This window comes from Pholis gunnellus (assembly GCF_910591455.1).
Source record: "Pholis gunnellus genome assembly, chromosome: 7".
NCBI classification, from domain to species: domain Eukaryota; kingdom Metazoa; phylum Chordata; class Actinopteri; order Perciformes; family Pholidae; genus Pholis; species Pholis gunnellus.
The window spans coordinates 24,419,284-24,481,555 of record NC_136533.1 but is presented as its reverse complement, the minus strand read 5'-3'; the positions used below and the strand labels follow the sequence as shown (position 1 = coordinate 24,481,555).

Genomic DNA, 62,272 nt, shown 5'->3' with positions numbered 1-62,272 from the left:
TACTAAAATACCCTGGAGACACACACACCAGAAATACTGAGAAGATAAATTAGCCAGTGAAAAATAATTTTAAAAGAAAACGATAAGAATGCAGTCTGTTGATACAAAGACAAAATAAATCCATAACGCAGCATTAACGATCCACAGAACACAGAATAACCGATGTGAACAACTGGTGTGACTCAGCATACGTCCATCCATCACACCATTCTTTTTCTCATGTGTATAACACATTCATATTTCATACGGAATCTCAACATTTTTGATTACTATTGTGATGCCTCATTGCATGGATGGAGTTATTATGTGTGCCTCTACTCCACTGTCCTCATTAGAAACGTCACACCATGTTCTATGATATGATCAGATTGTATCCGGTCCTTTGATGTACATGAGAATGCAATTTCAATTGTTGACCCATCATTTCTATACACAAATGTATTTATTTGATTTAACATGTTTGTTATGGATTTCCAGCACTGATTTAATAGCGTCAGATATCTAACCATCATTTACAATATTACATCAGTCTGGCTCTATGACACATTGCATTCTTCCTGCACTTATTTCGTTCCCCTTTGGCCTTCTCTGGCTGTTGACACAACAGCAGATCGTCTGCCGGCGGGCTGCCCGGCGTGTCCTAACTTGTCTCCAGAACAATACTTGGCTTGAGAGACCTGGGTGACTGGCTGGTGTTGCGGCTGATGGGGGATTCTGGGTAGAACGGAATATAACGAAGCTTTAGGAGGACTGCGGGACGTCCCGGGTGGGGAGATGTGGGAAGCTCAGAGCCCAGTGAGGTGGTGGTTGTTGTTGGGAGTGGGGACCCTTGGGATGGGAAGCTGTGAAGCCTCACTTCAGACTGCTGCATCTCTGCCCGAACACTCACCTGTGTTTCTAAAGCCTCGCTCCCTCTGGCTCATTCCTCCGGGAGTTTCAATAGAGTGATGTCATCGAGCAGGACTTCTTGTACCCGCTTTTGGCAGATGATGTCGTGTATTAAACATAAGCCGCGTTTGGCCTGGAGTGCATTTGTCAGTTTGTATTTGAGGTTTGCAAATTTGGTTTCCCACACGTCCAGGTTTTTATATTCCCATTTGAGTTTACTGCCACCTCAATACAAGGAAGGTGAATGGAATTTAGTTTTAGGTGCACAGTTCTTCTCTTTGGACACCTTTTCATTAAATACTTAAAAATAATAGTCCATATGAAACTGGGACATTGTTCCTGGAAAAACAAGTTGCTGTTGATTTATTTTGGGGTAGAGGCACAAAACTAGGAGGCAGATATCTAAAATCTTTACATGAAACCAAGAGTTCAGTAAACTGTAAAGTCACTCATGTTTGTATAAATATATAGACTGCTGTATACACATTTTAGGAATGAGATCGGAGTCGAGCTATCATTATTCATTATAATATTTAGTAGTAGAGGAAGCTGGAATCGGCCTTTTTAACAGAAGACACTTGACCTGTCACAGGAGGAAAAACACAGTGAACGATAAAAGGAATGATGGCTGAATTCCATTTAGCTGCTTCAGTTTCAGGTTTCCTGCTATTGCTCATGCTTTCTTGCTTCTTCATGGACACTTAAATAGAAGAGAGCCATCGTAAAAATGTCTGCTGTGAAAAATCACAATCAAATGAAACATGTGTAACAACTTTAAGGGTTATTACCGTGTGGTTATTACCGTGTGGTTATTACCGTGTGGTTCCTTGGTCATAGACGGTAAATAGACTGCATTTATAAAGCCCTTCATACATGTTTCCTCCCTGCACTGCCTTTTTTAGCTTGATCAGCGTTTTTTACCGTTTGCAATGACCTTTTTTTTAATTGTTGCTCGGCAACCACTGAATGAGTGCTAACGTTAGCTTAGCACAAACCTTGAACTGTGCGCTACCTAATAGTTAGTAGTAGTCTAGTCTCGTAGCTTAAATGAATGAAAACACTCATTTGCCTCCTGATGTTTCTGGTTGGTGAAGTCAAACGGCCGCTCCACGTGTCACAACGAGAACATGTTGATGTCGTCGGTGCTTTTCTGCTCTCAGATGAATGTTCAAGGTGCTAAAATGCGCTCTGTCTAATCAGAGCCTAATGCATTCACTATGAGAAAAATGTATCTCCGAATTATGAGATTCTGCTCGTTTTTCCTCTGAATTAACGAGATTCTCACCTCTATTACCTGCATAACACACTATTTTGATGGAAAAAGTATATGCTGGTTTTGTAAACACCAGTAAAACCTGCTTACAAATTAAAAAAAACAGGCGATGAACTCCTTTTCCATTGCACGGCACAACATGCCAGAAAACAGATTTACTGAACAGTGAACGTGTTTTTTTTAGTTGGTTAGCTATTCAGCCTCTCCTTCAAACTGACCAGAGAAGGTGACTGTTGGATCAGTGTAAAGACTACAACGATGGTTTGATGAGTTTTGTTTTGTTTCTGTCGAGTTTGAATGACTTTAATTTTCCATTAAATTACATTTTATTTGTAAAGCCCAATATCACAAATCACAGATTTGAGAGCTTTACAATGTGTACATCTTACGACGTCCTCTGTGCTTGGACCGTCCCATCGGAACAGGAAAAACTCCCCCAAACCTTGAACGGGGGACAAAAGCCTCAGGGAGAGCATCGCAGTTCTCTTCCGTTTGGTTGGAGAATGAAGTGTGTTTTACGACGCTCAGCAATAACAGTGTTTTTGTCAATGGAGTCTGCAGCTTTAACGAGCTTCCTCTAACTCTGTGAATGAAGGGCTTGTTTTGTGTGTTGAGTTTGAATGAAGTGTGTCTTGTGAGGTAAAATGACTGTTGTCTACTGGAGAGCAGAGCAATTATATGTTTAGTACATCAATACATAATACGAATGAATCCCTGTTCATTTCATGTATCATATTCCTTTTAATGCAACACATTATGTTGCACTGGAATGAGTGTCTAGTTTCCATCAGCGCCGATAGGAGCTGCTGAGTCCCACTAAAGACAACCGCCAGATGTTAGTGGGTGTTGGTGGGTTTTGTCCACTGGGGAGGGGGCTTGAGTGAGGGTTGGAGATGGTCACCTGTAAGGGACGTAACGTTTTGTCAGAAGATTTCTTCACATTGAGCAGAACCTTTTAGTTCCTGATCTGTTAAATAGCTTCTGGTAATTATTTGACACCAACACTATAAACACAGCACACGTTTCCTTCAGGTTACTATAAAATGCTCTTGGATATTTCATCAATAAGCTACGCTTCTGAACTGCCACCTGCTTCAGCTTGAAGCATCTGGACACAACACTGATGACCTGCTGGGTCACACTGTTCTTTTCTACTTCCTCCTAGTTTTAAATGCATCACGTTGCCCTGTTGTTCCCATAGCTTTACATCTGCATGTAAAACTTGGTTAAAAAAATGGGTTCTGTATATTTCATGTCCTCAATCAAATGACATTGTTGTTTGCCTGAACACAGCTTTTTCTTTTTGTCTTTCTTGTGGGCACGGCCATGATAGTAAAGCAAGAGGACTGAACTCTGTCTGGCCTGCTTATGTTTCTGAGTGGATGGAACGGTGAGCATTGACTGACTTAGAAGTGACGGAGCGTTGGGATGGTTCTTTGAGCGGAAGGCATGGCTTCAGGGCCTTTTATTGTTCCTCATCCGCCCTGCTGAATGACGAAGACAATAAATCTCTGCAGAGGTGTGGCGAGGTGTGCTTATCACTCTGTACCGGAACTACCTGAGTCCAAACTTGATCTGGTGGAATTTAGTTTCTCATGGAGACTATAGTGAGCCGGCTAACGGCGTCTATGCGGTGCTATTCATTACACACATATTATTATATATATATATGTATATATCATTATTCACAATGTGAGCATGAGGAGCACACAAATAGAGGAAAGGTCAAGAGTTCAGACTAAGGTTCACATCGTTTTGATTTCACGTTAGTTTTCTTTAATTCGAGTGTTTAGGTTTAGTCTCAGTTAGTTTTTGTCAATGTGTGATCTCATCTCAGCACCACTTTAATGTCCGATGTGAAGATCTGAGGGTCAGGACCGTTCAGTGTCCGTGGAACCGTGGGTGGTGATACATTACAGTGAAAGGAAAATGAATTTACAAGTATTCATTTGTATTAGTTTATCAACCAGACAATATTTTCCTTAAAGGACATCGCTTTAATTGAGTTGACTTTGCTATAATAACCCGGGTTCAGAAGCAAAAGCATTATAATATTTCTATAATTGCAGTATTACGAACATGTGACGACATTCTCGGGAAAATAAAGTTGTTCCTCCGTTACATACAGACAAGCAGCGGAACTATGCACACAGTGGAGAGAAATAGCATGTTAGTATGTTTTAAATCACTTCCTCTGCGATGCTTCCCCGTAAAACGACGTGACCTCGACAGGCTGCATCATTTCCAGAGAAACTCAATAGAGGCGGATTTACTTGAAGTCCGTCTTTTGTAAACGCGGGGGGGGGGGCAGGGGCGGGGTTTGAGCGTGCGCCCTCGGCAGACAGTCAAGCGCAAAAAAGACACACGGCTCATCCGCTCGCCTCCCCATTGACGTCAGTCCGGTATCACATGAACGAGCGGGGACCAATCGGCGCGGCGCTGCCGGAGAGTGCTGGCTCCTTGTTACACCGAGAGAGAGGGGGGAGAGGACTGAATAAAAAAAGGAAGTCTGTAATGAACACAAGTCCCCGCGGAGGAGCCTAGCGCTGCCGCCATCGGATACTCCGTCCGCGTTCTGCTTCTTCCCGTCGCGTTCCTCGCTGTGGATTATTCGGTTTGGCACTGGGGACGGACGGAACGGATAAGGCCATGGTCCCAGCATACTGAATAGCTCGCTGCTGCTGCTGGGGGGGGAGGTGGAGAGACGCGCACCGCGGAGACAGTTTATGGGGCATTGTACGCGGAGGAAAATGGTGGATTACTAGCTGTGTACCATAACAAGCTTGGATACGCGTTGGTGAAACACTGATCGTGGTGTTTCTACGCCAGGCTCGGCCCCGTCCTCAGTGAGTCAGGTCGTGTTGTAGCGGCTGGTAGGCAGGGAGCCCCCCCCCCCCCAGCTCGATCCCAACGACCTCATCCGCTTCTGTTTCCTTCTATACATGTAGGGTCCTCGTGTCGGTTCGAACGCGTCCCCGAGAGTTTCATTTGGAAAACAATAAAACTGCTGGATTACCGAGCGATGGATTTCAACAGCGGCGGCGGCGGCGGAGGCGGCGGGGCCAACGACCTGCACAACAACCAGTTCTATCAGTGCGAGGAGAACAAGCCTCTGCTGGGGGAGATGTCGGAGGGGAACAACAACACCAAGCTGAGCGCGGGGCCGTGCAAGAGGACCCTGCACCACTGCAGCAGCGGCGGCATGCGCTACAAGCTGCTGCACGAGGGGGACATCCAGGTGTGCGTGGTCAAGCACCCCCGCACCTTCCTCAGCAAGATCCTCACCTCCAAGTTCCTGCGGAGGTGGGAGCCGCACCACCTCACGCTCACGGACAGCAGCCTGACCTCGGCCACCGTGAGTCGCCTTCCAGCCTCCTGTGTGTGTGTGTGTCTGTGTCTGTGTGTCTGTGTCTGTGTCTGTGTCTGTGTGTGTGTGTCAGACACACCATGTAATATGCAGCGTTTCACATTCCACAGGCAGCTTCGCTGTTTGTCTTTTCTTGTCTGGACGCAGCAGACCGAGATGACGCGCAGGCTGTTGACGCAGTTTACAAGAAGGCACTTTGTCACTGTTTGTGGCCCGTTGTGGTCTGCTGATAATCACGTCTCCATCCCCCCCTCCATCACGTCCATGTGCACCGGCTCCCGGAGGTGCAGGTGGACGCACTTGGTCCTTTGGATGTGTGTGTGTCTGTGTCACGTGTCTCTTATGGTCGTCGTTTGGAACTCTTCATCTGAGTTATTGAACGAAAAAAGATCGTCTCTTATCAGTCCCTGGAAACAGAATCCCACAGCAGGGGGTCTGAGGGCCGCTAGGTGTGTGTGTGTGTGTGTGTGTGTGTGTGTGTGTGTGTGTGTGTGTGTGTGTCCTCAGAGTGAGGTGGTGGGAACCCGGGAGGAGCTTCCTCTGTGAGTCTGTATTCCATCCTAAAGATGATAGTGCATGGATGTTTTAAAGCAGTGGTCGATGCACAGACATCCAAACAGCCTCACAACCAGAAATAGATGAGCTGCACATTGCTGTGCTGTTGCTAGGGCAACAGTTTGGGTCCATGTGTGAATCTTGCGTCCACATACACATCACATCAGGAAGTGCACAATGTTTGTGTTTATATTTTCAGGATGTATTCTACATAACCATGTTATTTTCTCTACATATACGGAGCGTCCAGGACCCATAGTCTGTGCTGATTAAATCACTTGTAATTGTTAGTAACTCTTTATTTCCTCCTCTGTTTTTATCAACACCGCTGACATTTCCACAAAGCCAGGCCCAGTGTTTCATCAACACACCGTGTCCGAGCTATTTCTGGGAGGAGTGTGCAGAACGGCTCACTGCAGCGTGCAATGTGTTGGAGACTGTTGTTATAGCAGGGAAGACTTGTGGATGCAGTGGAGGGTAAACCTGGTGTACCTGGTGTACCTGGTGTACCTGCTGGTCCGCTGGAGATCTCAATGATTCAGCTGAATTCATTGTTTAGAATCATATGGGCCTCTTGTGGGGAAATGCATTCGATAATGCTTTTCTTAACATCCAAATGGATTTTTAATTTCCCACTGATTACTTGTCGATTACATGTGCTTGTTGGTGTGTAACATGATATAAATCCATGATTCTTGATTATGAATCACTGGACCTCAAAGAATATTGTCATTAAATCTCGTCCTTCATTTCTCTGACTAGTGTGTGTTCACGAGGATTGTAAATTAGCATGAATAACACCCTGATAATACCATATAAGGCTACATGTCCTTTATTCATGTCCTGCTTTCAGAGATCCAGAAAGTCATGTTTAGCAGCGTCAGCAGCAGAATTAAGGGGCGAAGGAGACGAATAACGAATGCTGTTAATGCTGAGTCACCTGAGGGTCTAATGTCACTGAAATGAAGAAGAAATGGTTCCACATAAAAAAAACATAGATGACTGCGACAGGAGGGGGTCAAATAATGTGTTCTTTGTTTCTATACGTGTTAAATGACTGGTGATATCTTCAGGCTTTATGAACAAAGTAAGAACTATATTAGCCGATAAATCAAACAGGATAATGTCAACATAACAAACCGTTGCTTATTAACAAGTTGATGGAGCATTTGGAGTGTGTCAAGAGTCCAATAGCACTCTCTTTTAGCTCTGGGTTGGGTCTCCACCCACTCCTGGGAGAAATGTGTGTCTCTTCAGCTGCTAAATGCTCCACTACGGTCACCAGCTGCTCTCTGACGGAGTCTGTCTGCTGCGGAGCAGTTTGGTGTGCTCTGGGTTTCTACAGCAGCGACATGGTGAGCAGCTAAACAATGAACTGCCATAAAGCTCCTTTAGGCCTCGAGGAGCTGCAGATTCAGGTGATCGTTCTCAGTAAGTTCAACCTTTTCAGAAACCCATTTCACTTTGTCACATAGTTTCACATTTGATTAGGGCAGCTATTGAATATTATAGTAAAGTATTTTAATCGAGAAATCTGACAAGATATACGGGGCCTTTTGGGAAATATATATATATATATATATATAAATAAATGACATTCTGTGACTGTTCTTCCTTTTTGTGGGGTTCACCAGAGCTTTGTGTACATTATAGCCCAAACCTGAATGCTCTGCTATACCAAATTGTGAGAAAACAGAAAATCCAGAAAAAATGATTTCCTATATTTTAAATACAAAATACATGTATTGTATTTTGTTACATTTTCTGGCACCAGTATTTAGTATTTAATATTTTGTTGTAATACATTTATTTGGGGGTATTTTGTATTTTGTATCAAAATACATTTTGATGTATTTTTGCCCATCTCTGGTGAACCCCACAAAAAGGAAGAACAGTCACAGAATGTCAGTGTAACTAAGCAAAGCTATTAAAAGACAACAACTTGATTATGTATATATATATTTTTATTAATGGGACTTAACAGCCCATATACTTTGTTTTGTATCAACAAGAAAATATTCATCACATATGACATACAAGCTCCCAATCTCCCTCTTCCTACAGCTAGCTACTCGACTGATAAGCTAACTTGCTAAACACTGGCTATGCACTAGCCTAGACAGCATGCTAGCGTCATTAGCATGTTAGCATCGATCGCTAGCTTGATATTATAACCATCACCATGTATAAACAATAGGCTATGTAGCCAGACCCAGCATAAGTTATACATCAAGCTAGTTGACATCTGTCACACTCAGATACAATATTTAACTTGACAGACAATCCGTTGAACTTGAAGATCTGAAGACTGAACTCGTGAACTGTTTTTTGATTCTTGGAGAAAGTATTTTGAGTATTTTAAATACAAAATTACTCCACTCTAAAGTATTTTGTTACAAATTACATTTGATTTTTAATCGGTCCTATCAAATACAAATTACAAAATACTCAAAAGTAATTGAAATACGTATTTCAAATACAAGTAATAGAAATACTGCCCATCTTTGGCTGTTAGCCCCTTTCTTTAGCCAAGTAGGACTGTGCTGCCCACCGGCTGCAAACGGCTAACATGAATTAGCTCTCCTCCGGCCTTATCAGGGATGAAATAAGGTGCACAAGAGCATTGATCCACAGGTGTGTAGTACTAGTTTGCACGTGTGCAGTAGCGGTCGTGCAGGATGTACGGATCGTTGTTGTCGTGTGCGGTGGGGGAGCTGCTTGAGGTCGGCCTCTAATGTTTCTCATCCTCTGTCTCATGTACTACTGTCAGGATATAGTGACAGTTTGAGCAAATGTAAAAAAGTTGTTTTCATTATAATCACCAACTGCAGCTCAAAGTGGTGTGTCGTGAGCTCCACCACATATCAGTGAGTCTGTAGTGAACTTTGGCCAGTCAACAGCAGGAGATCATGTCTGTGGGAGCAGGACACAGGCACTCGGGCCCTTCCTACATTCATGGAAGGTGTCTTGTGCTTTTGGCCTATGATGTTTCTCGTTGCTGGTGTTGTTGCATTGCCACATTCCTGGTCTCTTGTCGATGGACGGGGTATTTTCCTCAGGACTTTCTGTTGTTGACACTAAATATCCACTTCATCTATTTACTCCAAAACAGACCTGCAATGGCTGCGAGAGAGAACTAGTAGCTCAATATATTCAGTGAGCACTTAGTTTGGTACACCTTTAGGTTCTAATGCAGTCCAACACAACAGCTGTGCCATCCGGTCTGTGTTCAGTACTGTTCAGTACTCTAGTAGAGTATTCATTATTCAAGTTGTAGTTATTAGTGGTGTTGTTGTTCTGTATTATATTATATTGAGAGGTCTTTCTCAGTATTCATCTCCCACCATTTACATACAAGATGGAGTAGTAGACACACCTCAAGTTCAGTATAGTACTGTAGCACTATAGTACTGTAGTACTGTAGTACTGTAGTACTGTAGTACTATAGTACTAATACTGTGATGTCTATGGGAGAAAGATAGTTAGGTTAGAACTAATGTATTCTATCATGAAACTTTTTTCATTTTCATTTTTTGTTGAAAAGGTTTTCTGAACATTGATCATTGAATATGCAAATTAGGAATGATCATTTTAAGTATGTGCTAACTGTCATACATTTGAAGAACATAAATCTAAAATTCGATAAGGTTCAAAATTCTTGTTTCATTTTGTTGAAACATTAGTCAAAGTTTTTACAGAGGGAATTTTGATATATCTTTGTGTCACTGCATAAATCCCCAAATACTGTTAAATTAAACACATTTAGAAGACTACAGGTGAAGAGGGTCAAAACCTCATAGTTATCACCATGAAACTTCACCACTTCATTACTCACATTAAGAGGAGTATTTTCTATTACAAGTTTTCTGAAATGTTAAGTTTAGATATGCAAATGAGACATTAGTTTGTTCAAATCTGAACTGTGGTTAAGGAGAAGCTAGCTGTTTGTCTACTATTGTCTATTCTACTGTTTGGTCCTTTGCTGTCAGTCACTGACGGCTGTGACTGGCTCTCATAAACGGAAATGTTGCTGCTCTGTAAGCTAACAATGCACCCTGTTGCTTTTATGTCACCATTTGAATGCCTTAAGCTCTACATATGTGGTTTACATAGTAGGGAGTATGAACTCAAAATGGTGTCATCTATCATAAGCTGTCCTCTAGTGAACCACGGTCTCCGCTCTGTGAAGGCTGAAATATGAGGAAGAAGGTTTTTGTTCACAAGGCGAAGCATGAATGTGCATTTCCTGAGTGCCGACGTTGTGCTCTGTTTTTTCCAGCAGAGCGGTTATGTGGGCCGATGGACAATGCTGACCAATTTTGCTTCCAAGAAGGAGGCAAAGAGCGTTGACTCTGCGTCTCCAACAACATCCCCACGCACGGAGAACAATTCAGACCATTGTGAAAGAGGAGCTCTGTGAAAGTGAGCGTGGTCCACCGAGAGGGTTTCATTTGTTTCAGTAACAAAAAGCTCACAAATCCCGTTTCTCTTCAAGCAACGGCCATTTTTCCAACACGAGTAGAAAATGACACTGTGTCAGTATTAAATGTGGTTTAAGAAGGACTCAACATCTCTCCTCTCTCCTCTGACAGACCCGACTGTAGTCAAACCTAACTTGCATCACATTTGCGTAAGAAGGGCGCGAGTGCAAGCAAGCACTTCCTGTGCTGCGACTCGCTCACAAAAGGCCCGAGATGAAAGGAATCTGGTGGTGCTGCGAGCGTGAGGGACTCGTTCTAGGTAGCGAGGCGAGAGACGGGAGCCCGTTTAGAAATCAATGAGGGAGGATCGAGTGTCTTCTGGTCACGTCTGCACTGTCTAATGATTATGTAAGAAGTCTATTTTAACAGTGGCACTCTTTCTAGAGCGGGTCGGTGTGATCCTCTGCGTCACTTTTGCTTTCACCAAAGATCTTTGTGGTGTTTAATTTGCAAAGTATAGTCAAATACCGTACATTTCATTTGGCAGTAGAATGATCTGAAAATGAGAAATTTCTTAGTTATGTATTTGATAAGCGTACTGGTCTTGCCTTTGAAGTTGTATGTGTGGCATGAAGTGTGGGAGGTGAGAAAGTTTTAACCTTGCAAATAGTGGTGCAACTGATCATAAAACTCACAGTTCAGATAGGTTCAGAGTCACGGTTCAGAGTCACGGTTCAGAGTCACGGTTCAGAGTCACGGTTCAGAGTCATGACCGATCAGAGTCACGGTTCAGAGTCACCGATCAGATCAGCACAAAGAAAAAAGGGATCAAATAGAACTCTCAGAGATCCCTGATCCTGTTTGTTTTGCTGCTGATCATTGATGATCATTGATGATCCATATTGTTGTTTGATTACAGCAGCTGCTCTACAAGGATCCAATAAATAATTTAAACCACTCTGAAGTCAGTAAACCATCAAATATTCTACATGTTATCCTTTTTTACTGTTTTTCATAAAAACACACAATTGAAATGATTAGGAAATAAAAACAAATCTTGTCATTAGTAGTTTTATTGATGTATTTTAATCTTTATAGAGGTAGTGTAAACCTCTCATAATTCATCTTTAATATCTTTTTATGTCGCTGACATCTCCTTCAATCAACAAGATTACATGTGAACGCGTCACGATAACGTTATAATTGGTGTTATAATGGTTAAGTTAAACTGTTACTAATCCACGGTTCACATGTGTGCTGAACCATGAGGAGGGATCAACGTATGAGAACGACCAAACGCACCTTTTTTAAATTCCCACGGGAAAGTCATCGTCCACGCCACTTTGTGAATGAGGTTTAAACTGATTGTAGATCAGAGAACGTGATGATCATACTTAGCCCACTGATCATGCTGCAAAGCTAGAAACTGTTGTGTATGTTGCACCACTTTCATACTCACAGCCACTAACATCTGTCCTCAGTGGCAAAGACTACAATCAGCATCCATTCTGAGGACAGTTTTTTATCATCAGTGATGGAAATATGACATCGAGGTGGACACGCTCATTTTCACTCCTTTTTCAGTGGGATGCTCAGTGAAAATGTATTTTTTTTTTATTTGTGAAAAAATGAGAGTACAAAACAAGTGCAGAACACATATCCAACCCAAGAAATGACTTAAAGTAAGACGAGGACAAGCGAGTAACTTTTCAATCTTCACGTAAATACACAAATTTCCCCATAAAAATATACACAAAAAAACAACAAACAAAGGGGTTATATAAAAAAAATGAAATCAACTGAGACTTGGACAATTATTTTAATTTAATAACGTACAAAACATACAATTGATATGCTCTCCTTAGAGCCCCAGACTCCGGTAACACACCTCTGTGATCATCGACACAAACTAAATAGAACTAATCAGAGCCTTTGGTCTTTGGTTTTGTTTCTGCTGCCCTCAGTCTATTGAATTGACCAACAGTGCGTTTATTGCTCATGAGTTTAACTTTTCATTTTTAGGAGTCAGAATGTGTTTATTTTTCAGTTGACATCGTCTCACTCGGTGCTAACGAATGCTAGAATCTGTGTAGCGCCACAGCCCAGCTGTCATAGCTCTCACTTCTATAAAATCAAGTGTGGTAGAATAACACCTCACACAACCAGGAACCAACCATCCTAATGTCAGCTGTCAGCAAAAGTGTTGTTTTAATGCAGAATAAAGGAAGAGAAATGACGTGCAGTGACTACAGCCTATGAGGTCACACAAACACACACACACACACACACACACGCCGCTTCAGTACATGTTCATATTCAAATACTGGATCCTCCCAGTTTTGTTTGAACAATGCAGCCATTTGGCAAAGATTTGAGTCATAGTCGGGAACGATGGCGCTCTCCCCGCCATATTGATTTATGATATTTACAATAGATTGGAATTGGAATGGCTCCCCTCGTTGTGTGTGTGTGTGTGTGTGTGTGTGTGTGTGTGTGTGTGTGTGTGTGTGTGTGTGTGTGTGTGTGTGTGTGTGTGTGTGTGTGTGTGTGTGTGTGTGTGTGTGTGTGTGTGTGTGTGTGTGTGTGTGTGTGTGTGTGTGTGTGCGCGCGCGCGCGATGTGATGGATAACATGAAGGAAAACAGAGAAACCAAACAAGAGACTGGAGGGAGAAGACCCCTGAAGAGGAATGAAGACTGCAGCGGTTATTCTCTATTTGTGACTGTTTTAGTCTGGTTGTTTTTAACCTTGTTTAAAAAAAGCCATATTCAGCCAGGGCAGTCTCACACACACACACACACACACACCACCCTTCTACAGCTGAGTGCTATGATACGTGGTTGCACTATGCCCACTAGTTTGCATGATTTGGTCATTTATGCACAGCTGTTTCACCTTATGGCAGCAAGATAGCACACACTGACACAAATGAAATGTTCATTTGCTACTGGCATCTTTGCATATTATATCTATATGCCATCAGATAATTTATGTTTACTTCTTTGTTAACTCGGGTCCATTTAGTTTGAACCTATAACCAATAAACTGGGAAACAGCTCGTCAGATTCAGTCCCAATAAAGAAAAAGATCACCTACAAAAACGTTTAGATCTATCTAATGATAACATTTTATCTTATTTGTTTAATCTGTAAAAAGACAAGTTGTGGTTTTGTGGAGTTATGTGCTGAAGCTGAAAGAGGATGTCACTGCAAGCAGCCAAGACAGTCCGGCACATAACTCCCTGTGAAGCCACAACTTGTTTTGTGATCCAGATCCTGTCAGAGATCTTTAGGGGTAAGAGGTGGATTATTATTTATTCTAGCTATTTCCCCCTGCCCCCAGTATTTATGCTAAGCTATGCTAACATGCCCCGTTGGTTAGCTCTGCACTGCTCTCATACGGCGGTTACAGCTGCTAACGCCATTCACACCCACAGCATTGTGGTTCCCCTTCAGGTAAACCGTTAGCTCTGTCAGCACTTAGCGCTGTTAGCTGCGAGCTGCCAGCTCAGTCGTCGCCATGTTGAGAGCTGTGTGGAGCCAGTAGATATGCTCTGCATTTCAAATTCCACACCTTTAAATAACCCTTTGAGTTTAGATTTACACCCCATGAATTAGGTCTGCCATTAAGGTAAATCTGTATATTTCTGTATCCTTGCTCATGTTATATTCTACAAGTGACATACTTCTCGCATGAGATGTAACATCCGACAAAGTGGATGACCAGAAGACATATAAAGCCAAGGGACATTTCAAGCCATTCTGTTTCTTACTGTTGTTCTGGACCAAAGCCAACAGAATGGTAAGAAAATCTTCAAAGATGTATTAAAACATGGAACATCAGCAAAAAACTTACCGCTTAACGGTCTCTAATATAAAGGCCTGCTATGTACTTTATTAAAGGTATAATGTCTGCATGGCTTCAAATGTGTTCAGAGTGCCGTTAGTTTGTATCGTCCATTTTCTGTTTGGAACTTGTCCGGTATGTTTGATCAGTTGGTCTGCTGGTGAAAAAGATGCATTGTTCTTCTTGAAATGACGTCTCAAGCTCATTCATCAGTGAGATGTGAAACCTTTAAATGTCACACTGACTGAATAAAACCGTATCGTTTCTCTTTCTCTTTGTAAGCCACGCTCTAAAGCTCACATCCAAGTATTCATCTGTTTCCCTTTCGTTCTGTATTTTAAAATGTGAAGGAGTGCAAAGGTGAGCGAGTCCCTGAACTCCACTCTACCTACGGCTGAGATGTCATGCTATCAGTCTGCATGAATGAAATGACGTGCACAAGTGGACCAATGCAAAACACTTTTGGAGTTACTCGGTATCTCTGCGCTGTAATATCTCGGTGTGACGACTTCTCTCCGTCTGGTAGCGAGAGCTCTCCTTGTGTTTATGCGACTGTTGTTGTTGCATATCTACGGTGTGTCTGTGATTGTACATATAGTTGTATACTCGGTGGTAAACGATGAGCTCAGTACAGATATTTAGGCGTGTTGTGTTTGTGCTCGTCTGCCATGCGTCACACTGCTGAACGTTGACCCGCTACAGGGAATAAACAGCTGTTCCCACTGTAACCTCCCTTGATAATCATCTCACAAGGTTCTCCACAATCTGATTGATAGTTTGGTTTGGGTTAGCGTTATATTTGGATCTTAGTGTGGAGCTGCTTCTGTTTTCCAGCTGTTGCGTTGCTGTGTAAGTGGTGGAGCTGAGGCTGCACTCGTTGGTTTGGTCGCTGCTCTCAGTTTTTTGTTGCTGACGTGTTTTTTGTTCGATTGCTGTTTTGATAGTTATTATTCTGTTTTTCTTTTCATTTGTGGTTCTTCTTGCTGTTTGATGTTGTGGCCTGCAATCCTTAATTTATCCAGCTTTAGAAAGTAGTACGAATATTCATCGATGAGGAAACCTTTGTGTCCAAAATCCTAAAGCAACCAGCAGCCCTCCACACGTATTCCACGGTGTGGACTGATATATAGCTGTATGCATAGCATTTCACTTGCATTCAAATTTCCCCCTCTTTACTTCTAAAAGTCTACATTTTATAAAAGTAAAAACCAGAACAATTCTTTAACCAACTACTTTCTCACTCTGCTGTGTTGCGACATAGTTTTTCTTGTCATGTGACCTGCAGTCTTATGTCTTGATAACAGTTGTGGTCGTCGTTTTTTTGGAGCTGTTATTCATTTTGGCCTTGAAAACTTTCTTGGAACTGTGTCTTCACAGAAAGTAGCAAAGCCAAACCACAGAGCAGTGTCTCCAAACAGCCACCTCAACAGAGTGTCCTCTGTCCTGTCCTCTGAGACGCACCGATCAACAGATCAACACTGTGCTGTTGTCCACCGAGTTTACGAGCAGCAATTTGGTTGTTCCTTAGCAAATGGAGAAGTGGAGCGGCTTATCGTTCGAGGAAGTGAGTCTTTTAACGGCCGGCGACGTCACACACGAGTCCAGCAGCTTGACTTGTCCCCAAACGGAGTGTGTGACGTGTTTATGCTGGTGTGGGATCGACCCGAGGGTCTCTGAACAAACAGAGCTACCATATCACCTCGGGCACCCTTCAAATCTGGGCCACTGCTGAATGGGAACTACTGTTGTGTGATTATTGGTGAATCTGAAACCGAGGGGACACAGGAAGTGACTTGATATTGCTTGCTTGATGACGGGAACGGGAGGAAATGTGCACTCAAATGCCCTGTTGTCCACTCGCTGTGTGCCTTCAACAGGAGGCTTGTAGTTGTGTGTCTGTGGGACGCAGAAGAGGTTTCATGTGGACCAGAGCCGTCTTTGTTACACAGGTGCTCATGTTGTTGTGACTCTGCTGTTTTAGTTTTTTAGAATATGATTAATCATTTTTATTATTTCAATAAACCAAAAAGAAAGTTTGATCGATTTTGGGGTATTGAAGATAGCAGACATAAAAACCTGATTCTTTTATTTAGTCGGACCCGGAGGTTAGCACATGAAGCTAGGTTTATACTCGCAGTAGTGAAGCAGACGCAAGATGCACACGGCGGAAATTACGTAATCGCAGCAAGTGGTCGCGCTGCTTGGTCACACGGTGCTCACTGAATGTCGTGTTTTTAAATGCTTAAGCAACAGGAGAGCTTAAAAATCTTCACTTGAGTAAATGTTTTATAGGATATTCAACCTTTGTTTCTTTATAATACATTTAATACTTGACTTTGTTCTTTACAGGGCTTGTATAAAGGTAGTAAAGTAGTCCATGAATATGAGATATGAGTTTACAGTAATTACAATCCGCCCTCATCATTGTGGAGGTTAGTTTACGGCGCTTTGCCGGTTACTCTCGTTGTCTTTTTGATTCTTCACAGTTCATTTAGTTTGGACGCCCTCTGGTGTTTCAGAGAATAAAGCAGCAAACGCATCGAGTACAACCGCCTCCGTACATCAGAGCTCATGCTGCGATGCCACGCACTATTATTGAGTAAAATAAGAGGATGAGAGGAAAATAGAAAATGCATTTCCTGCTGAAAATGCGTTGGAATGCTGAAAGCTGAAATGCTTAACAGCATTCCAACAAATAGTAGTAGGCTAAAAGCACTACGAGTGGCAAAGGAAGGGAAGAAGAACACATTATACATTTTGGATCTTCAGAAGTAGTGAAGGATGGGAAGAAGGACACATTTGGTCTTGGGGTTCAGATAAGGAAAAGATGGACTACAGGGCTGTGCTGGTCTATGCTGCCGGCGATCTGCTCGCCCAGGCCCCCGGCCCGGCCCTCCGCCCGGTCTGCATGGCACCCGACCCCGATGCTTGGAGTTGAGCCGCTACTCCTTTGCGTCGAAAGGAGTCAGCTGAGGTGGTTCAGCATCTAATCACGATGCCTCCTGGACGCCTCCCACTGGAGGATTTCATGTTGCAGGCGAGAGGGAAGTCTGGGTCAGCCTGCTCGGCCTGCTGCCACCGTGACCCGACCCCGGATAAGCGGAGGAAAATGGATGGATGGATGGACATTAAAATAAAGGAAAAGCGAAGTAAAAGAAGATGAGTAAACGGGAAGATGGAGGAAGGGGAAGGAAAGGAGTAGCAGAAGATGACTAAAGAAAAGGAACGAAGAGTAGAAGAAGAGGACAGCATGGAGAGAGGGATGAGTAGAGAAAGGAAAAGGGAAACAGGAGGAAAAGAAAATGAGGACACAAGAATGGCAAGAAGAAGTTAAGAGAGAAGGAAATGAGGGAACAGATAAGGAAAAGGGAAGGACAGGAAAGGAGGATAAATTAGTAAAAGATGAAGAGGGAAGAACGAGAGGAAAGGAAAGAGGGAGTAGAGGAGAAAAAGAAGGATGGATGGACATGAGGACCTTTCAAAGTCCTGAGTTAAACCAGAAACAATAGACCTTCTTCCACAGCACTGGTAGCACTACTTCTGTTGTTGCAGGTGTGTAGTGGACTGACCTTTTTAAAATGGCTGCTTGACCTTTCCAGTACTGAACACCTGATCGGTGTCTCCTTCAAAGCTGCAGCTCAGACCGGTGCAGTCAGCTGTTTCACTCCTCCTCCTCACTTTATCTTCTCTCCGGCTCTCGATGTGTTTCCTGCTTTGAGTCGCCAAAGGCACAATTAGTCTGCTTGTCGCTGTCCTGCAGTGCTCGGTGAAGGCGACATAGGAGGGAGCTGATTGGTAGCTGATCAGTGACTCAGCGTTTAGAAGCACTGATACTTCTGGTTTCTCAATGTCACACCACACCTCACAGTTGAAGTCATTGAAAAGTGTGTTAAAACCACTCTGTGACACGTTGTCGCAAACAAAGGCTCATCACTTTTCTAAAAGGTCTGGGACTATTTTCACTGGTGGATTAATACGTGTTATCTTAGAGTAGTAAGTGTTTGTGGCAGCAGGACGGTGTGCGAGGCCTTGAGTCAAAATAAACTACAGTGTGTGTTCATGGTGATGAAGGAGCAACTGTGTGTTTTTAATGGAGCTCTATGGCTCAGAGGAAGAAGAGATATCAGTCTATACTTATTAGAAACATTCATTGTTGGTTTTGGTCTTATTATGGTATTTGTTGACTATAACAAATAGGTAATATCACAAGTCTTTTCAACATTGTGTTCAGCACTATTCAAACGACTACAGTACTGCTACACAGGCATTGTATGCAGATACAATATGATCGTCAGCTTGCAGTCACTGCGATGGCTTGTTCATTAGAAGCAAGATTCAAGTTGCTGAAGTTTATTTTTTCACTTCACAGAAATGAATGGAAGCCAATGGATCGATAGAAATGATGTTGTGATAGTAAACCTAATTTGTAGTGAATAGTTTCAAAGATACACAAATACTGAGCTTCTACTCAGCTGAAGGATGGAACCTCTGCTGATAACACAGGGCACAGGTCATGCTCTCTCTTTCTTGTTTCATGCTCCTTGTCTGCTTCTCCTGGAAACAAACAACAACACAACATACATCTCCATCCCCTTGTTTCTATGGTAACACAGTGGCGAGGAGAGGAGACAAGAGGAGCTGTAGCCCCCTCCAACTCTCCTCCATGATGAAAAGCAGACTGAGAAAAAGAGAGGGCAGGAAAACAGGAGTAGAAAGAAGGGAAGACAGAGAGAGAAGGAGGTAGAGGGAGGTAGAAGGAGGCAGACGGAGGCAGAGGGAGGTAGAAGGAGGCAGAGGGAGGTAGGAGGTTGAGGGAGGCAGAAGGAGGTTGAGGGAGGTAGAAGGAGGTAGAGGGAGGCAGAGGGAGGTAGAAGGAGGCAGAGGGAGGTAGAGCGAGGTAGAGGGAGGCAGAGGGAGGTAGAGGGAGGCAGAGGGAGGTAGAGGGAGGCAGAAGGAGGTTGAGGGAGGTAGGAGGAGGTAGAGGGAGGCAGAGGGAGGTAGAAGGAGGCAGAGGGAGGTAGAGGGGGGCCGAAGGAGGTAGAGCGAGGTTGAGGGAGGCAGAAGGAGGTTGAGGGAGGTAGAAGGAGGTAGAGGGAGGCAGAAGGAGGTTGAGGGAGGTAGAAGGAGGCAGAGGGAGGTAGAGGGAGGTTGAGGGAGGCAGAAGGAGGTTGAGGGAGGTAGAGGGAGGCAGAAGGAGCCAGAGCGAGGTAGAGGGAGGCAGAAGGAGGTAGAAGGAGGTAGAGGGAGGCAGAAGGAGGCAGAGGGAGGTAGAGGGAGGTAGAAGGAGGTAGAGGGAGGTAGAGGGAGGAAGAAGGAGGTAGAGGGAGGCAGAAGGAGGTAGAGAGAGGCAGAAAGAGGTAGAAGGAGTTAGAAGGGGGTAGAAGGAGGCAGAGGGAGGCAGGCAATCACTGCATGCTCTTGTGCAGGATGTAGTATCTATGGTAACCTCGGCTGGTTATCAGAAGTCCCGTCTGTTTGTCTCCGCTCTGCTCTGCCTTTTCAAAAACACCATTAATCTCCTCCTCCGGTGCACCGCTTCATATTCTGCTCTTTATTCTGTGTTTCATCTCGTTAGTGCAACATGTGCGTCCAACTCCAGGCTGCATGTAAGACAGACAGACACAGAGGCTGGCGTTTGCTCTTCCAAGGAAATGAGACATCTAGCCCAGAACCAATATTTGCCCTGGACCTGGTCTGTAATGAAAACCCTGTAATGTGTACAGTTTCACAACTGTGTGTGTGTGTGTGTGGGGGGGGGGGGGGGCACAAATAAAGACAACCACCTGTCTGTTGGACTCCACTGCAGAGGAAAAAAAGCAGCGTTTGCTACGTCGCTGCAACTACTCCGATGTGTTGAGGTGCTGCTTGTCTGAGAGAAGAAGAAGAAGGCAATGACACACTTTGTTCAGATTTAGTACAAATTATCACCATGAGTAATGCAAATGAAGCTGATATTGATGTCATCAGTCTTTATTTTCTTTATCATGCATCATTATTCCATTTGTTTCCCAGTCTAAAATTAAAAAGGGGACAAATTGTCAAATTGTAACATTTTGAATATTGGTAAATATTGGCCTCCTTGTCGAGAGCCACCACAGAACACACACATGACACACACACTGCTGGAATCAACACATACCAATGTCTTCAGCGTCCACTTCAGATTAACATTCATAAATGTGAGAGCGCTCTCTCTGCAGACAGAAACACAAAGAACTCCTGACACACCTCATGCAGCAACTCTGATTGTTCTGTTGAAAGAAATAAAGAATAGAAGTCTGAACGGCGGATCATTAATTGGAGGCGTGTGGTGGATTGTTTATCATAGCGTAGGTAACACGTTGTGCACATGACTGTATATTGGAGAGATGCCACCAAGATATGTGTGAGAAGAAGAACCTCAGCAGGAGAGAAAGTGAGGTTCAGCCCAGTGAACTTAAACTAGTCCTGGTGGCACAGGACGATTCAAAGCATCACCCTTTAGTCCTAATAGTGCTTCTTTAATAATCCAGCCATTATAATTACTCTAAAACATATAATAAGCTCAAATAAATGATGTGATATTCATGCATTTTTTTAGTTTGTCTTTATGTTGGACAAACAATGGTCGGAGTGCTATGGACCGCTCGTAAAGTGTTCTCTTACCTAAGAGGAAAGCAACAACAAGAAAACGTTTCACAAAATAAGAACAAATCATTGAAAAACTAAAATAAGAGGAAGTCTGTTCTTATGTCTCTTCCTGCATGAGGCCCTTTGAATTCTACCAATGGGGATAAAAGAGCACACTTATCCAACAGAACAGTTCAAGTCGTACCTGTGAAGTGATTCAAGGATCATCTATTGTCATTATGCAACACAGGGAACAACATTCAGGTGTAGCCCATTCGTAACGCAACATGACAGAGAAAACCAAACCAGTTGTACATTCCTGTAGACCAGTGGTTCTCAACTGGTCTGGCTGTGGGACCCACCATCACCCCTTAATAACAAGCCGGCACCCAAATTGAGGAACATTTTCAACTTCTCAAATGTATTTAATGTAAAGATGGTTCAGTTTGAACCTGAGCTGAACATGTCCTCTGCAGTCGTAGTGTAGGAGCTCTCTTGTGCAGAGTTGTTCCTGTCAGTCCTCGTCCCACATGTTTCACGTAAACGAGTAAAGCTGCTTTGTTTGTGATGTCTGTAGATTCGTCCATTTGTAATGCAGAATGACCACTTCCTGTGGTCTGTTGTTTGATGTCATCCGACATGTCTTCAATTGGTCTGCTTCTAGTGTCATTTGACAGAGGTATAGTTTTCAGTTTATTAGCATTACAAGGCATTAACGCCAAATGTTGTTAAGGAGTGTGAATAGACGGAACTCCGCTGCATAAAAAAACCCCTTCAAAATAAAAGCACATTTTATTTTCAGTAGCAGAAAGCACTGAAAACGGGTCCGCGACCGACTTTTGGGAAATATAACCCACCAGTTGAGAATCAGTGCTGTAGAGCATCTTTTAAATGTTCATCATAAGGAACGTAAACGGCAGCAACAGAAACAATTCTCTGACCAGATAATATGGCCGACATCTTCACATTCAAAACTCAACATGAGGAAAACATTGTCCATCAACTCTGACTGTGTTTGAGCACCAAGCATCATGATGTGAACACAGAGTCCTCCTCCTCTGGTCCACCAGAATCCTGCTCTCTGTCCTGACCCGTCAAGTGCAGCTTGATCCTGGACCACGATGGATCCAGGTCTCTGTGAAGATGTGGGCTCAACAGTCACCGACCTCCCGCTGCTTTCATCCATCTTATTTTCCTGCGACTGAACATCAGAGAGCCAGGAGCATGCTGGGTAGAGGAGTAGCCTCAGGTCCTAGCTGGGTTAGCTTAGCTTCCATCTCAGCTCTCCTCCCTGAGGCTGCTTGGTGGTGTTTGGTCCAGCAGGTCTGATTAGGTGGGCGGCGATCGCCTCAAAGTCCGCTGCACCTTTTCAGATGTTGAGTGTATTCCTTCATAAATGCTCCAGTAAAGAAAAACAAATTAAATCAAATAAGGACAAAAAAATTTAGCGAAATTCATGATTCATCATTCTGTGAACATTGTATGTTCACAGAAAAACATATCTCAAGTTTTCTCAATGAAAAAGAAAACAAGCGATGATAAGTAGCAGAAAGCACTGCGGCCTCATCAAGGTCTAGATGACGTCTGCAGGACTCATACAGTCGCTCTCACATCAGCAACGATTGCTACTAAGTCACTCGGTGACGCTAATGTCCGCTGGTGATTCATCTTCTGCCATTTTTCTGCATTACCGACCGACAAATGTCTTATTATAGACGCACTGTGGCATTAAACATTTCTCTTCAGACTTCTCCTGGGGGGGAGGAGATATACAGGCTCAGTTTCCTTGTGGTTCCCCCCCCCCCCCCCCCCACCTCCACACACACACTCACACACACACTTTCTCTTTAAACACTCTTCTGTCTCTGAGTCCGGAAACTTGTGGTCATTTGTCAGCGTTTCTGTAATCATTTTGAGACGAGCAAACAGGTTGTGGCCTGTTACTCAGCTGCATCTGCTTCCAGCTCCCACAACTGGGATCTGCCATCACACCGTACTGTGTGTGTGTGTGTGTGTGTGTGTGTGTGTGTGTGTGTGTGAGTGTGTGTGTGTGTGTGTGTGTGTCGACTTGAAGCTACATGAACAATGTCTTTCTACGCCATGTTTGTGTGATTAATGGCTTTTGCTAAATTGCTTTTCCACTTTGTTTCAGCATTCAATGACTATTCACTCCATGAAATGTCCCCACAGCTGATAGCGAGGACTCTGTGTGCTCGGTAGCAGCGCTGGCCTGGTGTTTACCCAGGGCACGTTAGCCCAGGATATGTTTCTTTTTGTCTTTCCGGCCGACCACCAGTAAAAATAAACGCTCTTTTTTTTGTCGCCCTGGCGCTGTTTAAATATACAGTGTGTTGTGTAAATGTTAGACGGTGGCAGACTAACGTCCTCTGGCTTTGTGTCTCTCCTCTGTCTCCAGCCCACCGGTTACATGGAGACGTCACTGTCCTACAGCTCCATAGAGGACCTGCAGCTCCTCTCATGGGACAACGCTCCCAAGTACTGTGTCCAGCTCAGCTTCCCCGGCGGCACCGTCCTGCTGCAGGTAACATCTGCCGTCATCTTAAAGAGAAGCTAGTGGCGCTCAGCTCTTCATCAGGTTGCATAAAGGCTGGAATTAAACTAGAGACCATGACGTTGTTGTTGGCTGGGTAACTTTACCAGCTGTTTCCTTGCAGGCATAGCTTATTTTGTTAGCAATAGCTACGGCTACCATCAAGATATCGGCTTGCGTTAGATAATGAATTCATCTCATCAGTTTGATGCAACACTAAAGGATGCATGTGATGCAGTTTGATTTCTCTACGGACATGAAAGGGAACATAAATAATGTTTGGTGTCAGCTGAATCATGCTCATAAACCATACTTTGTTAGTGTTTCAAACTTCATCTTTTATCGATTCGATATTTCCTGTTTTTAATTCTACCTTCCTTTAAGGGTCATTAGTGTTTCAAAAGGTTTTGTAGAAAAATGTGTTCCATACCATTTACCATGACTATATCCCAGCAAAGGAATTCATCAATGTAGGTGTCAGACCAGGTCCGTGTGTCATCTGCTCATGAAATCTGTATTTAAAAAAAAAGGGGTCAGAATTCTTTTTGAAGGCTTTGAAAAATGAAAAAAAAAAAATTTCTTGTTTTTGTCAAGAAATGGCTATTCTAATAAACAAGACAAACAGAATAAAAAAATAACTTTTAACTCTGTTTTTCTGTTATTTATCAATTATTTCATGTTTCAAACAAAACGTTTTTAATGCATATTTAAAATGTAAGGTCATTTTTTTCAAGATTTTAACAATATGTTTGAAAAGTAACGTAGCAGAATAGTAAGCAGGTTCATCGGCATGATATACAGTAGCCTGTTGTGACCCATGTGCTTCACCAGTTAGCAGTTAGCTTGTGTTCAGACAGTGCAAACAGGTGGCCACATGTTCCACTTTGCACTTTTTAATGATGAAAATACCCCCTCATGCACATGTAAGGTTACTAATGGATGGAATATTTGTGTTTGTGCGAAGGACAGTCCCTGCCTGGAAAGAGCCTCTGAAGTCTGGCATTCATTCAGCTCATCAAACTCTTTGGCAAAGTCTTTGTATCTACTATCATGTTTCACAAGAACTTCTAGATAAACAGAGTGAAGGTCTGGGAACATAGTAGAGCACTGTGTGGTTAGTGTTGGGTCAGTGTGCTGTGATAAATGATTGGACTGAGATTTTAAAGATGTGGGTGTAATGGGAACTTTGGTCCTGGAGGGACGAGCACATTTGTGGTAGTCTCCAGAGCGCTGTGTCAGCACTAAAGAAAGGTCTGGCTCCACTCATTATCAATCTGATGTTTATCTTCTTCAAACCGATCACAATAGCTTAGTGGCTGTACTGTTTTGGACAGAACCAGAACCCGTACTGGACACCTCACACCTCAGTTCATCCTCACGTTAACCAGAGCCCTTCAGTGAGCACATTCGGTACTGTAGCCCATTATCCCAATTACCTCTGATACGCTACTCGGCCCATTATTGGTGGTGGGGGTCAACAGTGTATACCCACCTCATCAGTTGTGTTTGCTTATGCCTGCTGCCAGCTGTTTGGACCGCTGCCAGACACATTCAGTGTGTGCCTTGGAGGGAAAAGCTTGGCCAGTTTGCATCCACGAGCCGAGATCAGTCAGGGTTCCTGAAAGCGGTGAAAACCTGGAAAACCTGGTGTGTTGTTTCACTTATTGGAAGAACATGGAAAATTAGAACAAATATTTAGAAGTCATGGGAAACTAAGGATAGTAAGATAGTAAGTTGCTGCAGCAACTAATTGTTCATACGCACAAACTATGTAGCTGCATGGCGTGTGACGTAGTAGCAATGAAAATGATGAATACACAACCGAATCTTTTAAAACACGTAAATGCTTCTAAATTCACAAGTAGGGTATTTTACATGCCGATTTTATGCCGTAGAACAAAACGTTCAAAACTCTTCATCCTGTGTTACCACAGAGCTTATTTCAGACTTCTAACCAAAAACACATTGACTTTGAGACGAGGGAACCGGAAATGTAAACTATGCTGACTCATCTCTGGGTTTTAGGACATCTCTTTAATGGGGGAATACAGGCTTGTTATCACCTTTAAGCAGACAATAATGGACTCAGTTTCAGTATACCCTGACATCATTTTACTCTATTAATAATATTAAAACAGTTACAGTGTAACTCCTTCACAGTAGCACACAGGCATGATTTTTTCTCATTGAAAACAATAGGCCACCTACTCAATACCAACCGCACCTAGACTGGTCTGAGCTCAGTGTTAGCACACTTTGAACCCTAACCCTAATTTTTAGGCCTCTGCTCAAAAATTGCATACCTATACTAAAAAGAGTATATCTCTGCAACCACAAGGTCTATTTCAATAAGTGCGGTGTTATAATAAAGGTAACACTTGTGGGATTTGGGCAGATGTGTAAATTACAGTATATATGTTACTGGTTAAGAGTAAATGAAGATGGCACACAACACAAATTGAAAAGTTTCAGGTTTGCCAGAAAAGAAAAAGCACTTTCAGGATGATTATCTCTTTTGAATGATGCAGCTGAAAGTCTAAACCTCTCCAAAATCATAGCAGAATATGTGAACAGTCTCTCTGCAAAGTTTGACTTTGATAAAGTGAAGCAGAATAAAATTAGAGAGGTTTTAGTACAGAGAGGTCAGACGAGGTCACCCAAATGGTCATTTTGGAACCATCTGTTACATTTACATTTTCTATACTATATAATTATATATTTCACTTGTTTTATCACTAATGGTGTTCAATACATCCAAATACAGCAGTTTGGCTTTATTTTGAGAGCCTGAATCCTCTCTGAGCCCTCTGTGTGTCTCTCTGTGTGTCTCTCTGTGCGTCATGGAGTTTTTCCCAAAATCCAGTCCTCTGAGTCTACGCAGACTTGTAAGTCAGCAGCCTATTGGTCTATTTCAGTAGTTCACACCTCTTTCGACGCGTTAGAGCCAATAGAATTGAGCTAGAGCCACGTGGAAGAGATTGACAGCACTGTTAGCCAGTCAGAATAAACAAGGCGCTGTCTCTCGTGAAGCGTATAATCCGATACGCCGAAAGTCAAATCCTCCCTCTAGCTCCTTATGCTTGGACTACAGCCCCTGTATTCACGGAAGGAGTTCACTGATAAACAGGATATCCGTTGAACAGATATCTGAGTGAAAAAAAAATGGATATTACGCTTTGTCTTCATGAAAATGGCGAAAGGTGAGGAGCGTTTTCTGTTAATAATCAATAAAGCGATTTGTGTTGCTGGTGTTTGTTGGCTCATATCTCGGTAATGGTGTCATGGAGAGAAATATTGAAGATATCTCCGGAATCTGTGTAGAATTGGCTTGCTTTCTGTCATCTCGGTTTTCTTTGTTAGCATGTAGCTATCTCTCAGTAGCTCCTAACATGTGCGGAGTCTGCTCACTCATGGCGGAATATGACTATGATATTTTGGTCATTCTTATAGTTGGTTGTTTAGTTGTGTAGAGTTGTGTTTGGAGCATGTACAAACGGCTTGAATATTACTGTAGCCCAGGTTCTGAAGTTTTACTTGGCATGCGATATCATTATATTCGTTTCGTGATGAGTGCATTTTTTCGATGGTAAACTGTAAACCCTAGGGGGGCTGTCGGGTTGATGTTTAACAAACAGTGGACAGGTAGTAAAAAAGTTCAAACATGCTGGAAGCAGACGGGAAGAATGCCACATCCTTTCTGGTCCTGGTGTGTCGCTCACTTTTCCTTGTACTCTATCTGTGTTGTAGGAGTAGCTCATTTTTAAAAGATGTCGGCCAATAATTTCAACCATTTTATTTTTGTGTCTCTGTGTAGATCTCATCTTGTCTTATTAGGCATGTCTCTCAGTTTAGCATTACCAGGCCTCCAATAAAACACACACGGCTTACTGTAACTTACTGTAACTCAGTGTAACTTAGTGTAACTTAGTGTAACTTAGTGTAACTTAGTGTGACTCAGTGTAACTTACTGTAACTCACTGTAACTTAGTGTAACTCAGTGTAATTTACTGTAACTCACTAACTCACTGTAACTTACTGTAACTCACTGTAACTCAGTGTAACTTACTGTAACTCACTGTAACTTAGTGTAACTCAGTGTAATTTACTGTAACTCACTAACTCACTGTAACTTACTGTAACTCACTGTAACTCAGTGTAACGCAGTGTAACGCAGTGTAACTCACTGTAACGCACTGTAACTCACTAACTCACTGTAACTCAGTGTAACTTACTGTAACTTACTGTAACTTAGTGTAACTCACTGTAACTCACTGTAACTCACTGTAACTTAGTGTAACCTAGTGTAACCTAGTGTAACTCACTGTAACTCACTGTAACTCACTGTAACTCAGTGTAACTCAGTGTAACTTAGTGTAACTCACAGTAACTTACTGTAACTCAGTGTAACGCAGTGTAACTCAGTGTAACTTACTGTAACTCAGTGTAACTCACTGTAACTCACTGTAACTCAGTGTAACTTAGTGTAACTCACAGTAACTTACTGTAACTCAGTGTAACGCAGTGTAACTCAGTGTAACTCACTGTAACTCACTGTAACTCAGTGTAACTTAGTGTAACTTACTGTAACTCAGTGTAACTTACTGTAACTCAGTGTAACTCACTGTAACTTACTGTAACTTACTGTAACTCAGTGTAACTTAGTGTAACTTACTGTAACTCAGTGTAACTTACTGTAACTTCTACACATGTGTACATTCTACACATCCAGATCAAGCACCTTATTAGAGTTTTAAACCATTAATAAATAATAACCAAAGGATGTTTATCTATCCCGGAACTCAACTTCTACTGTTGCTTATTAGGTTAGGTATGAATATTTAATGTTACAAAAAAATAGATATGAGTTCAGGTTTTTAGGGGCCAATTATTGTTTGATTTAATTACATTTGATTCTTGCCTGTTTTAATCGCGTCTACTCGTGCCTCACGTTTTATCTTTACCCTATCCACATAGGCTTGGTAGCTCACATGTTGTGCAGCACATGGAATGAAATGTGCTTCATGAATTATGTTTAGCTCGCTTGTACTCACATCCATTAGATGCAGTGAAACAATGGTGTTTAGTCCAACAGTCACTCTGCTTTTAACTCTTTTTTTGGTCTCCACCAACTCTCTAGCTGCTAAATGTTCAGCTATGTTCACCAGCTAGAGGCTCCTCACTGGTTATTCTTTATTTATTCATCACTATGTGCAACCACTTTCATTAAACATTGACCCATTGTTAATATAAAATATTGATCAGTGCAGTGTTAATGTTCAGAATGTCTCCCGTCAAAGTCCAACCTGCCTGTTGAATTTACTTTTTCTTTGGCAGGCAGTACAGTTTCACTTTTTGTATTGACTAATGACTAATGTTAAACATTCACAGCAGATACTGTGGGTTGGTTTAGGAGTGAAATGAGTTTTTGACTAACCAATCGTAGTTAGAGGGAGGGCGCTGCATTCGTGAGCTGAAGTCATCTGCAACTGTAAATCTATCTTCAAAATGGATTAGTTCCCTTTTGATAAAAACACTGTATCCAAGCCGAAGGAGTGGCTGCTAGCAAATGACGTGAAACCCTTGTGTGTGGGTTTGCTTCCTATTACCTGAGATCACATGTAACAAATCGTTTATGTCTCTGTGTGTGTGTGTGTGTGTGTGTGTGTGTGTGTGTGTGTGTGTGTGTGTGTGTGGCTACAGGCTGCAAACAGCTACTTAAGGGACCAGTGGTTTCACTCCCTGCAGTGGAAGGTAAGGTTACTGTTTGTCTTTAACTATTAATGGATTTGTTTCATGTATTGTATTCTGTATTGTTCCTTATTTAAAAAATACACACATATTGAAATGTATTGCTGATTGATAGTGTTGAAAACCAAAATCGGTTTGTGTTGCTTTGGAAATCTTCTCACAGTCAGTCCTTCCATGCTGCAGCTCTTTATGAGGACCAGACCTCTAAACCTGTCAGTACCAGAGTCGTGCTGAGCTCACCGAGCCAAATGAAGCTGCACAAGGAAGTAGGCCTGAAGTAGTTCAGAGAGCTAGAGCTCACACCTACTTCCTTTGGTTTACTTTAGTCTTTTTACACTCAACATTGTCTCTCAAGGACAAATATAATGCTGTTGTATAGACAGCAGTGCCCAGGTATTATGATCGGTCCACGCAGCTCTGACTCTTCACAAGCATTTCCTGTTTATGTGCTTCCACTCCACCATTTTAGATAGAAATGTCCGAGCCCTTGAGAAATGGTCACATGAAACCGACCAAAGACGAGAAGAAAATTCAAACTTTCCAGAAAACCATGATGATGTTCCAGATGTTTTTCTCGGTAGTCACCGGGGCTGTTGTGTTGTTTTTTTCATGCAGAAAAAGATCTACAAGTACCGCAAGGTCCTCAACAACCCGAGTCGCTGGGATGTGGTGCTGAAGGAGATCAGGGCGCTGGTGGACATGGCTCTGACCTCACCGCTGCAGGACGAGTCCATCCACCAGGCTCCTCTGCACATCATCTCCACCCTGCTGGCTGAGGTAGAAACACACACACACACACACACACACACACACACACACACACACACACACACACACACACACACACACACACACACACACACACACACACATTCATGGATGCAGTATTTTACCTATCAGGACCTTACCATTCCCTCTTTAAGTCTAATATTAGTTTGGGCCCTAATCTAAGCCTAGTCCTTATTGTCTTTTCTTAATTTTCTTCACTTTTTTAAATTGTAACAATAACCAGAAAAAACCCGGTTAATCTTACAATAAGGAAATAGAAATGAAGAAATAAGAAGAGCTGATGTTTTACATTCTTAAGTGAGGGCACAATTATTGGTTCCTTTATATATTTAACACAATTAATTCACTTGGTTATTTATTTCCAACTACTTATTTATCAATTTAAACACTTAAGACTTCATATACTTGAGTATTTTAGTTTCTTGGTGTTTTACACTCCAATCAGAAGAAAACATAATAGGTTTGGCTTCACTACAGTTATTTATCAGATATAGTTACCAGTTCATTCAGATTTTTACATACAGACCATCACTTTCTCCCATATGTTTTAGATTATACACTGAAGCAAAAGCCAGTCAACAGTTAGCTTCACTTTGTTTAAAGGTAACAAAAGCCTGTTTATTTGTGTTTTTGGGTAGCTAGACTTGTGTAAGAAATTGAAATGTAAAAACTGCTACTGGCCAATAAATAGTCTGACACAAAACGCACTTTAGAACAGCAGCATTATGTTTTTACACAAATGAACAATGCTAGTTGTTTTCAGTCTTTTTGGTAAGCTATTAGCTAAGCTAACCTGCTGCCAGAGGTAGCTTCAACTTCATCCTACAGAGTTTTATCCAAGTCATGGCAAGAAAGCAAAACAGCCCAAAATATCAAACTAGTAGTCCTTTAAGAATCCTCCTGTTGGGACCATGAATGTTCACAGCCTGCTTTATGACAACGTGATCATTAGCTAACGTCAGGTTCTACTGCTAAAAAGTATTTAAATGATACCTTTCCTAAAAAAGCTTTGCATTACTGAGATTGAAGTGGTTAGAGTTAGTATTGCAGCATAAAGAAATACATTAAAACATACTTGGTAAATTTAGAATAAGAGATGTGAATTGATTGGTTGTGATGTTGTGATTCGTCCTTATGTTTGCTCTGATGTGGTGCTCTAAGGCACAGTATTCCAGTTCACATGACCACGCAGTACGAAGCAGCAACCTAACCTAACTCCACCTAAACATGACATTAATCCTAAACATGGTCCAAATGTTTAAAAAAAAATAAGCCCTTATAAAGTTCTCCTTTTTTATATTGCTGTGCGGACATTTGACTCCAGTTGTTTCTCTTGGTCTTCCCCACAGAACTCTAATCTCAGCACTCAGGATCATGAGAACATCATTGTGGTGAGTTTCCACTATAAATTGATATTTAATGTCAGTCTGAAGTTAATAATTAACCCGCTTGAGCCCTGCTGGTTTGATCTTTAAACTGAGGACAGATATCTTCATGTATTTGTTTGTGTTACACTTGTACATTTTTGATTGTTGCTTGCGCTGTATAGGGGCGGTAATATGGCATTATCATGCCAGTATCATGCTAGTATCATCATGGTAGCAGTATCATGGAGGTAAAATAGTGGTATCATGGCGCTATCGTGGCGTTATCGTGGCGTTATCACATGGCGGTATCATGGCGTTATCACATGGCGTTATCACATGGCAGTATCACATGGCGTTATCACATGGCGTTATCACATGGCGTTATCACATGGCGTTATCACATGGCGGTATCACATGGCGTTATCACATGGCGTTATCACATGGCGGTATCACATGGCGTTATCACATGGCGGTATCACATGGCGGTATCATGGCGTTATCACATGGCGTTATCACATGGCGGTATCACATGGCGTTATCACATGGCGTTATCACATGGCGGTATCACATGGCGTTATCACATGGCGTTATCACATGGCGGTATCACATGGCGTTATCACATGGCGGTATCATGGCGTTATCACATGGCGTTATCACATGGCGGTATCACATGGCGTTATCACATGGCGTTATCACATGGCGGTATCATGGCGTTATCACATGGCGGTATCATGGCGGTATCACATGGCGGTATCATGGCGGTATCATGGCGTTATCACATGGCGGTATCATGGCGTTATCACATGGCGGTATCATGGCGTTATCACATGGCGGTATCATGGCGGTATCACATGGCGTTATCACATGGCGGTATCATGGCGTTATCACATGGCGGTATCATGGCGGTATCACATGGCGGTATCATGGCGGTATCATGGCGTTATCACATGGCGGTGTCATGGCGTTATCACATGGCGGTATCATGGCGTTATCACATGGCGGTATCATGGCGGTATCATGGCGTTATCACATGGCGGTATCATGGCGTTATCACATGGCGGTATCATGGCGTTATCACATGGCGGTATCATGGCGTTATCACATGGCGGTATCATGGCGGTATCATGGCGTTATCACATGGCGGTATCATGGCGTTATCACATGGCGTTATCACATGGCGGTATCATGGCGTTATCACATGGCGGTATCACATGGCGTTATCACATGGCGTTATCACATGGCGTTATCACATGGCGGTATCATGGCGTTATCACATGGCGTTATCACATGGCGGTATCATGGCGTTATCACATGGCGGTATCATGGCGGTATCATGGCGTTATCACATGGCGGTATCATGGCGTTATCACATGGCGGTATCATGGCGTTATCACATGGCGGTATCATGGCGTTATCACATGGCGGTATCATGGCGGTATCATGGCGTTATCACATGGCGGTATCATGGCGTTATCACATGGCGGTATCACATGGCGTTATCACATGGCGTTATCTCATGGCGTTATCACATGGCGTTATCACATGGCGGTATCATGGCGTTATCACATGGCGGTATCACATGGCGTTATCACATGGCGTTATCACATGGCGGTATCATGGCGGTATCATGGCGTTATCACATGGCGGCATCATGGCGGTATCATGGCGGTATCACATGGCGGTATCATGGCGTTATCACATGGCGGTATCATGGCGGTATCATGGCGGTATCATGGCACTATCATGACCGTATTATAGCCGTATCTGGGCAGAACTGAAGAGTTTGATGCTGAGAGAGTTTCTGGTGTTTGCGTAGTCTCCTGTGGGCTTTATTTTACAAATCTCCTGCAACTGACAGCTCATATCAATACTGTTGGCTCCCAGCCAGGATAAATAAGAGATAGGATATGGAAATATTCATCAGTCTCTGTGTCTGTTCAGGCCATTGCTCCTCTTCTGGAAAACAACCACCCACCACCTGACCTGTGCGAGTTCTTCTGTAAGGTAAGCCCATGTGTCAAAGTAGAACAACGCTGAACATTTACCTTTTGCAGTAAAGAGAAATGGTTTTAAGCATTTCACAGTGCTTCCTGTTGATGGTCATGGCTGTGTGTTGCAGCACTGTCGGGAGCGGCCGCGGTCCATGGTGGTGATCGAAGTGTTCACTCCTGTGGTCCAGAGAATCCTCAAACACAACATGGTGAGAACGGCTCTGTCCTGGAGCTGCACAGAGCCTTCAGTAATAGAACTAGGAATCAGTTACTATTTAGCCTGTTTAATGCATGCAATTTCATGTTTTTGGTTGTTTATGTGCAAGTCGCGACATTCTTTAGGTCTAGTTGGACAAGAAATGCCTTCAGTTCTTCTGATAAGTCTGATCTAAATCCTGAATATATATATATATATTAGAAAATATATGATAAAAACCTGATGTTGGCATGTTAATCAGACAGGGAAGGGCCCTGTCTGATTAATACTGGGAATCAGCTCAGCCCAGTGAAACTAAACTTAACATTTCAAATATGTATATGCTTTATTTTACCCATCAATTAATCATAAAGCAATGGATAAGGAGATTGATAGAGAAACGGACCAATAAACAAAATCTATAATGAAATGAGATGTTGCTGAGGGATTAAGGCACTAACCATGACTCATTTTAACGCTCTAAAAAGTTTCTTTCTCCACATCAAAACAAAAGGGGCAACCGCTACCTTTCTGATGTAAACCTCCAGTTCTGTTCTCTTTTTAGTTGGGTTGATGTTAATTGTGTGTCTCTGACAGGATTTTGGAAAGTGCCCTCGACTGCGTCTCTTCACTCAGGAGTACATCCTGGCTCTCAACGAACTGAATGCTGGGATGGAGGTCGTCAAGAAGTTCGTCCACAGGTGAGACACCGTCCCGCACAACAGCACGTGTCCGTGTCAACGGGTCCCACAAGCTCGCCAACGCCCCGCTGGGTCACATGTAGACACGTTAATGAAAGCCTCCTAACAACACTTAGACTCTCCATTACTCATACTTAAAGCAGCGTGAGGTGATGGTGTGCTGTGACTGATGCTGAACCTTCAGTAGACGGTTGCCATGGTATCTAACCTACACCCATGTGTGTTGCAGCATGCACGGGCCAACGGGGCAGTGCCCTCACCCACGTGTCCTGCCAAACCTGGTGGCAGTGTGTCTCGCCGCCATTTACTCCTGTTACGAGGAGTTCATCAACAGGTCAGTCAGTACACACTCACTCACAGTCTTTTTTCAGAGCACGATGGAGTTTGTAAACTTGCCTCACCTCCTTCACTTCCCTTTCCACTCATGTCTTGACATCTTGTTTATCTGACCGCTGCAGTGTGAGCAGCTCAGATCTGTCTGTGGGTCAGCGGCATGGAAGGCTAGAGGAGCCTAAGCTCCCCTGGGGCTTCACACTGCCTCACTGCTTGTGTACAAAATGGCTACCTTAGTCAATGTGTGCTCTTTCCTGACAGTGAGTGTTGTAGGTGACAGAACCATATATAGATAGATTTACGGACATTATGTGAGTTAGACTCTATATTCTTTATTAAACTTCTGTCAATAAGAGTCATTTGATAATGTACGAACAAGAAGTGCACAACTGGTTGAAGTCTGTGATAATGATTGTTACCCAGAACGAAATGCGTGTTTCCAAGTATTATTATTGTTGGCGCTGCTGTCAAAAAGACACCCGGACTCTCCTCAGCGCCTAGCAACAACACAGGACATGCTTCGTTTTGTTGCCCATAGTTACTCCGTAGTTCTTCTGTAGAGAGGAGAAGTTCGCCATGGGACCAGGAAGAAATATGTTCAGTAGTCAATTGCAATGATCTCTGATTTTTTTAATTATGCCATGAATTACACACGTTTGTCAGGAAAGTCGCAGCTCGTCGTAGTTTTGTCGTAGTATCATTTAGTTTCTTGTGAAAGTGATCAGTGAACAACATCTGTCGTCTCGCACAATATCACCAACACAGACGTTAGCTTGGCTTGCTAGCTAGCTAGCTAGCTAACTTAGACATGCCCATGAACAAATGTAAAGTGATCTCAGCTGATGTGTTGAATCAAGTGACTCTTTTTATCAGAGCCAGACCTGTTGTAGGTGTGAGTACATCCTGGTACTAAACACATCGTAGGCATCGTAGCTTCAGAAGTCACTTACGCCACTTCTGGGTATTTTCACTTATACCTCATACATTTCTACAGTTTTACACTTTCTTGATGTGCAAAATTATTATTAAAATTGACAAACGTGTGTGTAATTCATGGCACAATTCAAACAGGATCAAAAAGTTATTTGTTTCTCACCCTTGACTGCAATACATATTTTTTAGGAACTACGGTCCCATGCTGGTCATCTGAAGGACGGGACTTCGTCTCTCTATAGCCATCACTGGGCATGGTGGATGGATGATATGGGATTTTATGGCAGATCACGATAAAAAAACACTCACAATAACTTGTTTGTGGTGAATTTTTATTATCGGTATAATCGTGAATCTTGATATTGTCTAGTTCGTTACCATGGCGGAGAAATACAAAATACAGGAATTATCATGTCAGAAAGAACAGACTCTTACAATGTATTAATTCAGGGGGACCTTATGATTTATGATGACCAGACATTTCCTGTACATCTTAATGCTGTCCATAGTGGACACATTTACAGCAAACAGATGTAGTGTGAGAAAGAAGCTCAGCCACAGCAGACACAGTACCTGTTAGTTCAGCTGTCGTAGTCGAAGGGTCATTCTTTTTTCATTGATTGGACAAACACACGATTGTTAATTTCCCACATCTTGTAGGACTAATATGAAGGAAACAGTACAAACAGTAATCTGCAGTGTTACCGGGAAAGCGGATGAGATACCGTCCCGTCCCGAGACCACAGTGTGCCATTTCAAATCTAAGCTAATTAGCAAAGTTCCAGTTTATTATTTATTTCTCTTTAAAGGAACAATAACTCTACAGTGTAATACAAGGTCCAACAATTTTTGTCAATAGATTTACATATGCCATGGCACATTAGAGAAACCAAACAATTTCCCAGAAATAGAAACACTTTCCATCACCAAAGCTCAGTCACAGTATGTTTGCTTTCTGTTCCAGTGGTTTCCATTGAAATGGTCGTGTTTCTAGTGTGTTCCATGGAGGCTTTGTGTTGACTGGAGATGTGGAAGTATAGGCTAACCTGACTCATTAGCGTCATCTCCTTCGCCCCAGAGAGGATCATTCTTAGTCCATTTTTCCAAGCCTCCAGCACACGGAGGAGCCGTCCCTCTGGTGACCATGTCTCTTGGATCCTTTGTCTCTTCTTTTGTCTTTCCCTTCTGTCATTACACTTGTCTTGCTCATACTTCCATTGACATGCTGCTGTACTTTGACACTCCTGCATTGAGTAAAGGATTTGTATCTAGTCCAATTACCTTTCCCCCCTCTTCCCCCTGCAGTCGGGACAACTCCCCCAGCCTGAAGGAGATCAGAAACGGCTGCCAGCAGCAGAACGAACGGAAACCCCCCATGCCGCTCCGTCTGCTGCGCCCCGAGCCTCTGACGCCGCCTCCTGCCACCCTCCTGCCCCTCTCCGCCAACCCCAGCCCCCCTCAGCCACCTCCCCCCGCCCCCTCAAACCCCGCCCCGTCCATTCCCTTCTCCTCCCCGAAGCCCACCCTGCCCCTCTCCCCTCCCCCCTCCGTCGTCAACTCCAGCGAGATCCTGGTGGAGCTGGAGCGGAACAACAACTCGGCCAACGCCAGGCGGAAGGGCGGGCCGTCGGGGGGCGACAGCGAGCCCAACCTCATCGACTGCCTGCTGGTCAGCCCGGCCGTCAACACTCTGTCCATCCAGCTGCCAGCGCAGGCCGACCGGGTGCTGGGCTGCTTCGCTCTCATCCTTAAGATGCTGTGAGTTGACAGATCACTGAGTATGAATGGAACCCAGAGTCAGATAAGACGATCAGTAGCTGGAGCTCTAGGTGCTATCCAGAGATGAACCAGGGGACTAGCAGTTCCCCCTGCATCCAGTCATTGGATCTACCTTTATTCTAATGTTACTATTGATCTCCTCCTCTGACTCTTGACTGTATAAGACCGCAACAAGGGCAACATAACTGCTGTTAAAGGGCCAGTGTAGTTGCCGATTTCAACCACCTAAATCCCCCTCTGCTCACTCTTCTTTTTCCAAGACTGTGGTTACGTGAGCCACCGAGTGCAAAACCGTGGTAACGCCATTCTCCTCGCTCAGAGGCCACCCATACCATAATGACACACAGCAATGGGGGTCGGACGGTGGCTGGCAATAGCATGCTTTTGCACTCGGTGGCTCACTGTACCCCAGTTAACCAGCGTGTTGGAGAACTACGGTGGCCTTCGGGTAATGTAAAAATGCAAAGGCTCTCCAGAGCCAGTGTTTGTCCGTTCTGGGCTACTGTAGAAATATGTAGATGTAACGTGTCATTCTAAGGCAAAAACACAACGATTGTTAGTATCAGGTGATTATACACTATTTAAAACATAGTTATGAATATCATATTAATTTCTGCTAATAGATCTTCCTTCAGCTCTTTAGGATGGACTTGAACACATGGTGGAGAGGAGTAAAGTAGAGATCACACAGCAATGGGCTTGAAACTCAAAAACAACTTCTTAGAGGTGAATTGGTTCGTTGCACTCCCGTTGCTCCAGGATCCCCACCATGTTAAGATCCAGGTCTGTGATCTGATCGCTACGTGCTAATAGCTAATTCTGCACTCGGCATTCACGGTGATGCTGCTTTCTTTAGAAAGAACATTTTCCCTCTAATACTTTGGTGATTCATGCCATTTTAGACAAAAAAGGTGGACTGCCATCAGTTCTCAGTCGTTCCTGTGTGTTTTCTGCCCCACAATGAAGTGTCCCGTCTACATGAATACTTAGCAGACAGTGAAGTGTTAGTTCACCTGTCCTGTGGGAGATTCTCAGCTTCATGTCTTATGTCTTTCAACTGTCCACATGGCCAGTGACAGTACTCACAGATGTGCATTCAATGATTTAGACAACAGACGTAACCAGTTCTGTGTGTGTGTGTGTGTGTGTGTGTGTGTGTGTGTGTGTGTGTGTGTGTGTGTGTGTGTGTGTGTGTGTGTGTGTGGGTGTGTGGGTGTGTGGGTATGGGTGGGTGGATGTGTAGGTGCAGTAACCAAACAAGATGGCCTAAAAAGCGTTGCTGTGTCTGTACGTTTGTAACCGTGGTGTGATGCTGCTCCAGCTTCTGTTAAAGCAGCGCTGAGATGACGCAGGCCCACGGCTCGTGTTTCAGCTACTCCTTCATCTCTGTGTTCTCCAGGCTGCACCCTCCTCTTTACATTGTCACACCGACTCACTTCATCTCTTTCTTTCCTCTTCTTTTCACAACCGTCCGTCTCGGTCAGGTCGGACTACGATGACTGGAGACCTGCTCTGGCCAGCCTGCTGCAGCCCATCCCCTTCCCTAAAGAGTGAGTACACACACATCACAGCGACGCCATCGCATTCTATTCATTTTTCTAGCGATCGCTCATTCAAGCCACATAAACGACACAAAAAAAGCTTGAGATGCGTAATTCTATTTACTAATTAAGTACTTCAAACTCTTCAGCGTGTTTTTGAAAAACGGTATTAACGGTCAGCTGTGGCAGAAGTATCAAGAAACTATACTGCAGTAAAAGGAAGAATACCACAGTTTGATGGTAGACAATGTCAAAAGCTTATTTCATTGAAAGTTCAAAGGTCTTTTGGAAAAATGTACCTCAAGTTATAGAAGTTGTTGTGGAGCTGAATGTCTTTAGGAGTTCTATTATTATATGCTATATTATTATCATTATCTCCTCCAGTGTGTGATTGTCTTTCTACGTATTTAGTGTTGTAGCGGCTTGAGGTGGAGCTCATTTTACCTTCCTACCTTATGTACTGCTGGATAATTAAATTTTTAACACTTTCAGAAACTCATCATATGTCTTGTTTGTAAGTACTACACAAGTAAGTAATTAAGTATTTAATTACTTACTTGCTATGTTTTAGTGTGTGCTGAAAGCCTAAACGCTGTTTCGGAGAAATGTGGATTAGAGGCCTTTTGAAGCAGTCCAAAACCACCACAACCATAATCACACACTGTTTATGGTTGTTTATATCGGCGTCCTTCCTCATTTGTTTCCATTCCCTTACATCACTGTCTCTGGGGGTGTGCACATGTTTATAGGAGGGTTCTGCTGGGGCCTGGCTTCTGACGTGGGTGAGGTACCTTAACACACCTCTGGGGGTCAGGAACTGGAGGGGCCGTCTCTCTCTCCTCAGAGAGCCCACCATAATTGGCTGTAAGCAGCTCCGGGTTCTTCTTCGTAATTGGCCGGCTGATCCAGAGCTTCATTCGCTGGCTAATGGCTGGCGGATGACTTGTTGTTCCTCCAACGCTGGGACACACCTGTTCCTCACCTGCGCCACTGTTGCCGGGTCGATGGCTTCGGGCGTCATTAAGAAAGGCAACAATACTCCCCAGCACCCTGTAGCTGAGGATATAATGAGTCACATCAGTGCATGAGGCGCGCGCACACACACACACACACACACACTAACATTCTCACATAAGCTCCTGCACACACATGCAGAAACACACATCTGTTATTAGGTAACTAGTTTTCTCCTCATGTCTTCATGCTCGGACGGTTTTGCAAATAGGGACCACTACTTACAGTTTTAAAGGACAAGTTTTTGGGGGAAATATGATTATTTGCTCTCTCGATAAAAGGTAGATAAGATTACCAGCAGTTGGTTAGCCTAGCTTAGCATAACGACTAGAAAGAGGGTGGGGGGGACAGCTAGCCTGGCAGTCCAAAAGCACCTCTAAAGCTCACTAATTCACACGTTATACCGCTAACAGGCAAGACCTAGTCTGGACATTACTCCTGTACAATGGAACAGTTGTATTTTTCTTCTTTTTTACTCAGTTTTATATGGATTTAACAGAGAAGATAAAGTGTGTTCATTTGATGGCTTTAGAGCCACTGGTAGGTGGATTAGCCAGGCTAGCTGTTTCTAGCCTTCTTTATGCTAAGCTAATTATTCGACAGCTATATAATCACCAGACAGACATGAGAGTGGCGTCAATCCTGTCATCTAACTCTTGGAAAGAAAGAAAATATGTATATTTTCCAAAAATATCAAATTATATATTTAATTAATACATTTTAAATTAATTAAGTTTATATTAAAAAACATCATGAATTATGTCTAATATGGAGCTGAATATGTATATTTATTTTCCCTTGCTCCTGTAATAGCTCACACAGCACAATCCAGCAGTACGCCACCTTAACCAATGGCCTCTCACCTGCAGACCAAACCACCTCTTTCACAGCCATTAAAGGGCTTCTTATTCATTTTTACCCTTTTTACCCTTCCGTGAAGACCCGCCCTACTCTGCCTCTGTTTGGCCAGTACTCGTTGCCGTCTCCGCTTAATTTCATTTGCTGATGAACAAGATTGGTGGAAGTTAAGTTAGTTCAGGTTGGTTTAGGTTACGTTAGGTTAGTTCAGGTTGGTTTAGGTTACGTTAGTTTAGTTCAGGTTAGTTTAGTTTAGGTTAGTTTAGGTTACGTTAGTTTAGTTTAGTTAAGGTTAGTTTAGGTTACATTAGTTTATGTTACGTTAGTTTAGGTTACGTTAGTTTAGGTTACATTAGTTTAGGTTATGTTAGTTTAGTTTAGGTTAGTTCAGGTTAGTTTAGGTTACGTTAGTTTAGGTTACATTAGTTTAGTTCAGGTTAGTTTAGGTTACGTTAGTTTAGTTTAGGTTAGTTTAGGTTACGTTAGTTTAGTTCAGGTTAGTTCAGGTTAGTTTAGTTTAGGTTAGTTCAGGTTAGTTTAGGTTAGTTCAGGTTAGTTTAGGTTACGTTAGTTTAGTTTAGGTTAGTTTAGGTTACGTTAGTTTAGTTCAGGTTAGTTCAGGTTAGTTTAGTTTAGGTTAGTTCAGGTTAGTTTAGTTTAGTTCAGGTTAGTTCAGGTTAGTTTAGGTTAGTTCAGGTTAGTTTAGGTTACGTTAGTTTAGTTTAGGTTAGTTTAGGTTACATTAGTTTAGGTTACGTTAGGTTAGTTCAGGTTAGTTTAGGTTACATTAGTTTAGGTTAGTTCAGGTTAGTTTAGGTTAAGTTAGTTAAGGTTAAGTTAATTAAGGTTAGTTCAGGTTAGTTTAAATTAGTTAAGGTTAGTTTAGGTTACATTAGTTTAGGTTACGTTAGGTTAGTTCAGGTTAGTTTAGGTTACGTTAGTTTAGGTTACATTAGTTTAGGTTAGTTCAGGTTAGTTTAGGTTAAGTTAGTTAAGGTTAAGTTAATTAAGGTTAGTTCAGGTTAGTTTAGTTTAAATTAGTTAAGGTTAGTTTAGGTTAGATTAATGATTTCAACTCAGTTCTGGATTCACGAGGATGGCAGCCTTCTTGTTTAGTGCTCTCAGATATAATTACAATGTCCTGATTATGGGAGAAACATTGTTTTTTAAATGTTGCTATGTACGTACTTAATGTTAACCTTAATGTTGATATGGCTCACTGATTAACAGGAACATTTAAGAAGGGCGTTTGGTATGAAAAAGGTTGCCAACCCCTGGCATTAACCTCTAGAGCAGGGGTGTCAAACTCATCTTCACTCTGAGCCACATCAGCATCACGGTCGCCCTCAAAGGGCCGGTTGTAAATGTCAGACTGTGTAAATGTAACTACTCCTAACATTTTGGTAAATAACTGTCTCTGCATTTGATTATTGTTTATTCAAGTGTAAAAATGTTGTACATGCAGTTATATAAAGGGTGCGTTTGCACAATCCCACGTGAAGTATTTCATGTGTTGTAAAGACACGTTTAAAGTCGTCTTCAATGTACTCACAATACATTTATATGTCAAATGTAGAGTAACCAGCCAAACAGCTGCTTCTACACTGTGTGTTTAAGTATCTCATCATTATGACTTTCTATCTCATAACTTCGACTTTGGGGATATTTTTATGATCAAGTTGTTTTTTTTGCTGGCGGATTCGCAGGCCACATAAAATGACGTGACGGGACAGATTCTTGTAATCAGGTGGCAATCTTAAAGCTTTTAGAGATACCAAATATAGCAAATTGAGCCACATTTTTACATGTGTATAATGATGAGCTCACTGCTGATATATTAGTACATTACACAGGCACAGCTACAGGAGCAATTTTTGGGGTTAAGTGTCTTGTTCAAGGACACATCGACATGCGATTAGCGGAGCTGGAACTGGGGATCGAATCGCCGATCCTCTGATTGAAGGACGGCCCTGCTATCCACTTAGCCACAGTCACCCATAGTACAACCAGAAAAAGACCTAGAACAAGCGGATACAGAAAACTACATGAGGGATTGTTGACAACTGTGTCCTTTGTATCCATAGTATCCATTTCTCTGACCTGGTATCACCACAGCAGCATCTTACAACTGCTAATAAAATAGTTCTAATGATCGTTACAATGTCGTCTAATGTAACAATCAATTCCTACAAGTTCACAAGCTGTTGTCTTGTGTGCTGAAAAAGAGCTCTACACTCCTCTGATCCCGCTGACTATCAATATAAAGTCACATGTTGTCATCAGCTTGACGTCCTGTAAGAAGTAGCACAAACTGATCTCTTGGTATACGCTGTAAATGTGAGCCGGACTGCTAGAAAAGCATTGAATGAACATTAGTTTTATCACACTGCTCGGCTCAGAGTGTGTTGGGCTCTAACCTCTAACCTCTCGCCTCTCTTCCTCTCTCTTCAGGGCCCTTGCACATGCCAAATTCACAAAGTAAGTACCTCCGACACCAAACGCCGTCCTTCAGATTCAGTACGATTCCAGTTTGAAAACCACCTGACGTTTGTGTCTTAATGCTTCTGTCCAAACAGGGAACTGAAATATGTCATTCAGAGGTTTGCGGAGGACCCGAGGCAGGAGGTGAGTGTGTGTTTCTGCAGGTTCACCACCGCTTCAGCCTCATAGCACATTTCTGTAGAGATTCACCAACAGAAAAATGTGTTTTTTCCCAGGTGCATTCCTGCCTACTCAGCGTGCGTTCAGGTAAAGACGGCTGGTTCCAGCTCTACAGTCCGGGAGGCGTGGCCTGTGATGACGATGGAGAGCTGTTTGCCAGCATGGTGAGTGTATGGAGACACACAGAGAGGTAAATTCAACTGTTAGTGCGTGGGACATAATAACTGTCTCTCCTCTTCCTCTCCTCCAGGTCCATATCCTGATGGGCTCCTGCTACAAGACCAAGAAGTTCCTGCTCTCGCTGGCTGAAAACAAGCTGGGTCCCTGCATGCTGCTGGCCCTGCGTGGAAACCAGACCATGGTGGAGGTGCAGAGCTTTCACTTTTCATTTTTCTATGATTTCTTTTATCAATGAACATCCTCTATTATTCTTCATCATTCCTCATGGTCTGTTGGTGCATTAACATGTGGTAGTTTAGTTTGAATCACCTTTTTATATCGCCATTTATTGTGTGTGTGTGTGTGTGTGTGTGTGTGTGTGTGTGTGTGTGTGTGTGTGTGTGTGTGTGTGTGTGTGCGTTGTAAGGTGAACAAAGTCAACTTAAAGCAGCATACTGAAGTCCATGTGGCTGTAGGGAGAAGGAAGAGAAGCGCTGCAGCAGTGAGGCAGACATTAGTTGTTTATGCATATAGCACATTACTGAAGCGCTAGTAGAAGTAGTCACAGTAGAAGTGTGTGTGGTTTTCATTATAGATTCATCTGCCGATTCTTTTCTCAATAGTAAATGACTTAAAAATAGTGAACAATGTCCATCACAGATGACCAGAGCTTCACTTTATGTCAGAAACCAACATCCCATTTTAGGGACTGGACAGCAGAAAGAGACAGATTGTAATCGATCGATCACTGAGTTGAATAATTGTGAAATTGAGGGAATTGTGTCCATTTCTTTCCGAGGGGAGACAGATTTAACAAAATCTGGTGATGCTAGATCCTCCCAGTCTGCACCACAGCTTCCTGTTATAACGTTGAAGTATTCACGCTCAAGACAAGAAACCCTGATGACATCACTGTGACCTCAAAGCTCCTGCAGAGAAGACATCTTCACTGGTTTTCTCCAGCTCTGCCCCGTAGTGCTCCTCATAGTGAGTGTGTCTTTGTCTGCTCGTGTGTGCAGATCTTGTGTCTGATGCTGGAGTACAACATCATCGAGAACAAAGACACCCAGCTGCAGATCATCTCCACCCTGGAGAGCACCCAGGTGGGCCTCCGCATGTACGAGCAGCTCTGCGACCGACAGAGAGAGCTCAAAGAACTGGTGAGTTCCTGCCCCAACACGCACACACACACTCGGTACCCGAGGAGAACATGGTGCTGTAATCTCTGGCACCCCTGCAGTTGTCGTAGATCTGAACTGAGAACGTCTTGTTCCAGTTCGTCCCACATCTCTGCTGCGTTCAGCCTGTTGGAGTGAAGGTTCTGCAGGAGAAAGCGAATCACCAGTTTCTCATTATGGACAAATATTCCCGTCTGACCTACTTAACAATCCACAATTCCAAAACAGCAACTGTTAGAAGGCCCCAGCATGCGCTGGATGAGATGAGAGCAAAGAGTGATGCGTGGTGTTCACACACGTGTGTATGAACAGTTCCACACACACGCACACATGTGTGTATGAACAGCTCCACGCACACGTGTGTATGAACAGCTCCACGCACACACACGTGTGTATGAACAGCTCCACGCACACATGTGTGTATGAACAGCTCCACACACACGCGTGTGTATGAACAGCTCCACACACACGCGTGTGTATGAACAGCTCCACACACACGCGTGTGTATGAACAGCTCCACACATACACGTGTGTGTATGCACAGCTCCACACACACGCGTGTGTATGAACAGCTCCACACACACACACATGTGTGTATGAACAGCTCCACACACACACGCGTGTGTATGCACAGCTCCACGCACACATGTGTCTATGAACAGCTCCACACACACACGTGTTTATGAACAGCTCCACACACACACACATGTGTGTATGAACAGCTCCACACACACACACGTGTGTATGAACAGCTCCACACACACACACGTGTGTATGAACAGCTCCACACACACACACGTGTGTATGAACAGCTCCACACACACACACGTGTGTATGAACAGCTCCACACACACACACGTGTGTATGAACAGCTCCACACACACACGTGTGTGTATGAACAGCTCCACACACACACACGTGTGTATGCACAGCTCCACACTGAACCCTGACACATGTGATGTCATGTTCTCTATCATCATGACATACTACTGACTCCAAAGACTACTGAGGCTATGTTGCAGTTTCAAGCTTTTGTGTGTTTAATGTATTAATAGAATTGATACAACATACAGTAGCAGCATAGCAGCACTCTCAACATCATGTCAACCTTCAACAAGTGTTTACTGTGAGCTTCATACATGTTTCACTTTCAAGATTAGGACTCAAGACATATGAGTTGAATCCTCCATTTCTGTATTTCCAAGATATAAAGCTGGTGAAATGAATATATATTGTCCTGCGTTGGTCTACTTTTGGAATATGGAGAAACCATAGTAATGACTAGCGGTGAAGGCGAGATCTACCAAACGTCTCTGAAACAGCAACCATACCTCAGTCCTCTGGAGGAGCTCTAGTGTTGGATTAAAGGGTCACATCGTGCTCTTCTTCAGGTTCATACCTGTATTTTGGTATTTTGGGTTCTAACTAGAACATGTTTGCCAGTCGGCTCTGATTGGTCGCCGTCTTCACAGCGGATGGGCTTAAATATCATGTTCCTAGAACCATGTTGAACTGTTGTCGTCCACAGCGATGCTAGACTGTGATTCACAGTAGTGACTGTGCACCCACATTTAAACAGCCGCTACATTTTGTGCCTTTAAAAAAGAAATAGCTATAAAAACCATGCTTCTGTATCTATCATAATCCTACCATTGTATGTAGATTTTAACACTTTTTATAACTTTAAATACCATTCATTACAATTATGAATCACTCACAGATTCTTAGTTATGACCTAGTTTCTACTTAGCAGTGAAACAAAGAATACCTGCTCAGTTCACATGTCTGTCCAAAGACGTGGACGAAAAAGACAAGAGAACGTGCGCTTCCCTGTTCTCCTCATTTCGTTTGTCTTCCTCTAAATGCAGTGAGAGATCATGTTTCTGGTATTATGGTGTGTTTGGGTAGAGGCCTCACATGTCCCTTTTTCCTGGATGTGACATGAACGCAGCATGCGTGCAGCCGCTCACACACACCACCTACTGTCTGAAAATGTTCCTGCAAGGCTTTGAGCTCAGACGCCATCTTTTTGTTTTGTCTGTCTGCTCCTCAGCAAAGGAAAGGAGGCCCCACCCGGCTCACTCTGCCCTCCAAGTCCACGGTGAGACCACGCTGATGCCTTCACTGCCTCACACACAAAACCATTTCATTCCATCAGAAGATACTCGCGTTGGCTATTTCAATATGGAATGTGTTTTTCCCTCAACATTTAGGACGCAGACCTGGCCCGCCTGTTGAGTTCGGGTTCTTTTGGGAACTTGGAGAACCTGAGCCTGGCCTTCACCAACGTCACCAGTGCCTGTGCCGAGCAGCTCATCAAGCTGCCCTCACTCAAACAGCTCAACCTCTGGTCCACACAGGTACACACACACACACACACACACACACACACACACACACACACACACACGCACACACACACACACACACACACTGGTAACCACCAGTGATCCGATAGATGTCTCATGTCCTCTCTTTCTCTGTTGTTTCCCTCCTTTAGTTCGGGGATGCAGGGTTAAGGTTGTTATCCGAGCATCTGGCCTGTCTTCAGGTTCTGAACCTGTGTGAGACTCCCGTCACCGATGCTGGTCTGCTGGCTCTCAGTTGTAAGGAAACACACACAGAATGTCTATCGCTGTATCACTGTCTGTACACTTATGATTACAATATTAATATTGATAAAGGGGACATATCATGAACACCTTTTCAGTGCACACACATTTGGGTATCTGGAGTTTCTACCAACCGACGACCTGTGAAATACGACCTCCGGGTTGTTTTTGGGCTGTCTAGGTCAGAAAGCATGGCATTCAACAAGCCAATCAGATGTGTCTCACCTTCCTGTGTCACGCCAGGCTCATCAGAACAGACCACAGCTTGAGAACTTCCCAGAGCCGGTTGAGACAGGAGATGAGCCACTGAGTCAGTTTCCTGTATCTGAGTCACGTTGGTTTAGCCCCGCCCCTTTAGGAGACAAGCGGCAGGTCGAGTTTAATAACTCCAATGGGAGAAGTGAACACAAATGATGTCCAATTATTTCACTATATAGCCACCAAAGTCAACATCGAATCACAATCCACATATCCTCTGAACATTCTGACACTAAAATGACACAAATCAGGAGGAAATGATCTTTGTCCGAGACGTTGCTCTGTCTCAGCAACGCACTCTCCCAAGATCGGGCAACTAACGTTGTCGAACTTCGTCGCTAATACATGAACCCGATCTGCTGCTCTAACCGTGACTGTTTGCCTCTTTCAGCCATGAAGAGTCTGTGCAGTCTGAACATGAACAGCACCAAGCTCACCGCCGACACATACGAGGACCTCAAGGTACGACCACAAGACGACTCAAACCAACTGCAAACATGTCACTTCACAATACTGGTCTAACCTGGCCCTGGAAAACACAATGCAACAGGCATTTATATCTTTTAAATATGCATTCATATTTATATTGACAGATGAATTGACATGCATTTACTCGTGAAGTCAACAGGGGCTCAATACTCAGCCTGCAGTAGTAAGATAATGATCAATGAATATATAGTAAAAGCTGCATTAATCAATACTTTTATATTCACAAAGGATTCAATGAATATGTGATAACTGTCACATGATCAGTAGAGAGAATGCAGCTTTAAGACTCTTCCACATTGAGGTTGTCCTCTGGTTGTATAGAAGTCTATGAGAAAATGACTCTACTTCTCTCTTGATTTATTACCTCAGTAAACATTGTAAACATGAGTTTATGGTCTCAATCTCTAGTTTCAAGTCTTCTTCAATACAGCATGATGTTCATTTAGTAAATGATGGTCCATTTAGAGTCAAACAGACCATAAAGCAGGGGATGCTTTAGGGCGGGGAGTTGTACGTGCTAAGCTAGGCTTAACAAACGTACCCGTCTGTACGGGTGCAAAGAGACAACATTGATATAAATAGTTTGATCTGAGAAAGAAGGATATTTGGTGAGTTTCTCTCCATCTGTCTCTCTCTGCAGGCCAAACTGCCCAACCTGAAAGACGTTGACGTTCGGTACACGGAGGCCTGGTGATCAACCACACGGCCCTCATACACAGCCAGACACACACATACACACACATGCACACACTGCACACAGGCTCAGACACATCACATGGAAATTGTGTAGTGATGTCAACTCCATCGTTAGACCAGGAACTCTGACACGTCAGAGGAGGAGCCTTCATCATCTTCAGCCGCCATCACCAGGAAGGAACTGTCTAGTCAGTGTCCCTTTTTTTCCTAAATGAGAAACTTTTATGGACCTCGCCGCTCCCCTTACCTCCGTCACCAATGCTCCAAGGACCTTGTGATCAGAGGACATGCAAGGAGCCGAGATGTGGGACAGAAGGGACACCTTTCTCTCTCCGTCTTTATCTTCTGGCCGTGTCTCACATACAGCTTTCATATCCAGTCCAAGCTCTCCCTCCTCTGTGAGTGTGTTGTGAGGAAAACATGAGCCTTCCTCTCTTTTCTCTCTCTCTCTCTCTCTCTCTCTCTCTCTCTGTCTCTCTCATATGAAGGCTGGACACAGCAGCTCACATTCCACTTCTTCTCCAATCCGATCCGCTATGTAGCTCTCCAGAACCGGCCGTGGTGACCTGTCCCTCTCGCGCTCTTTGGCTTCGGTGTTCAGGTTCAGATTCTGGTCTCTTTCATTTGGAAAATGAGGTGCTACCTCCGAGAGAGAAGAGTCGCGAGACTGTGCCTATTCCTCTTAACGCGACACGTTCACACACATTAAAAAAAAGGTTTTTATCAACTTGAATGAACATATTTTTCCAGACATCTGTGCTTTCATATACTGTGTGTTTCTATATAAAACATATATATATATATATGTCGTGTATATATATATATATATGAGGAAAACCAGTGATGACATTTCAGAAACATTTGGGGACCTCTGAAGGAACGATGGTGACGTTCCTTGTTCCTCTCACTTGTTGTCCGTGTACCATGCTGATGATCTCTCATTACTGTTGAATAGGACAGCTGTGTAGCAGTAGCCAGGTGGTCTGGGACCGCCTCGTATGTATTGTGTCTTTAAAGCCTCCTCTACTCCGTCTCTCCGGGGTTATTACGTCCTGGCAGGAATGAAGTTCACCGGCTCCGTTTTCTTTTTGCATTGTACAACAAAAGAAGCCAACCAAGAGGATCTCTCTCGTGGATCTGTAAAGCAGACCCATCACCAGCTGACTGTTGTATATTGTCATATCCTCTGCTTTTTTTTTTTTTGGAGGGGGGGGCTTTTTTGAGACGGTTATGAAAAAGGAGAAAGGACACTTGCCACACATCGTCATGGAGTTTAGTTTTAGTTTTGTGCACTTGTAGCTTGAAGACAACGTGAGTGTGGTTTCAGTACTGACAGGTGGAGAGACTCCGAGGTTTGGGTGAAGAGTCGCAGTGCCTCTGGTGGAGCTGTGGATGAGTTGCCTATTGTGATCTTTCTATCTGTCACAACACCTGTTTTTAATTGTTCTGCTGTATTTATACTACGCCATAAAACATGGGGGACACTTTTAGGCTGTTGGGAGGATTCACTCCCATGAAAGGATGGAACTAAATTATTGTACATATTTTTTCGCATTGGGCTATAAGGGACAACAGATTGGGGGGGGGAAAGGCACCTTTCTGCCACATTTGCCCGTCTACGTTCCCTCCAAATGTTTCGTACGTTGTGTTAACTGCCCCGACACACTGTCAGAACCTCTTGGTCCTCTGTCCGGTCTGGGTTGCTTTCTCTCGGGCACCCTAGAAAACATGAGACAAGTCCGCTCTCCACCTTTCTCCCAGTCAGCCGCGCTCTGACTGCATCCATCCGGTGTATGTGTTGGTGCTCGGGATGTTTGTTGAACGGAGGCAGAAGCTGCAGCAGAGGACAGGACGCCGTCCGCCACGAGAGGCTTTGTTTCCTATTTATTGGGTCCCGTGACCGTTTTGGGTTTGGCCTGCAGACTCGGTTTGTGTCCGGCCGTCTTTGGGTCTGGCTCTAGGACCTCTTTCATATCCTGTATGATGTATATACGAGTGTATATAGTCGTCTATATTCCTCTCTTTGAACCCCCCCTCACCGTTTACCCTCCTCATCCCTTTTCTGTATCTCACAGCCTCCCATCATCGGCAGGCTGGTGTCGCCTTCATCTTACGCGTGTGTGGTTGTTATGTTTTTCACACAAAGTGCACTGTAATCTAACAAATGTTTTTCACAATTTCTTTTATGTTTTCCAACATCTTTGATTTGATCACTTTAATCAGACATTTGTTTCCTGTGTTGTCGTCGTTTGTTTTTTTGCATGTACATGTCGCTGCGTCATCTGGTATTTTTATTTTGTAATTTTGTTTTTATAAAAAGGTTTGAAAATTTGATAAAAGGGTCTGATCACTATCTCACTGAGGTTAAGGACTGAAACGGAGAGATCCCACCTAATGACTTTCTGATTGGTTGTTGCCACGAGTCTGGACGGATCCTATTGGTCGAGGCAGTCAGGATTTGAGTGATATTGCTTTGCTAAAAAGCCAGTACTGGTACCGATGGACTGAAGCTGCCCCCAGCTGAGCTTTAATCATTGAAGTTGATCTGTTTTCATATAAAAGAAATCCTGCAGATAATCATATCAGAGGTGGACCAGCTGACTGAACCTTATCCTTTTAAATCAGGCGTCAGTGGAACTTCACTGTCGTTTTGTTTTATCCCTCATGTCCGGGTGTTTTAGAGGAACTTGACATTTTGGACAATAGGCTTTTTGAGAGGATTGATACGTGAAAGCGACCTGTTCCTTTAAAGAAGTGGGCGGTGTCTCTCTGAACTCCTCCCACTGCTTGTTTTAGGGTGTGTCTATCCTGTGGAGCTCCTCCCTCTTGTTCATCACCTCTGTTTGTAGTTCATAACAGGGTCACATGCCTGACCAATCTGACAGACTGAATAAAACTAAAGAACTTGATTTCCCACAATTCCTTGTAGTAAGAAAATGTTTTGGCAGCTGGAGAAAAAGGGCGTCGCCCATAATGTTTCTCTCTTTTTCAGTCTTTCTCCACATTGATCTGCTTCTCCTGCTGGGTCATCATCATTATTATTATTATTATTATTATTATTATTATTATTGCTGCTGCTGCTCTGGCTGTTGTAATAAAAATACAAAAGATCATCAACAGGAAAAATAACTGATGTGAAATAATTTCAATCAAAATAAATTGTCTGTGAATATGTTTCAGCTGCGTGTGGCACGTCTTCTTTATCTTTTTACAAGACGAACTGGTAAATTGTATTACGTAATTATTTAGTTATGACTGCAGTACCACAACAATAGGAAATACATGACGTGTTCAGTGTTAAATTCTCTAATATATAAACAAAATGTGAAAAGAACATTTTAAATTTGGTAAGTAATGCAAACCAAACTAGAAGTGATTATCAATACGTCAGAAATATTATATATACTATTTCATACTATTTTGAGATTCTGTGTACGTAAATATTTATACTTTTAGGTATATTTATCCAAGAGTATTTTCAACTCTATTTGAACCTTTCTTACAGAAAGGTGTAGTAGTACTAGAGTACAAGTAGTACAATGTAAATCTACGTAGCTGAATGGCTCATAATGTAGGTTTGGTATGTTCTTGCTTATATTTGGAAACCAGCCGGTGATGATGAAGATGATGTATGGATGGATGAAGATGATGATGATGGATGTGTTATAGAGATTAAAACCACCTTTAAAGGGACAATAGAACCCACAGAACACAGATTCTACTTAAAGCTCCCGCTGAGTCACTGAAACATTATGTCTCTGACTGAACGATCAGACCTCATGAACATGCATCTTCATGAATAGAACACGTCATGCGACTTTGTTCCAGTGGACATATGCAAGTGAATCAACGAGCAGTTTTGTCTGAGTAAATAATAATAATATAATAACATAGTAAGAAGTCTGAATGAACAGCGTGTTGAGCCTTTAATCAATGTTCTGACCGTATGAAGGAAATACTGATATGTAGGCCTGTAGTGTACGAGTACTCTTCATTCAAAACAATGATTTAGGATCATCACTTTTTGGCAAGTGGGAAAGTGCAAAGAGATCATTTCTATAACCCACCTGCATGCAACAGATTGGTTATATTTGGAAACTAGATTGAAAGAAAGTATATAAATATTAGTTCTACAAACACGAGGAACCATAGCACAGCCTACATCAGACATGTCCCATCGAGTACTAAACTGTTCACAGAGAACTTCTCTAGTATAGATAAATCATGACTAGAAACTGGGCGATGCAGCTTTGAAGACAAATCGATTTTCAACCCATCGTGTCGTCGACGTATCCCATAATATATGCAAAAAGATTAAATTCTTAAAAATAAGCGCGACGACGTTAAGGTTCTCCATGCATTGTAAATCCTACATGAAGCTCCTCGGTACGAGTCGACTGAGATGTGAAGTATCTTCACTCTTTACACAATGTGACCTGAGTCCTGCACGCTTTAATGGAGCTAAACGTTACCGCTTCAAACGTATAAAAGTGAAGCAATGCTTTCTATTTGCATCATTTGTATATTAACAGCTCACTGCACTCAAACATCCCATCATTTATTAGGTTCAGTCAAAGTCACATTTGTCTATAATAACCCTGTTCAGATATTCATATTGCTTTGGCCTGTAGCCCAGATATCAGAGCACTACTACACCTTCAATCCTCAGAGTAATCGCAGTTATACTTTCAAATCCTCCAGTTTGTTATATTTATTTGAGTGGTACTAGAGATGATCGTCTATTAGGTTTTCTGTTGCCTTGATGAAGAGTAAAGAAAATAGATTTTCTGTGACATGTTTCTGAATGATTACTAGATGAATGCGTGCTCGCCGCTCTACCTTTGATCAAACTGGGGACAGAAAAGACCTCTCCAGGGTGTCCGACTGAAGGAAGTTGAAGCGGCGCAGAAATCAGTGCTCTTCAACTATCCCCAACTCCCCAAAGCTCATCACAGTTAAAGTTTATGCTGTTTTCAGACAGGACTGATCATTACCATCGAATGCACGGTTTCACATTCATCAACATCCCAGTGAGTCACAGGTCATAACTGTAGCTCTGTGCAGCGTTGTGTGATGAGAGCTGAAGAACAACATGGAGCCCTCTGGTGCGATGGTGCAACAGGTCAAACAGCCGAAGTCACGACAGACAAGCCCAAGAAACCATCTGCAAAGACCACTTAGCTTCAGAAATTAAGATGAAATTTAATGAATAATCGGGTTGAACAATCCATGTGTAGAGAGCTTCTTCCCTTCCAATGCTGGTACAGAAAACACTTTCCCCAACCAGGGAGTCATTTGTTGCCAAGATGAAAAATAAAAAAGCTGTCACATTTGGCAGAGAGTCCATGAAAGGATGGAGACGGAAAGGCTGCAACAAAGACACCATTTAACTCCCAGCTGCAGGTACATGCGTCAGTAACTGGCCTATCAGGAACCAGACGAGGACGGACGTTCAGCAGTAATGCTGCTTCACTGGATTACATCTATCAGTAGACTAGCTGGCCCATCGTTTCAAAGTTCAGCGCCTCGTGAAGGCGGACTAAGTGGACAAAAAGCGGTGGCGCGAGGGTTCAGCCTGACAATAGCACCCTAACCACCCCCAGGGTTACCTGTCACAGACTGGGGTCTGCTGGGGCTCATGGTTACGTCGCTCTAGGTCTCAACCATCAGCATGTAACAGGAATGTGTGCACGGACCGGATGGACGTCCGTGGTCCCAGCACTCATTGAGCCACTTGAAGAGAACGCTTTAGTGTTTCTTTCACAGCGGGCAGTCTGAACACAGTGAGGCCGGAACTAACTTCTTCAGGTAGCAGTGAGTCACAGCGAGCTTCGTCTTTAACAGCCACGCGCTCTAAAACGCTGTCGCGACCTCAGACCACAGTTCTGCTCATCTTGATGTGACGGGAGCGCCCCGAGCACCGAGCAAGCAGGAAAGACCTGAACAGGACTGTGTGTCTGAAGAAGTCTAGTTGGGACTTACAGCTCCCAGTTCAGGCTGTGGTTAGCCTTCTAGCTTAGCATTAGGAACCCAGTCAGCATGAACGCAGCCTTAATAGAAGGAGGGAGTGAGTGGGGTGGGGGGGGGGGTTACAGCTCTTCAGTAACAAAACCACCATCATCTTACTTCCATAATAAATAAAAAAATTATACCCCAAAAAAAATAAAAAGCGTGTCAAATGTTACTCGATGCAGAAGAATACAAGAGAGAAACATTTACAAATAATAATACCGGCAGCGAAAACAAAAGGTTCAGTGTGTTTTGTAAAATGCTTTCATTGACCGATGGGGAGAATTTGAAATATAGCAGCTGTTGTGTTCAGTGTGCTGGAGGACAGTCACAACAGCTGTTCTGTGGTAATTCATCTTATGTTTCTGTATACATTTTTCTTTTTATAAAATATTTTATTCATACAATCATTTCTTTAACTATAGCAACATTACTATTTAATTTTGAGTGGCAAGATATCAGTCGCACATCACCTCATAAGAACAATAGCATATAAACAAATGCAGAAAAGGTATTCTGTATCCATCCGAGTACGTCTCTCATTTTGCTTTTCAGTTCGTCTTGTGTCTGTACACCTGTCTTGTCCGTCTGTCAGTCAGTGATGAGCCAATAGGAGTATTGCTGGTCCTGGTGGGGGCGTGTGATTGGTACAGCTCTGAGCATTGGCCTCCGCTGGCTGGCCAGCAGGAGGGCCCTGCGTGGCACAACAGGCTGGACGTCAGCTGGCACTGGGAGGCCTCACGCCGGCCCGTTTACAGCTGGCTCTGAGGACACGGCACTCTGGTCCAGTCTGGGACATGACGGGGAAAAGGACACGTCCATTTTTGAGTGACAGGACAGTAAAGTATAGAAACGTTTCTCTGCGAGGTGTGCAGTAGTAGATCTGGAGGTTTTCTGGACACAGACAGAGTCACACTTACTTGGCCTCCTCGGCGGGCGACACTTCCTCCAGAGGACCGTTGGGAAGCTCGACGCCGGGCCGACACTTCTCACTGCTTACAGGTGGAGAGAGGAAAAGGTTAAGACGGTCGCTTGTGTCACTGATGAAACAATATAAGAGGGAGACGATTACAATTCTGTAGAAAGACGAGATGCACGAGTTGCTATTCCTCATCTGAATGAGACATTAAATCAATAAAACGTGTGATATGTATACGAGAGGACAAAGCTGTATGGAGCTCCGACTTTTACACAATTCATAAATTGAAAAATGTAAATGCTGAATTATCTAAATCTGCATTTACATGATGCATTAAAAAGTACAAAAGCTCAATAAAGTGAATTTATTTTACTCATGAATCGTTGCACCTCACTATTCATTTGCCTCCTGATTTCTGTAGACAGACATCTGAAACAGGCTTTAAGAGATCATGGAAGTGAATATTTCTGAATGAGCCGTGCTGAATACCGCCGTCTGAGCAAAAGCGTTTTTTCAGTAAGAGAGAGCGTGTGTGAGTGAGTGTGTGTGTGTGTGTGTGTGTGGCGTCTGACCCTGTTTTGGGACAGCAGGCTGCAGCTGAGCTGTTGACGCCCGTTCTCTCCGAATCCACACACTCCACTACTGAGCATTTCTCTGAAGAGGCACTCTTCTCTTCATCGCTGCATCACACACACACAAACACACACACATATACATCAATACCAAAGGAGGTGACCCGCACCACCGCGTTCCCCACAGAAACACAGAACACAGTGAGATGTGCACAGTGACGCATGCTGGACGGACACAGTAAAAACAAAGGATGGAGGGAGTTGAAATGGAGCAGCATGTAGGAGAAGCATCAAAATGTACAGCAAATGGAGAAAGTCAACTGTTTGGATAGGATGCTGTTTTGTAGTTACAGAGCCAAACAGTAGGCAGGCCTACCAAACGATTTGGACACTGATTAGACCCAAATTGCCAGCCGTCAGTCTTGCTTTGTCTCAGAGAACCACCAATAATCTTGATGAGGCCTCAATCAAAGCAAAACGCCCACAAACCTCCAGATAGAAGCTCCGCTTTGAGACGGTACACAATGAGGTAAGAACTATTAAACCCTCCGCTTAGAGCACACTATCAGTTACACCAGTATCTTAATACTTGGTTGAAAGTAGTCTTATCAACAAATAGTAAATGAAGTTACATTAAAGATTTCTAACAGTAAACTCTTCATGAACTGAAGTAACCCTTTCATAAGTTACATGTGTTTTTATAAGTGGTTCTCTTGTTGTATTTATATAGAAGTTGTATTTGATGGAATAGCATTTTCGTTCAATTTTTGCAATTAAAAGTAATGAGTGGATCATTATCATAAATGTCAAAATGGCCGTCATTATTCCTATTAACCACTATGTCGCTATGACCGTCCCATTAGACGGTCAATGAACTGTGTGTGTTCAGTCTTAAATGCAGGAAGGTCCCGTCAGTCAGGGTCGGCTGCTCTCTAGACACCACGGCCAGTGTTGGACGGTTCGCATGTTACAATTTGTTGAGCAGGTTTACATTAAACTTGGCCATTTGAATCTTAAAATGAGACAATAAGTGAGAAACCACTAACACTACGTGTGGAGTCGTGGAGACACTTTCACACAATCATTCAAACTATGAGTCGGTGTTTAATCCGGTCGTTAAGAATAAAGCCATAAACTAAGAAACTCACTTGGACAACACCTTTGGTAAGAACACATGCAGAATGGAGATAATGAAATAAAAAACAAACAAGGAGCTGAAACCAAAGATCAAAATTGGGAAAGAAAAGTTGGTGGTTGACGTGACAACAAGACTACATCACGGCTGCAGGCTGATCTCTGATTGGCTGTACATACCGATAAGATTTCAAAACTCTGAAGAAGACCACACCCACAACGCACAGCAAGAGAGAGGAGGAAGCTCAGGCTGTAAGTGTCACTCAGGTCATCACACAGTTGTTACTCAGACAGACAGACAGTATAATGCAGCATCAACACGGGACAGGGGACAGAGGACAGAGGAGGAAACCTGAGGACTCCACTAAGGGAGCACTGACACACTAGGAGTGGAGTCATTAGTGGAGAGGGGGGGCTGTAGTCAGGTAGTGTGTGCAACAGGAAGTATGAGGTTAGCAGTAACGCAGCTACGCTGAAGAAATCCTCCAACAAGCCGGCCCCCTGCTGGCTAAAGTGGAGGGCGTTAGCCCCGATGCTAGCAACAACTGCAGCCAAGGCTCACTTTAGTTAGGCCGACCTTTAAGTCTCACTTTAGTGACAAATAGACACTCTTCCTCTTCAGGCACCCGTTCTATTTCACAGCATGAGATGCTTTTCACTTTTACAGCCGAGGGTGAAATGTTCCTGATATTTATAATAAAAGTGGTTCAAACCAAACCTTCCAGTGGGACATTTAGACTTTTCAATCATGTAGAGGTCATACTCACAATATAACTTTAAAGCCTAAATACATAATCAGTGAGGAACACTTGATCACCACAAAGGCTTGCTTATGTCATCTTTATGTGCCATTCTGTTACGGGAGCTATAACCACCACATATTACCAAAATGTAAGACAGCTGAACTAGTCTAAGCAGAGCTCTGGCAGTTTAGTCTCATCCCGACCTCAAACCTGGTTTTGCTAGTCTGTGTTGGCATTTTGGTGTTTTGAGTGCACGGATGGGAGGAAGAACAAAGCGACGGGAAGTCAATTCGAATGAGGAAGAACAAAGCAAGCTGGCGGGACTTTGGTGAAAACTGGGCCTCTCAATGTGCCGAGAACAAATGCTTCTAGTGTAAAGTCACACTGCTACCACTACGAGATCAAACTAAAGGCACAGCTTTGGTGGGCCGACGACTCAAACTCAGGTAAACTATTTTAGTAAACACTCCAAAGACATGCGTTTGAATGGCCTGGGGCCCGTCTCGGATCAGAGTGTTAAATACAACACCACCTCTACAGGAACTGTGACCCAGTGATGGTGCAAGGGCACTCATGAAAACAGATGTGGAAGACTAATGAGACACATCTGGAGTAGCCAGTCTGGGATACACCATATTTTAGAGTGAATTGCAGTGATCCAGGACGATAACTTAACGTTTAGCACAGAGAGCCATGTTGTGTATATACGTTTGGCGAACCTCTTGAAGACGGCGGTCTCAGTCTTGGCGTCGACAGTGAGGCTGACCGTCTCCTTCATGGAGCCGTTGATGACCGTCTCTGTGATGCTGCGCTGCTCACAGGAAGCCGTTTCCTCCTCCGCTTTAGGTCTCCCACAAGCCTTCGCTGAGGTGGAGGAGGGAGAAGCCACACTGGTACCCAGCCAGCCATCACAATCTGGGGGGGTGACAATAGGTTCAGATCTTAACACCTAAAAGACATGAGGGATCATCTCTCCTACTAATGTGACTTTGGGTTATTCAGATATGCAAGAGTGTGAGAGTGTCCTCTGGCTGTGCACACGTCTCACCTTCAGGCTGCATGGGGGCATTGACCCCCAGAGGGTCCATCGTCTCTATGCTGGTTTCCATAGCAACAGGAGAGTTGCACCTCAGAGGGTCTTTGGGGCTGAAAGAGAGCGACTTCTATTCATAAAACACTCAAAGACGATGAGCTGCAGCACTGCAGGCACACACTCACAAACTGACCCGGAGTCTGAGGGGACGTCCTACCTGACGGGGGTGAAGTTGGAGAAATCAGCCCAGCCCGTTTCAGAGTTGGCAGGAGGAGTGGTGGCGCTCCACGATGCCTCTGGGACGTCTTCTGTAGAAGAGGGGGAGGAGGGCAAAGCAGTGGGGGCAGCAGGGTTGTTGGGGCTGGAGGCCGGCGCTGTGGACGTACCCGTGTCCATGGGAATGTCATCAAAGTTGGCCGTCCACACGGGCCCTAAAAGATAAGAATGATTAGAAAAACACAACATGAAATCAGTGGGAAAAAGTACGGTGTTGAACGCACCGCCGCCCCTACATGCATGGTCAGAAAACAGTTGTTTCATAAACCATCAGCACCGTGTGCAAACACCTAAACTGAAGATAAACCTAATCACAGTTCTTACATAAGCCCTGAACCCACGGCCCCAATTCAATTCATTGTGAATAATCTGAACTGGACTGAATCTTATTTGAATCCTAAACCCTGTCCAGGCAAAAGTTGTTCTTACTTGGGTTCACCCGTTACAGTTATGTCCTTCGGGTTGATATGTAGTAGTCTTGGGTACACCAACCTGTGTCGACTTCCATCCGGTCGTCGGTGCTGGGGTTGGAAGCTTCAAACGGATCTCTCTTCCCGTCCTCCTCCTCCGAGTCGGTGCTTTCCTCGCTGTCCGTGCTGCCTGAACTCCTGCGATAGACACGCACATCACCAGTTACTTCTAATCCACATCGGACTGCTTCTCATTACTACTTCTTGCACCGCTGCTACAAAGTATACAGCGCTGGCAGTTAATAATTGATTCATGGGCTGACTTTCATGGGCTGACTTTCTGCTAACTATCCAACATTAACATATTCTCAAGTATTAACTACTCAAGTTAAATCTTCTCCATGGAACTTACATTTGGGATGATTTGGGCCGCCCCTGTGTTCCCCCACATGTAGAGAAACTACTTCTATATCAAAACAGACAATCTTCTTGCCGAAGGTCTCGTTTACTTATGTCACTTTTACATTAAGACCGTTTCATAAACATTTACAAATTCCTTGTCGTAACTTTAACTTAGAAATGTTTGGGTCACTTGTCGAGTAAGATTTCACAAATGTCATGATAACCGTTCAAACTTTTGGGTATTTTATAGACAAAATCCATAACTGATAAAACGATGACAGATAAACCAATCATTGATGAAAAGTGTTAGTCGTCTAGTTCTTCCACTAGAATATTAAACTATATGCTCCATACACATTTCTGAACCCCAGAAATACACACCGTGTGCTCAAGTGTACTAACTTGATGATTCTTATACTTTGTGCAAACACACAGGATTCATTACAGACGGTTTACATTTTTTAAAGTAGACGGATGATGACATCAAGGTTTTAAAATCATCTTTGAAGTATATTCAGTAAGACATTAAAGAGGACCATTCTGAGTGTTAGGAACAAAAGAAGAAACCTCTCAGCCTTAAAGGACAGAGGATGTCGTGTGCTGTACAGATTGTAAAGCCCGATGAGTCAAATCTGTGATGTTGGGCTGTACAAATACATTTCCTTTAATTGAGAAGTAAGGCCATTTCTGAATCGCGACAACATTTTGGCAGGTCCACACTACTTCAAAGGACTGTTGAGACTTGGTTTTGACTTTGTGGTTAAAATCAAGTCCAAGGCTGAATGAGGGTCCACACAGTATATAGAAAGACAAACGTCTGTGTTTAACTGACCTGGGGCGTCTCTGTGCCTCTGGTGCAAAGGTGACATCCTTCTCATCCCAGATATCCTCCTCGTCTGAACCGGCGTCTTCAAACTGCTGGATTTTCTCCTTACAGCGCGCCTCAAACAACGCTATATTTGCCTGTGGAAACACACAGGGGACACACAGTTAGACACTTCAGACTCTTTTTACATCTACAGCACGTCCACATACAAACGAGGGCTGAATCCTCTCAAGACGAGAAGCAGACATTAACATGTACACCTCCAGTATCCTAGCACAGCACCACAATATCTATGTATGCACATTAAAAACAAGGCATTGTATTTGATCAAAAGCAGGCTAGAACAACGTCGTCATCTCACTTTGTGAACAGTGATTTCAGTAAATACTAAAACATGCCATATTGACAGAACACCACATTTTCATTTGTTCTATGATCATTTTACTCTCATTGACTATGTATGAATTCAAGATTAATAATCAAAGTACTTACACTTTCATTTGTATTCAGAGAAAAATTGATGTCTGATATTCTATCAAAGGGAATACTGCAATGTTAAAGAGAACAGAGTTTAGTTAAGTTAGGCATCCACAGATATAGAGACACAGGCAGACAGCTCCAACACGCCATGTTCAATACTGAAGGGAGCACTAACTGGAGCTCACGCCATGCCAGCCTCATGGTCACACAGACAGTAACGTGTTATAAACTGGACAAAGAAAAGACTCAAACATGGGCCCTGGGAGAGAAAGAGACACCCAACATCGCTTAATGGATGGCAAAGTCTCCCAAAAACATGATTATGTAGCACAACATGTAACATTTTAAATAGGTGATCAAATATTTGGGGGAATTTGCCATTTTACACAAAGTCAGATGAGAGCTCAAGGATTAGCCTAGCTTAGCACAAAGACTGGAAGCAGGGTTCTTTAAAGAGTGGAAACACAGCTCATACAAACACACACTAAAGCTGTACACAGATACAAATGATTTTCATTATCAGTTCATCTGCTGGTGTGCATCTGATACTTGAGTACATAGTGACTTATTGTGATTAGCAAGCCATGGAACCTTTCACACAGTCAGAAATGAATGTTCATCCTGGTCATTAGTAGTGTTTTGAGAGGCTGTGTTTT

The 62,272-nt window shown here is 43.2% G+C and overlaps 2 protein-coding genes across 6 annotated transcripts in view; one reads left to right on the top strand and one right to left on the bottom strand.

Annotated features, from left to right (window-relative positions):
• Positions 1–4,651: 4,651 nt before the first annotated feature.
• On the top strand, positions 4,652–51,991 carry cmip (c-Maf inducing protein). The gene is made up of 21 exons (XM_079162672.1): positions 4,652–5,516; positions 23,375–23,500; positions 29,210–29,260; positions 29,873–30,034; positions 31,396–31,437; positions 33,355–33,417; positions 33,533–33,613; positions 34,198–34,301; positions 34,531–34,635; positions 36,873–37,325; positions 38,831–38,896; positions 43,211–43,237; positions 43,336–43,384; positions 43,477–43,584; positions 43,671–43,787; positions 44,599–44,739; positions 46,811–46,858; positions 46,971–47,117; positions 47,258–47,363; positions 48,019–48,089; positions 48,757–51,991. Exons 1-21 carry the CDS (start codon positions 5,184–5,186, stop codon positions 48,808–48,810), a joined length of 2,454 nt encoding a protein of 817 aa, XP_079018798.1. The 5' UTR covers positions 4,652–5,183; the 3' UTR covers positions 48,811–51,991.
• Positions 51,992–53,479: 1,488 nt separating this feature from the next.
• ppp6r3 (protein phosphatase 6, regulatory subunit 3) overlaps positions 53,480–62,272 on the bottom strand; it is a 24,848-nt gene continuing 16,055 nt past the window's right edge. For 3 of the 5 annotated variants that reach the window (XM_079162689.1, XM_079162691.1, XM_079162692.1), the window contains exons 17-25: positions 61,629–61,683; positions 61,143–61,273; positions 59,991–60,106; positions 59,440–59,653; positions 59,238–59,335; positions 58,909–59,104; positions 56,313–56,420; positions 55,742–55,816; positions 53,480–55,611 (exon numbers count right to left, since the gene is read on the bottom strand). In XM_079162689.1, the coding sequence (XP_079018815.1) occupies positions 55,560–55,611; positions 55,742–55,816; positions 56,313–56,420; positions 58,909–59,104; positions 59,238–59,335; positions 59,440–59,653; positions 59,991–60,106; positions 61,143–61,273; positions 61,629–61,683 (1,045 nt within the window). In that variant the 3' untranslated portion in view covers positions 53,480–55,559. The remainder of the gene's footprint in view (positions 55,612–55,741; positions 55,817–56,312; positions 56,421–58,908; positions 59,105–59,237; positions 59,336–59,439; positions 59,654–59,990; positions 60,107–61,142; positions 61,274–61,628; positions 61,684–62,272) is intronic. The other 2 variants (XM_079162690.1, XM_079162693.1) reach the window with 2 other exon arrangements.

Excerpts from the sequence above, each read along its gene's own strand:
- cmip (XM_079162672.1), top strand. The coding sequence starts at position 5,184 with ATGGATTTCAACAGCGGCGGCGGCGGCGGAGGCGGCGGGGCCAACGAC. Across the intron at positions 43,788-44,598 it reads GAAACCAGACCATGGTGGAG|ATCTTGTGTCTGATGCTGGA; the intron begins GTGCAGAGCTTT and ends TCGTGTGTGCAG. Across the intron at positions 48,090-48,756 it reads ACACATACGAGGACCTCAAG|GCCAAACTGCCCAACCTGAA; the intron begins GTACGACCACAA and ends CTCTCTCTGCAG.